We start from the raw sequence: 72,089 nt of genomic DNA, 5'->3' as shown, positions 1-72,089 counted from the left end.
GATAATTTGTTGATGAAGAAGGGGATGCCTTGGGCATCCCCAAGCTTAGACGCTTGAGTCTTCTTGATATATGCAGGGGTGAACCACCGGGTGCATCCCCAAGCTTAGAGCTTTTCACTCTCCTTGATCATGTTGCATCATACTCCTCTCTTGATCCTTGAAAACTTCCTCCACACCAAACTCGAAACAACTCATTAGAGGGTTAGTGCACAATATAAATTGACATATTCAGAGGTGACACAATCATTCTTAACACTTCTGGACATTGCATAATGCTACTGGACATTAGTGGATCAAAGAAATTCATCCAACATAGCGAAAGAGGCAATGCGAAATAAAAGGCAGAATCTGTCAAAACAGAACAGTTCGTATTGACGAATTTTAAAATGGCACCAGACTTGCTCAAATGAAAATGCTCAAATTGAATGAAAGTTGCGTACATATCTGAGGATCATGCACGTAAATTGGCATAATTTTCTGAGCTTCCTGCAGGGCAGTGGGCTCAGATTCGTGACAGCAAAGAAATCTGGAACTGCGCAGTAATCCAAATCTAGTACTTACTTTTCTATCAACGGCTTAACTTGGCACAACAAAACTCAAAACTAAGATAAGGAGAGGTTGCTACAGTAGTAAACAACTTCCAAGACACAAAATAAAAACAAAGTACTGTAGGTAAAAACATGGGTTGTCTCCCATAAGCGCTTTTCTTTAACGCCTTTCAGCTAGGCGCGAGAAAGTGTGTATCAAGTATTATTGAAGGGTGGTGCATTCTCAGCGAGGTGTGGAGTTTTATCAACTAGGCATATTATATTAGATACATAAGTTTTAGCATCTCCCTTTTCATTAGTCTTAGGTGTGCTACTCTCATCAAACAAATTTTCAGGAACAAGCCAAGCATAGTTATTTTCTAGTGCATCATTCATAGCTAGGAGCTTACATGGTATTGGTGCTTTGATCTCCCCTCCATCATCAATATTATTAGTGTATCTTATTCTATCCATATCCATCTTTTCAAGGAGACTAACAAAATTAGTAGGAGAACCAAGCATATTAAATTTAGCAAACACCTTTCTAGCTTCTCTTGCTAGACCACCAAATTCTCTAAGAAGGGTTTCTAATACAAAATCTTTCTTTTCCCCTTCTTCCATATCACCAAGCGTGAAAAACATGTGTTGGATTATAGGATTAAGATTAACAAATTTAGTTTCCAACAAGCGAACTAAATGTGCGGCAGCAATTTCATAAGTAGGCGCAAGATCTACCAAGTGTCTATCTTCAAAATTTTCAATGGTACTAACATGGTTGAAGAATTCTTCTATATTATTTCTCCCAACTATAGACCCACGTCCTACCGGTATGTTCTTTGTGGTAAAATCAAAAGGAAACATGATGAAATAAGTAAAGTAAATGCAAGTAAACTAATTTTTTTGTGTTTTCGATATAGCAAACAAGATAGCAAATAAAGTAAAACTAGCAACTAATTTTTTGTATTTTGATTTAATGCAGCAAACAAAGTAGTAAATAAAATAAAGCAAGACAAAAACAAAGTAAAGAGATTGAGAAGTGGAGACTCCCCTTGCAGCGTGTCTTGATCTCCCCGGCAGCGGCGCCAGAAAATATGCTTGATGGCGTGTATTTCACACGTTCGTTGGGCAACCCCAAGAGGAAGGTATGATGAGCACGGCAGCAAGTTTTCCCTCAGAAAGAAACCAAGGTTTATCGAACCAGGAGGAGCCAAGAAGCACGTTGAAGGTTGATGGCGGCGAGATGTAGTGCGGCGCAACACCAGAGATTCCGGCGCCAACGTGGAACCTGCACAACACAACCAAACTACTTTGCCCCAACGAAACAGTGAGGTTGTCAATCTCACCGGCTTGCTGTAACAAAGGATTAACCGTATTGTGTGGAATATGATTGTTTGCGAGAGAAAACGAGTAGAACAAGTATTGCGGTAGATTGTATTTCGAGTAAAGAGAATTGGACCGGGGTCCACGAGTTCACTAGAGGTGTCTCTCCCATAAGACGAACGAGCATGTTGGGTGAACAAATTACGGTTGGGCAATTGACAAATAAAGAGAGCATGACCATGCACATACATATCATGATGAGTATAGTGAGATTTAATTGGGCATTACGACAAAGTACATAGACCGCCATCCAAGCTGCATCTATGCCTAAAAAGTCCACCTTCGAGGTTATCATCCGAACCCCCTCCAGTATTAAGTTGCAAAGCAACAGACAATTGCATTAAGTATGGTGCGTAATGTAATCAACAACTACATCCTTAGACATAGCATCAATGTTTTATCCCTAGTGGCAACAGCACAACACAACCTTAGAACTTTCCGTCACTCGTCCCGGTGTCAATGCGAGGCATGAACCCACTATCGAGCATAAGTACTCCCTCTTGGAGTTAAAAGCATCTACTTGGCCGGAGCATCTACTAATAACGGAGAGCATGCAAGATCATAAACAACACATAAGCATAACTTTGATAATCAACATAACAAGTATTCTCTATTCATCGGATCCCAACAAACGCAACATATAGAATTACATATAGATGATCTTGATCATGATAGGCAGCTCACAAGATCCGACAATGATAGCACAATGGGGAGAAGACAACCATCTAGCTACTGCTATGGACCCATAGTCCAGGGGTAGACTACTCACTCATCACTCCGGAGGCGACCATGGCGGTGTAGAGTCCTCCGGGAGATGATTCCCCTCTCCGGCGAGGGTGCCGGAGGCGATCTCCGGGATCCCCCGAGATGGGATCGGCGGCGACGGCGTCTCGGTAATGTTTTCCGTATCGTGGCTCTCGGTGCCGGGGGTTTCGTCACGGAGGCTATTTGTAGGCGGAAGGGCAGGTCAAGAGGCGGCACGGGGGCCCACACCACGGGCCGGCGCGGCCAAGGGGGGCCGCGCCGCCCTAGGGTTTGGCGCCCCTGTGGCCCCTCTTCGTCTCTCCTTCGGACTTCCGGAAGCTTCGTGAGAAAATAGGCCTCCGGGCTTTTATTTCGTCCAATTCCGAGAATATTTCTTTACTAGGATTTCGAAACCAAAAACAGCAGAAAACAGACAATCGGCACTTCGGCATCTTGTTAATAGGTTAGTTCCGGAAAATGCACGAATATGATATAAAGTGTGCATAAAACATGTAGATAACATCAATAATGTGGCATGGAACACAAGAAATTATCGATACGTTGGAGACGTATCGGGGATTCATCTCCCGGAGGACTCTACACCGCCATGGTCGCCTCCGGAGTGATGAGTGAGTAGTTCACCCCTGGACTATGGGTCCATAGCGGTAGCTAGATGGTTGTCTTCTCCTCATTGTGCTTCATTGTTGGATCTTGTGAGCTGCCTAACATGATCAAGATCATCTATCCGTAATTCTATATGTTGTGTTTGTCGGGATCCGATGGATAGAGAATACCATGTCATGTTAATTATCAAGTTATTACACATGTGTTGTTTATGATCTTGCATGCTCTCCGTTACTAGTAGAGGCTCGGCCAAGTTTTTACTTTTAACTCCAAGAGGGAGTACTTATGCTCGATAGTGGGTTCATGCCCGCATTGACACTCGGGACGATGGACGAGAAAGTTCTAAGGTTGTGTTGTGCTTGTTGCCACTAGGGATAAAACATTGGCGCTATGTCCGAGGATGTAGTTGTTGATTACATTACGCACCATACTTAATGCAATTGTCCGTTGTTAGCAACTTAATACTCGGAGGGGGTTCGGATGATAACCTCGAAGGTGGAATTTTTAGGCATAGATGCGGTTGGATGGCGGTCTATGTACTTTGTCGTAATGCCCAATTAAATCTCACTATACTTATCATGTCATGTATGTGCATTGTTATGCCCTCTCTATTTGTCAATTGCTCGACTGTAATTTGTTCACCCAACATGCTTTTATCTTATGGGAGAGACACCTCTAGTGAACTGTGGACCCCGGTCCATTCTTTAATACTCGAAATACAAATCTGCTTGCAATACTTGTTTTACTCGTTTTCTCTGCAAACAATCATCTTCCACACAATACGGTTAATCCTTTGTTACAGCAAGCCGGTGAGATTGACAACCTCACTGTTTCGTTGGGGCAAAGTACTTTGGTTGTGTTGTGCAGGTTCCACGTTGGCGCCGGAATCTCCGGTGTTGCGCCGCACTACATCCCGCCGCCATCAACCTTCAACGTGCTTCTTGGCTCCTCCTGGTTCGATAAACCTTGGTTTCTTTCGAGGGAAAACTTGCTGCTGTGCGCATCATACCTTCCTCTTGGGGTTGCCCAACGAACGTGTGAAATACACGCCATCAAGCATATTTTCTGGCGCCGTTGCCGGGGAACTGAAGAAAAGCTACACCACAAAGATTTCTAACTCCCACGTCAACTACACGCCAGCCGCCGACCAAAATCCGGCCGATTCCTCCCCCTCATCGGCCGATTCGTCCACTGTACCAACCAAATCCGGCCATAGACCAAGCAAATCCTCCACCCGCACAGCTCCCTGCTACCACCAAATCCTCCATCCGCATGTACCACATCAGCCCGGCGATGGAGCTCCTTCGTCGCGTGTACCTGCAGCCGGTGTCGAAAGAAGGCCAAGAGATGGAGGAAGCGGCGGCGGCGTTGATGGATATGGTGGGGGTGGACCAGGACGAGATGTTTGCGCCTCGGTCCATGCTCGATTTGAAGCTTCTGGGGGTGGCGTGTAGGCGCAGAGGTATGGAGCTTCTCATCCGTTGGGATTCCAAATTCAAGGGGCGGCAGTTGGTGGAGATGCCGCTGTCTACCATTGCGGCATGCAGACTGCTGCTGCTAAGGCCGGAGGTGAACCAGAGCACATGTCGGAGGTGATTGAAGTCGCCAAGTATGTAGATGTTCCAGGGCTTGGATTGAGGTACATTTCCAAGGTTGAACTGGCTCGATTGTTGGTGACTTCTATAGAGCACCCACCTGCCCCGCTTGGGGTGACGATGGCATGGAATGCAGGTGGCCCAGGGTAGCCTACTGGTTGAAGCAAGTACAAGTAATTGTAGATAAAGAAGAAGAAGTCCATGAAGAAGTAGCATGTCTAATTCCACAAGATGAAGGAGAAGTCTGCTTATGGAGATGATCAGTACATGTGTAGTGGTAGCTTTTGAAGTAGTTTGTAGCAATGTACTGTCCTTTTGGATATGCCTAGTACATGTGTAGTGGTAGCAATGCAATAGTTTGTATAGTGGTTGTATAGTGGTAGCAATGCAGTAGCCTTTTGGAGATGCCCAGTACAAGCTTTGGAACTTAAACAAAGCTGTAGTTTGGTACTTACACTAGCTATGTAATGTTGGAAGCTTTTGCTGGCAATATATGTGAAATGATTGTCATAATCTCTTCGGTTCTAGCTATGACGTTATGTTGAAATATAGCAACTAGTTTCCATTTCTATATGTCCTAGTTCTAGATTTAATACTACAAACTATTCAAGAAGTATACAACATAAACTAAAGTGCATTTTTAAACTAGTTTGAAATATAGCATAATGTTGGAAGCTTTTGCTGCATTGTTACTGGAAGCTTTTGCTGAATAAATTAAAGTGCATTGGAAACATGTCTGGAAGCATAATGTTGTTGCATTGTTACAACATGTAGGTAAACTGCATAAAAATAACTTGAACATGTCTGGAAAAAATAAAACATAATTTAGAACTGTCTTGTAACTACTGTTGTGCATCTACACCTTCTCCACTTGGTTGTCCTCTTTTCTCATTCCCCGGTATGAACCATTTGAGTCTCCCTTTCTTTGGCACTTGTTCTCTTACAACATCCGACATTGCAATTGTTTTTCTTCTTCTAATTCTTGGTTTTTTTGTTGCATAAGATTGTTGACTAACTGGATGAGAAGTAGACTGCCCTAGTGCATCACATGCAACTGTTTTTTTTTCGGTGGTACAGAAAGTCTCTGGACAGCTGGCTGGTGCATCTGGACATGAGGTTGTTGCATCTGGACAGGAGCTTGGTGCATCTGGGTAGGAGTAGCTTGGTTCACCTTGGCAACATGTTTCTTCCTGAATCTTGCTTTCTTTTCTACATATAGTACATGTCTTTCTTGCTGCTGGCACTAGAAGTAGATTCCTGTACCAATAAAAATTAGTATCATATCATGATAATAAGTAGCATATCAATATAATTAGTATCATATCATGTTATGGTTTTATTTTGTACAAACTTTTTTTGCTGCTGCTTTATCTTTCTTTTTCCACGCACTCTTGGATGCTCGCTTCTTTTCAGGATGTTCCCTCACAACATCTGGATTACTTGCACATTTCCTTTTGTTATGGTTTTCCCCTCCGCAAGCTGAGCATCTAACTATGCACCATTTTCTCGATAATTTGTTGCCCTTTGGTTTCTCTTGCTCTTCTCTTCTTCTTTCTGTTTGAGGCCTTCCAGTCATATTCCTTTTAGCAGGTGGAAAAGGCCTAGGATTTGGAGCTACTGGCCAGTTTTCTTTCCACTCAAATGGTTGCAACACATGATTGTACACCTGGTCGTACAGATCAATCATGTAACAAGGTGCAATAAAATCTTCTAATTCTTTGTTGACAGTGTAGATAGCACTAATGGCATGGCAACATGGCAAACCAGAAAGGTCCCAGTATCTGCAGCTGCATGTAAACCTCTCCAATTTGATAGTGAACCTTCTGTGTTCACCTTCTATAACCTCAAATCCTTCAACTTCATTGTACAACACTGTGCAAATATTGGATCTTTTCGCATTTAACTTTAATTTCTTGAATATGTTGGGGCATATGGTGCCAACCCAACCTTGTTACTTTGCCTTGTTCTCTGCTATTCTAGCCATAACCTTTCTCCTCATGATTTCCATTGAAGATATTACTGGAAAATCTCGCTCTCATAACTGCATTGTTAAATGACTCACATAGATTAGTTTTGATAGAATCATAATAGGAACCAAGCCTAAAATTGGCTCTACACCAATGCTGAGGAGCAGTCTTCATCATGTCCTGTGCACCATCAGGTGTTTTCTGAGCAAGCTTAGCCCTACCGTAGTTGAACTGGATTTTGTCACTAGACTTATCACAAGCCCAAAAAGGGTTTTGGAATGCCTTGTCTCTGTGCTTCCTTCTCCAATTTTCATAGATATGTCTTGCACACATTCTGTGTTCAGCCTCTGGGATTATCTCATTGACGGCATTAATAAGGCCCTTCTGCTGATCAGATATGATAACCCATCTATCACCTTGGTTATTGATCTGTATGTCTTTCTACAGTAGTGACAAAACCCAGTACCCGCTGTAATGGTTTTCTCCTTCAACTGTAGCCCATGCAATTTGGTACATTTGGTTGTTTGGATCTCTGCCAATGGCACACAAGATCTCTCCACGAACTGCACCTTTTAGGAAACATCCGTCAAGCCCAACGACTCTCCGACAGCCAGCAAGAAAACTTCTCTTGCAACTCTCTAGACAGACATACATTCTTTCGAACACAGGCTTGTCGGTTTCATCAGGGTTTAATGTGACTGCCACTGTGCTTCCAGGATTGCTTCTTACCAGTTCCATATGATAGTCATACACTCTACTGTATTCTCCATTTGTTCTGTCAACAATCCTCTCCATAACTATCCTTTTTTCTCGCTTGCATTTCGATTCACTTACATCAGCAAGACAATCTTCGAGCACTGCCTCCTGCATCTTCTCAATCCTCCAACCAGGATTATCCTTGATGTCCCTAAAGTATTTGTCTGCTATTACTGTGCTAGTAACCAACTTGTTGTCCCTCCTTGGTACACAATTGTGCACATTATTGTACCTGCTCACTGTGAACCATGATGACCTACTAGGAACTACTGACCCATATAGTCTCCAGTTGCAACCAACCCAACTGCATTTGGCTAACACTCTTGTCCTCTCATCCTTGGGAAATATTATGTGCTTCCGTTCTTTTAATCCATAATTGGCAAGTGCTTGCTTGAACTGTCTGCTATCATGGAAAGCTTGACCAACCTCAAACTCTTTCACCTATGCATTTTCATCATAAACTCTGTGCTTTGTTCTCCTTATTCTTACAACTCCATCTTTGTCTTCGTCGTATGAAAGTTCATCTTCAGTGTCGAAGCAATCCCTTCCATCTTCCTCTTCTCCACAATTTTCTGGAACTATGAATTCTTCTGGCAATTTGGTTGCTTTCAGCTCCTCCTCTCCTAGCATTCTTCTTTTCAGTATATTCTTCAGTTCTTGCGCTTGTTTTCTGTAACAACAAGCCTCTTCATCATCAGCACTACTATCTCCACTATCTACTTCATGAACATCTACATAATCACTATCTGAACTGTCTTCACCATCTTCTCCTTCATGTGCACTGACATCCTGAATTTTCTTGCCATTGTCCTTAGTTTTTGCCCTCACAACTAGTAATTTCCTTGATACATTTGGCTGGACTAGGTGCTGAACTTGCTTATCAACAAGGTCAATTAGCTGCCCTTCTTGCTGCTCATGCTGAACATGATGCTCTTCTTGCTGCTGCTCATACTGAACATGATGCTCTTCTTGCTGCTGCTCATACTGAAGTTGGTCCGCTCTTCTTGCTGCTGCTCATACTGAAGTTGGTCCTCTTGTCTTGGCTGTTCTTCTTGGTTCTCAAGCTCAACATGCTGCTCTTCTTGGAGGTGCTCTTGCTACACTTGATACTGGTTAATATCATGCTCCTTTGCAAATTCTTCCTCTCCAAATCCTAGCTGCTCAAGTGTATCTTCTTCTTCTTCCTCTGAACTATCAAGTGTGGCATTCTCTGGCATGATAGCATAAATCTCAACAAATCCATCTGCTGCTTTTGTCACATGCCGAGCCATATTCTTGACATTTGTGTCATCTCCAAGACTACACATGAATTTCAAATTTAGATCCTTTTCAATTAGTCTCCAACTCAAAATTGTCTCTTCCAAATCTTCATGCTCATATGATCAGTAAGGTGTCCCTTCAACTTTGCAAGTGACAGGTTCGAAACGGGCACAGTAGACATGCCACTCTTTCCCTCTATGTATTCCCAATCACCACCATGGTAATCCATCCTCCCTCGGTAGTGAAATCGAACGCACCATGTCTCCATCCTACATACATGAACAAAAAATTATAAACTTTTCCCTGTATTTTCTAACTGAACTGACTGAACTTGAAAAGCATCTCCTTTTTTGACAGTACCAAGTCTGATTTGTTCGGGGTGCAATGAGGGATAGATCGAAAAGATGATCTGACCTGCTTCTCGGTGCCGCAATAAATGCAGAAGATGATGTCACTGCTCCTCCGCCGTCGACGCAGTCCAGGGCCCCACCGTCCAGCAGTTGGAGCAATTGGACGAACTGTCGTTTCATGGAACAGAACACAGATTTAGGGCTCGGCAGGGAAGAGGACGACGGAGCCAACGGGCGCGGAGATCACCTCCTAGCGTCGTGGCTATCATCGCGGCGGTCAGGTGCGAGGGGCCGTTGCTGCCGCGATCATTGGCGACGAGCGTCGCGAGCGGCGCGGCAATTATGGCCAGGTGCGGCTTTCCCACGTAAGGATCTAGTCCATCTAATCCATGCCACCAGGGACCAATACATCAGTCCACCGTGTCCAAAACTAGGGACAAAACAGCCAATCGGTAGTTAAGGGGGTAATTTGCCCGGTTTTGCAAAGTTAGGGGGGTTATTTGTACCATTTTAAACTTAAGGGGGGTTAGCATCCGATGTCTGAAACATAAGGGGGTGATTTGGACTTCTTTCGGTGGCGGTGGCCTTCGGCTACATCATCTGGATCATGGCGGGGGACACGGTGGTGTGGCGAAACTCAGCGGGGATGAAGGGCGACAGCGGGATCGGGCGGCGGTGGCAAGGTACATGGTCGCGAGGCGGCGGCAATGAGGCGGCGGCAATGAGGCTCGGCCAGGCTTTCCTGGCGGGCAGCAGCCGACCGTCTCCGCATCGTGGGCGTGCGTAGTCGCTATCCCGATGGCTGCTGGCCTCCATCGGCCGGGTTGGAGGAGGAAGATGGACTGTGATTCCCAGCCATGGCAGCGGCGTGGGGGCCGGCCGTTCCGGATTTCATGGTGGTGGTCCTAGGGTTCTTCTTTCGCGAAGATGAATATGTTCCGGATGCCGATCTTTCTTCATCTAGCCGGAGTGATGAGTTTCGGAAGGCCCCAACAGCAAATGGAATAGTGCATATTTTGCCTGGAGTTCACAGGATCGGGTGGTATTCGGTAGCGCGCACCCATGCTTTTATTCTGACAGTTTGATTCTAGAGGGAGCAGCTGTGTTGACATCTAGAGACTTTTGGTCCATGCATGGTGAAGTCAGAAGTAGAGAATATCATGAAGACGGGATTGGGGGGATTAGCTAAAGAAGGTTCAAGTCTCAGCGATGTTGAGGAACTTGCTTGGTGTTCTGGGATTCGCAACAGTGGTATGAAAGTGGGGGCGACAACACATGTGAATTTCAGAGTCCTACCTTTCAGGGTGAAAACCCAAGGTCTGGCCTTAACTGGTTGTGCCTGCCAATGACCTTGTTGGATGCATTGTTTTGAGAGCAGGGACTATCTTCAGGGTGAAAACCTAAGATCTTTGATCGGGTGACGACGGCGTTGGTGCATTGTTCCCTTCTTTGAGGCGTCGCTTTTGGAGAGTCTGTATTTCAGGTGTTGTCTTGGTGGTGGATGTATTGCTGTTGCTAGGCGGGATACTGTAGCGGGACTGTTATTTCTTAGTTTTCTTTTCTCTTTTTAGCTGACTGTGTGCATCGCGTTTTAAGGGGCGAAAAAATACGGGGGCCTGTTAGACATGTTCTTAGATGATGAAATATAGGACATGAAACTTAGCAATACATATTTATTTGCGCAAATAATAAATTATGAATACTAGCGATGCCGGTTTATGTCTAAACATATAGGCGCAAAAATTGTTGTACCTGCTCGTGACATGAGGGTTATGTCCTCATGGAGTAAACGCTAAGGAATTCGCTGGTCCAAAGAAATAAACAAGCAATGAAATTCAGTTTTATGAAAGAAATACTTTGCCATATTGCATTAACTCTTTACAAGAAGGTGCCCCAAAAAAAGCACGATCTTGCAAGAGAATAATCTGAGTTCTCTACTCCAGCCGAGACGCAAATATTGGACTACAACGTAATCATCCTCAAGAGGAAGAAACATATGGTGCTTACAATAATATTTTATAGGTGGATGTGTATTGATCACAACTACCGCAGTCAACCTTAGTAAGTCTTGGCGCGACATGGGTGGATGTGTATTGATTGACCTGTGTATATGTATTGGTGAGAGCACGCACATATCCTACATTGCTTAATCACATGTACATGTGGAAATGAACACTGACATGCAAGCACTAAGGAGGATAACAAGAAAAACGAGTCGCCGTGCATGTAGCGGAAAAAGTTTGTGATGGATGATACGTAACAAGCGGTAGATGGATTAGTTCGCTCAAGTGTTTTTGACTCAGAATCATGTTTCCACTGCTTCCCATGCCTAACCATACTGCTATTATGGTGTTGTGTTGTTGCAGAAGCTGGACATAATTTGTATCTTTTGATATTAAACATCAGAAGTACGTGTGATTTATACTAGGACAAATGTATACCCCAATGCGATGATCAGTGAAATCCTTGTTGATATTCAGATGAGCTTATAAACCCGAGGACCTAAGTTAAAATCGACCAGAAAGAGCAGGGATGATAAAGCATGCGTCCATAGTATGAGGCAGCGGATTGATACGTGTGTCGGTATATTGATCTGACAATAGTAAATATATGGGTAATGTACGGTTACATGAGCCCTTATTGAGTTATTGGTATATACATATATGTTCCTAGTCTGTTACAACTAGCCGTTAGGTATTGCGGCTAAGTCAGACACCCTGTGTAGCAGTCGGACTTGATATAACAAGCCACCCACCGTACACACAATAGGTTGGCTTTGTACACTCAGGTGTCATGTTATCATCAGTAGTTCCGAGTCCTTCTCCATTGGCCATCGTTTATCTTGGCAACAGCCATGCTTGAACAGTGTTTTAGCCTCCTCCCTTGGGCACTTGATAATCTAATTAAGAGGAAGTGGACAGGTAGTTAAAAACGTTATTTTTGTGATAATAATAAGACCATTGATCACTTGTTTCTTTCTTTTTCATTTGCAAAATTAATCTGGAGAATGGTATATTTTGCTTATAACATTCCTCCCCCTTCTAATATCACGAATATGTTCGGTAATTGGTTGAATGGAGTAAATAAGAATGATAAAGAGCATATTCTTATTGGAATTTCAGCGATTTATTGGTCTATATGGACAAGTAGAAATGACATTGTGTTTAATAAACAGAAGGAAACTAATTTTTTGCAGGTTATTATTCGTGCGGCGCATTGGATCCAACTTTGGGCGTACCTTCTCCCGGAGGACCAGCGAGATACTATGGCTATTGGATGCAACCGAATCTTGACGGTCGCACGGGATTGCTATTTCCAGGCTACTGGATGGCGGCACATTAGAAGGATTGAAGATTGAAGATGAATAGATTTTGTTTGTTGTTCATCTTTGTTTGGCTGTTTATTGTCACAGCCTTAGCTTCCATGTGATTGTAATAAGTATACTCTTTTGAACTCCGTTTTTTAATAAAAGACATGGTTGTGTGCATCTATTGATGCAGAGACCGGAGCGATGCTCCCATATCGAAAAAAAAGCCTCCTCCCTTGGGAAAATTCCAAGAGTGATATCCACCAGCATGCCTCCCTGTTTCTTTCGGGGAAATTGTGAAGGATTCTTATAACTCTTGTGGAATAAGAGCAATAATATTCACCTATAGATCAGTAGTATCATGGCGCGTAAAATAATGAGAGGTATATTTATGCGGTATCTAGCTATTCCAGCGGCCTTAGACTGCCTAGCATCCTAGCAAGGGGAATAACATGAATCCCGACTGAAATCACGAGTGATTCAATTCAAACTAGGGTTCCTCTTGAGGAAATATCCTCAAAATTCACATCAGAACAAGACACACCAGTAGTAGCGCTTCTCTCTCAAGTTGTCCGACATCCGACTAGTACGTGGCCCACTGAGGGGTGCTATTGTTGCCCTTCCCTCGCGTGTAAACGAGTGATTATGGAGCCCGAAAAGTCGACCATCGAAACTCTGAGATCGCAACGCTCGAGCCACGAGTCGTTCGGTAACACTTATGCTTGATGCATGTGCTTTGAATTGTGTATCTCTTTCTCTTACATTATTTGTATGAAAATCAATGTGCCAAAAGCTTCTCGTGACTCAACTTAGCCTGTAAAGGTTATAATGGATGTTCCTTTTGATATGAGGTATATTCCATTTACAAGTAAATAATGTAAACATTTGCCGCAAAACTAAAAAAAAACAATAAAAACTTTCCCTTTAAAGAGAGCGGATTTTCTAAGCAGACACTCATGTACACACCCTTATCTGAGCTCTTCATAGGTGGGTCACGAGCCGCGTTAGCCCTTTTCCCCCCTATTCAGACAACTTATCTTTCTTTTTTTATCTCACACGATACAACATATGGATTTGAAACTTTGCAGTTTAGTGAAACATTTGAGATAGAATGCGATGGGTGGGGGTGGTGGGCTGGAGGGGGGAATAGTTTTAGATTTTTCTAACATTAACTATATATTTAAAGAATTTCTTTTAAATTTAAATATTTGATAAATTAAGTTGCACAAAAAGATATGAACTAAGATTTTAGTTGTATTTCATTGACTTGCAAAGTTTTGAAATCATATGCTATATTGTTTGAGAGGTCAAAAAAGAAAAGAGGTGTGGAAATGTAATTGTCATAGGGTCACTCAAAACATTCCCTTTAAAAAAAGTTGTACATGGTGACAACTATCTGCACCAGTTGTCAGTTGCACATGGTGGTGCCCATCCCAACATAATAACCAATAATGCACAACAAACCAACTAATCCTGTCAACCATCAATCACCCATTTGGAGATCACAGCAAGGCCTAGAAACTGCCCGCTTGCACAGCCTGTGATTCTGTGAAGGACAGACTGAAAGCTGCAGCTCCAGCCAAGGACTCTTCCTAAATACAGTAAATCAGACCAAACCCTTCCGATCGCAGCTATATATACCCGACGTGTCCCGCTCTTCATTCTCACCCCAAAGCTCCCATCTCGTTAGCTTCTTGTTCTTTGCTCACACGTTTCCAGACAATTCTCAAGCATCCACCGAAAAGCTAAGAGAGAGAGAAGAAATGGCTGCCACCCTCAAGCTCAGGATCCTCGCCGCTGCTTGCGCCACCGCCGTCGTGGCCTCGTCCCTGGTCGGTGTCGCCACAGCTGCCGATGCGCCGGCTCCCTCCCCAGCCCAAAGCACCGGAACGACCGCCCCAGCCTTTGCCGTCGGCACGCTCGTTGCCGCCGCCGTTGGGTACCTCTTCTGCTGAGCTGCGCCCGGGCGTACGTACGTCTGCTGGACCAGCGGTTCAGGATCCGTATACACGCCTTGTTCAGCCGTCGTACACATAATGTGGAGCCATTTGATTTATTTTCCTATCGGTTGACGCCGTTGGCGTACAAATTTTACGATGTGACATGTGTACACAGCTATATGAATGAAATACAGAGCCTCGATCTATATGTTCGCTGCAAAATGTGGCGTTATCTTTATTTACTTACATGATGATTATATATATACATCGATGCGATATTATATATTTATATACTTTTTTTGCGAATAATATATTTATAAAAATGGTAGAACTAACACCAATTCGGCTCAACCAAAAATTCAACCATGCAAGTTGTAACATGGCGGTCCGAGCTGCAGCACTCCGGCAAGAGGAGGGGCAGCCCGTTCCCAACAAATCCATGTGTTATTTTCAAAATATTCAAAAAATGCTGATAGTTATTTCCGAAGTCGTAAATCAAAACGATTCAAATTTTCACAGCATTAAAACATGATTTCATAAATGTTGGCCAAAATGCATGCAAATTGTTGCTCTCAACTTCCATTACACGTTTATATTTATCTAATGCCACTTATCACTTGAACCTCGATGTCACTCACGGGCCTTGTCCAACTCTAGCTAGAATCCCTAATTGTAAGGTTGGGGGTAGGCCATCAGGTGTTGGGTCAAATAAATTCAGTACGAATCATCATCATATTTATGATGTTCTGACTTGAACCGGAGTTAGAAAACAAGTTTTTCTTTCTTATAGATTCCAGGTGAATTCGTAGATGTGATGGAAAGAAGGGTATGTATGATTATCCGCAAGATTTTGTTAAGCAACAATCGTTGGATTTTGTGAAGTGACAAGAGACTATCAAGAAAAGAAACATCTCATGCCTTGTTCAAGAATCAATTTTCCTGGAACTCGTCTCCTTCAGTTGGCATACTAGGGGCATCAAAACCTCGAATTTCAAAATTTGAGCTCGTATTGCAATTTGAGTTCATAATGAAATAAATTGGGCGGAACCAAATACTATCTCAACTTGGGAGGTCGAGACCAAATGGTATTGATCCATAGATTGAGCATTTTTCAGAAAAATATAGTGCAGTAACTTCATAGAACCAGGATGTAGTCGAGAGATTTGGACTTAGAGGACGCATATCAACTGATCCTAGCAAAGGACACGTCATCTTGCAGAGAGGAAAATATCAGTATAATTATTGAAATGAGGGAAAGAAAATATTGTAGACCAAAAAATAGTATCAGAGCCCAAGGAAACGCTCATGAATTAGCAAAACTGCATGAGCATGTCACATTTACAGAGGACATGTTTAGTGAATGTTGAATATAAATACACTGTCTAGTCTCTTTCCATCAGTTCGAATTTTTGGTTCAATTTGCTAGTGCAATAATCTTTCATGGCATCAGAGCCAAGAGGTCTCAAGTTCAAGACCCTGCTCACGCAGTTTTAAAAACAAAAAAAAAGATTCTGCGGCCCGCACCGAACCCACGCTAAGGGCTAAAATAGTCTAGACGTGAGGGGGAGTGTTGAATATAAATACACTGTCTATTCTCTCTCCATCAGTTTAAACTTTTGGTTCAATTGGCTAGTGCAGCAATCTTTGAGTGAGGAACAATGTAGACATATTGGTTGGAAGGCACAAATAATTTCTCCTCTCATGTCTCTATAAAGGTATAATTCTTGGATTACTCTGCGGGAAGAATAGAGAGTTAACCATGGTTAGGTATGCAAGATAGCGGTAACTTGCATTACTTTTGTACGTCCAGATCACAAATATTGGCAAGTGTTCTTTCTGGTGGAAATAACAATTCTTATAATTCATAGAAGCCTACTTTAGCATCCACGCTGAATAAATTTAAATTTCCCTGCATAAAAAAATTACTAGGATGTGAATGATTATGGGGAATGAAATACCACATGTAGTCATCATGAGGGTTGGATGCCCGATAAGCACCAAAATCCAAGGGATGGTATCACTAGTACAAAGCAACCCTATAGACACGGACGAAAACCCTCTTTGGAAACAAATTAATAAATGGACTTGTCGCCACGATCCTATCACTGATGTGAACATCCCATTAGCAATGGGGTGTAAAACCGTCTGAGATATGAATGGTTCATAAATAAAGGAGGACTCTAGATCATCCTTTGGCTTATGTCAGCATTGTTGAAATATATAGCATAGTCCTCTCAACCGTTTGGATTTTTTGATAACTTAGCCAGTGCATCGATTCAATATACTATCAGAGTCTCGAGGTCTCAAGTTCAAGATCTAGGTCACACACTACTTAAGATAAAAATGGTTGTGGCCTTTCCATCCCACATTTACGGCCTCCACGTATGTTGACCTCACTTCTATGGTCTTTCTATGGCTATGGTCTTGTCGTATTATGTCTTGATGTGAAGGAGTAGGTTAAAATATATAGCCTAGCCCTTTTCAATAGTTCGATCTTTTAGAAAACTTGGCTAGCGCATCAACTCAATCGCATTGGTAGCCGTTTTTGGTTTACATCGGTTGCAGTGAGTTTTTTTTTTTACAAATTCTTCATAGATAATTACATGTTCACATCATAAAAATTGTATCACCGACACAAATTTTATTCATAACATGGAACAATTTCATGTTTACACATTTGTTTTACAGTGTATCCAACACACTATCAAGTCGACAACAATAATATCTCACTTAAATAAGTCTATGTTTCTAACTTGTAAAGATCTAGACACAAAGGAAGATGCGATCATCATAACATCCAACACCATATATCCCCCTGACTACTATGTGTCAGAGTAAAATATTAAGTTAAGATGTTCAATTACAGACAAACTAAATTCAGAAATATTTGTAATAATAATGTACCTAGGCTGTGACATTTCAGTAACACTATACACACCACTGTGCCATTTCAGTAACACTACACATGAATCTCTTAATTTAAAAATTGTCTTTTGCAGTGTATCAAAATATCACAATAGCAACGGGTGGGTGTCCTATTGTCATATCCTGGTATCCATTTTTTTGCATGGAGATAATGAACCCTTTTAGTTCTGGGTTAATTGCGAATTTATGTTTTATTATAATTTATATGAAGTTATGAACAGGTGAAACGCCAAAAGATATGCAGAGAGGAGACCATTCTACTATAGTTTTTTTCTCAGTCTCGAGATCTAATCATTATCGACCCGACAACTCACCAGTTGGCTGTTGCACATGGTAGTGCCCACCACGACAAAATAACCTATCCTAATAAACAACAAACCAACTAATCATTCTCAACCATCGATCAGCCATTTGGTGATCACAGCAAGGCCTAAAAACAGCCTGTGAAAGACAGAGAAAGCTGCAGCTCCAGCCAATGACTCTTCCTAAATAAATCAGACCAAAGTACCAAACCCTTCCGATCGCAGCTATATATAGACGTGCCCCGCTCTTCATTCTCACCCCAAAGCTCCCATCTCGCTAGCTTCCTGTTCTTTGCTCACACGTCTTCAGAGAATTCTCAAGCATCCACCGAGAAGCTAGCGAGAAGAAATGGCCGCTACCCTCAAGCTCAGGATCCTTGCCGCGGCTTGCGCCGCCACCGTCGTGGCCTCGACCCTGATCGATGTTGCCACGGCTGCCGACGCGCCAGCTCCCGCCCCAGCCCAAAGCGCCGCCGCGACCACCCCGGCCTTCGCCATCGGCACGCTCGTTGCCGCCGCCGTTGGGTACCTCTTCTGCTGAGCTGCGCGCGTGCGTCTGCTGGAGCAGCAGTCAAGCTCGTATCCACGCCTTGTATAACCGCTTGTATACACAGCTATATGAATGAAATACAGAGCCTATATTTATGATTTATCGACTGCTATAACCATAATGGCGTTGTGGACACATCGACAGCAATACCTGCTAAATGTTTTTTAGCTACCATATAATCATGCATACCCCGATGCCATGCTATAGTACGTCTAGGGCCGCCACTATCACAAGTCTGATACTCTGATCTCATAATCTCATGGATCAATTGATGATGAGCCTCTCTGAGGGAGCGATGCTGCTGCCTTCACGCGGGTACGGCGCTGCATTCGTCCGATCGAGCCACTAATTTTGCATGCATTCCAAATGACGCTTATTTAATATTAATTTGCTCGATTAATACCATTTTTGTAAATGGGGATGTAGCTCAAATGGTAGAGCGCTAGGTTATGCTTGCAAGAGGCAGGGGGATCGATACCTCCCATCTCCAAATAATTTTGACATTTTATTTTTACTTAGCTATATATAGTTTCTTTTTTCCTTCCATTCGTTCCTGCATGGGCTGGTTCTCTACATGGGCTGTGGTGTTACTCTGTTTCTTGGGTCTTTAATTGGTACCTTTTCTTTCGTGGAGGCTTCAATGTACCTGAGTGCGAATTCTCGAGAAAAAGGCCAACCTTCAAGAAGGTTAAAAGTCTCTTCGCATGCGTGGTGGGTTGTGGTACTAGATTTTTGGTGGAAAGTGGTTTTCCTGCTTGCCAAGTGTCGCAAGGGGAAGCAATATGAGATAGGAGAGGAGAGAGAAGGACAGAGGAGGGTCCAGTTTTCCCTTTATTTTGTATTTTTGTTTTTTCAAAATGAAATATCTTGCGAACCGTAAGTTCAAATTACGAACCGTTTTCACTTTTGAGATCCTCGCGTCGAGATCCCCAAAACTAGATCCCATGTTGATAGGTTTTGAGATACTTTTTTTCGTACTTCTAATACTAGTGTGATTGTACTCGTGGTGTGTACCTAACTGTACTCGTGGTGTGTACCTAACTGTACTCGTGCTTGAACTGGTAAGTACTTCTGTTTTTAGTGTATTCGGTGCAGTTTTTCCCTTTACTCGTGTGCACGACTGTACATGTACTCGTTCGTGTGCGCGATTGTGCCTATCTCGTTTGCGCCACTGTACTTACTCGTGTGTGCGACTGTACCTACCCGTGTGCGCGACTGTTCTTATACTCGTTTGTGTGCGCGACTGTACCTGCCCATGTGCGCGACTGTACCTACCCGTGTGTGCGCGACTGTATTTGTACTCGTTCGTGTGCGCCACTGTACTTACTCGTGTGTGCGACTGTACCTACCCTTGTGTGCGACTGTACCTACCCGTATAACTGTACTCGTGTGTTGACTGACTTGTACTCGTCCTTCACTATAGTCAGGTCTACAAAAGCAAGACACGCTGCATGCTTCATACGTAAGTACATCAATTTCAAGGAAAGCCCCGCTGCATGCTTCATACGCAAATACACCAATGGAAGGAAAGCCCATGTACACACGTGAGAGACCTTCGATCCGTTCCTTCCCGCGTACTCGTAGGCTGATAGGTACATATAATTTGTCGGCTTGCGTCGCTTCCGCTCGCGTGGTACAACGCTCAATTTGGGTGGAGTACCACGCGTGGCTGCTTTGGGTGGTTGCGTCGCTCTATTTGCGCGAGGCTCTTCTCCAGCTGACACGTGTCGAGGCGAGCGCCGTTCGCTCGCGCGAGGAGGCCTTCGCGAAGATTGGCCTCCACGCAGTGATACCCATCTGAGTGCCTAGTGTGAGATGGTCCATCCAATAATGGAAGCCCATGACAAACACCAAAGCTGTCGAGGGAGAAAAAAGACACCCCATACCGAATTCAAATAATCTTCATTTTTTCCATTTTTTAGAACACTGAAATAACTATCATGCTAATACTTATACGGTTACGGCTTTTCTCGTACCATAATAGTATCGTAGATTTTGCACATAAATACATGGGAACAAAGATATTTATTCTACATCTAAAGAAAGATATTGCTCTATTTGGTCCAAAATCTCATGAATTCTTCATTCTTGAAAGAAAACACCATATACCCTTCTTATTTTCATTTTCCCCTAAAAATGTAGGCTTTGAAATAGGAGCAATGGAATAATGTTTTACTGAAATGTTTATTTCTGTAGTATAAGAATAACAAATCAAACAAAATTCACAGATTTACCATGACTTGCATTTCTCGACAAATATAATATGTTTGGCTATTCTAATTGGTTCTTTTTGTTGGTAAAGAGGAACTTGCCATTTTAATTCTTGGATTCATGAATTCTTCTATAACTTAAATAACTCAATCCCTTTCAGAAAACTTAAATGACTCAATAAAAGCTTAAATAGCTGAATATATATCATAAGTACACCTAGTCAATAAGGACATCAGGAATTCAATCATGTGGCACATGTCACTATGCTAATACACTTCGACCTTTCACATATTTTAATCCACTCCATAATATATACTCACGCATTTACTTGTGCGCCCATTTTTTTAAGGATACGTCATGGATAGACGTATCTGAGTCATAGAAGAGAGGCCAGAAGATCGAGATACAACACGCTCGAGGTACATGCGCCCACGAAGCGCAACCCCCGCTACCTCCAGAGGGAGGTAGCACACACACATTACCGACTACTCGCGGCATCTCCACTTATCTACTGGCACAAGGGATCCTCTAAAGATCCCGGCTACTCTCCACAGCTCCGCCTCGTCAGAGATCTTTGAGAGCACCGTGGACTTGGAAGGTGCAACGCCGTCGAACACTATGTCGTTTCGGTGTCGCCAGAGGCACCAACAAATGAGAGTCACACATGTCCAAAGGTCGCGGTCCCCTCCAGGCCCTCCACGCTTGCCCTGCAGCCAAACAACAAAGTGTGTGTTCATCTTTGGCATCTAGTGCAGCTTCCCCCACCAGCGTAGACAAGTCGCCCAAATCTCTCGTGCCAATACACATCCCAACAGCAGGTGGTTTAAGGTTTCCTTGCTCTGGTCGCAGAAAGGCATGAAGCCGAATGGGGAAGACCTCGCCTGCTAAGCTTGTATGCAGCCCAACATCTGTTCCTGGCCGCAAGCCATAGAAAGACCCTGCAGTTTGGTGGATCCCTCGAGCGCAAGATCTGAAGCGCTCCTGGCATCTCCACCCTCACCCCGAACATCGCATGGTAGCCCGAGCGTGCGGAGTAGGAGAAATCTTTCTCCCAGCCCCATCTGAAGCTATCCTCCACACCCTCTACGAGGGCTACATCCTCCAAACAGTCTGCCACTTCGAAGAGCTCCTTGATTGCTGACGGGTCTAGGTCGGGTGGGATGTCATCTAACCAGGCGCCAGTCATTCCTTCTTGGACCTTGCGCAGTCGCACAACATGTTTTGGGACCGCCTTCACAAGGTTTGGTGCTCTGTCCGTCGGCCGACCCTCAGGGAGCCACCGATCCGTCCAGAAAAAGGTGGACGCCCCGTCTCCTAGCACCGAGTAGGTTGCCCCTTCAAAGAGTTGTCTCACCACATGTGGTACTTGGATGTTCAGCTCTTTCCACGGCTTCGAGTCATCAACTCGTTGAAGCCACAACCATCTGGCCCTCATGGTGATGTTCATGTACCGGAGGTTGGGAATGTCAAGCCCTCCCCAATCCTTTGGGGCACAGTCTTTGTCCCACAGCACCAAGCAGTGGCCTCCTTTAAGATCCTTACGACCTTTCCACAGGAACCCCCTTATAATCTTCTCGGTGGCCGTGAGCGTCTTCACTGGGATGTCAAGGGACACCATTGAGAAAATGGGATCGCCGAGAGCGTCGCTCGAACTAGCTCCAGGCGTCCACCTCTATCTGAAAGAGAGTCCCTCCAACTTGGCAGCTTGTTGGCCACCTTATCCACTAGGTACTGAAGCTGTGCTGCCGTCGGTTTCCTCAGCGTCAGGGGAAGCCCAAGGTAACAGAGAGGAAAGGGGACCACCGGGCATCTGAGCTCACGGTCAATGACCTCTTCGTCCGTACTGGAACATCTAATGAGATTTGCTGAGCATTTATCCATGTTGGTGCGGAGACCTGAGGCATCGCCAAAGTCCTGAATGATCGCAGCAGGAAAATAACCATGTCATCTGCATATATGGAGGTACGGTGACGCAGTCCAGATGCGGCCAGCGGGGTGAGCAAACCCACATTCGAGGCCTTCTGAATCATCAGGTGAAGGATCTCCATAATCAAAATACAGAGCTGGGGAGATAGTGGACCCCCCTGTCTCAATCCACGCTTGTTGGCAATCTTAGAGCCCGGGCAACCATTCAGAAGGACACGAGTTGACGCCGTGGACAAAAGGGCGCAAATGCAAGCTAGGATCCTTGTCCCGAAGCCTAGCCTCCTCGGTACCTCCATAAGAAAGGGCCATTCCACCGTGTCAAAGGCCTTTGTTATATCCAGCTTGATTAGCACAGCAGGAGTCGCGCTACTGTGAAGCTTGATTATCATGTAGGCACCTTCCACGCACAAAGGCACTTTGATGCACTCCAACCATCCGAGGAAGGACAAGGGCCACCCAGTTGGCCAACACTTTGCCTACTAGCTTGGCGAAGCCATGTATAAGACTGATGGGTCTGAAGTCCTGGACCCTCTCCGCCCCATCTTTCTTAGGAATCAAAGTGACGAGGGCATCGTTAACTGCACCAAAACCACGACAGTCCAGGCGGGACATATAGTTCATAATGTCCACTTTTATGATCTCCCAGCAGACCGTGAAGAACCGAGTGGAGAAACCATCCAGACCAGGGCACTTGCCCATTTGATTCGTACTTCTTTATCGAAAAATTTGATTCGTACTTGGTTCATCTGCAGCTACTGAGCAGAAGCATTGTTTCATGGTGACATGTACCTAGGTGAAGCAGGGAGGCAAGGTGGTTTTTACTCATCGCTGATAGCCTGGATCGAGCCTTTTTTTGTCTCATGGATAAGACACTAGTAGGAAGCGGAGTGGCAAAATCATCCTTTACCGGCGGCGTGCCAACGACCACACTGTTACTAGGACCCTCCGCAAAAACAGTGGTAGTAGATATACTAACAGCGTACAATTATAGGCCATGCCACTAGTAAATATTAGAAAGCTAAAAAAGTTATGATGAATCTCAACCATTATTCAGTATTAATAATCACAAAAAACTGACGATGACTATGTATCACTAACAACCTACAAAAAATGACGTGTTTGACGATTTTAACTCCACCAATAGTATCACACATGACATTGCTATCTTTCTTCACCGCATCAAACAAACAAATAAGAAACATGATTATCACTCCACCAAATATAGATGATTTTGATGGAAAACATAATTTGCAAGTTTTTGCTGGTGATGGTCTTGGAACTGATGAGAAAAGCTTGTCCAACATGTAGGAGTGTACTCCGAATGGAGTTCTTCCACAACTAAATGCCGATGGGAGGCGTCCATTCATATCCATCGTGCACGGGATGTTGCTGACCCTGCCACCTACCTCAAAGCATACTCCAACCACGCCTTCAGGGATCTAAAGGAGGTCAGCAAACTTCAAAGGTAATTTCTATAATGCAAAAAAGAATAGAATTAGAGGGTTTTCTTATAAGTTTAAATGAAAACACACAGATATATTTGGAAGAAAATGTACCATAGTGTGCCTACCCATATTCGTACCGGTCACGCGCATCACGAAAGGCATCCCAAGGTAGGTATCCGTTGTAGGTTGGATTTGTGTGAGGTGCTCTAGCTCACCCTCCATAGCACCTTTTGGAGACAATGATAGATTTGGAGGGGTCTTCCTCACCTTCCTCGCCTTCCTCGCTGGCCTCTTCTTCATCTCCTTTCTCACCATCATCAAAGTTGAACATCACAATAAATATCTTTGACACTTCTCTGATGGAGAAGCATAGCATTTCTGCTCCAATGAGATGGTTTCACGGAACGAGCCTGTTCCACCTGGCTCCTGCCAAGCGAGTTCTTGATTGACTTTTTCAGGACATAAAGATTGTATGCCTACCCATTTACGCTGATTGACACACTATACCATGTAAATTCATTAAACTGCAACCCTGCCTTGCATGGGATAGTTTGCGCACCAAAAATGCACATTACATAAATGACAATACACTAGAAAATGGATACAAATATATGAAAATGACTAGTTTGGTTGACAACTGAATTCTCAAAGTTCCCAGGTGTCGTTCATGTCATTCTTGTAAACTCCGCATGGTGCCATATCCTATGTACAAGAAACACAAATTTCTAATCTACTACATAATGTTCATCATCTAAATCAAATAGACACAAATCTACTAACAATTTAATCTAAATCAACTAACATATTTTCTAATCAAAATGCCATCTAACTAGACATTTTGTAATCACAATGTTTGTCATCTAAATCAACAAATAATTTGAATCTAAAAATTTCTGTTCTGTCAACTAACAAAATCCTACGCAACATACAACTATGAATACACACATAGCGTACCATTTCTAACAAAATAGGGGGGCGGAAGCGGCAACACTCACCAAGGACAGAGGCGTGGTGGATCGACGGTGGTGCGGAGGAAGGTAGCTGTGTAGGCGGACAAATACGGTAGCTTGGGCGGGGCAGATCTGTGGCGTGTTTGGAGAGAGTCTGAGGCGAGTGGGTAATGTAAGAGGTGAGAAGTGAAGCGGCACGCGGGGACTGGGGTGGGGGCGGGTGGGACACGCCGCTGGTACGGTAAATACCGGTGGCGCGGGATAGTGGGCCCCACTGCCCTTTTTGGGTCGGGTCTGGTCCGTAGGGCCCTCTGTATCAGTGGCACGCTGCTTTTCTGCCTCGCCGTTGATAGGTACTAGTGGTGTAGCCAATTTTAGTATGCCGTTAGTATTTTGGCAAAATACCGGAGGCGTGGAATTTTTAAGGTGTGCCGCTACTATTTTTACGCCTACAAGCTATTTCCTCTATAGTGAGAGATTTTTTTTAATTATATTTTTGATGTTTTTGGGACGTATTCATCTTGTTGTCAGAGGTAGGGCGTGAAATCTCTTGCTTGTATCGCGTTGATATGACTTTTGAGTAAATAAAACCCCGCATATAAAAAAACAATACCAAAAGCACAGTTATAATTGTAGTGTCCTTATTTCTGCTTCACCTTTATTGTTGTTTGGCCAAAAAGATTATAAATAAACTTTTGGTAATTATCTTGTCTCACATCGGGACATAGGCAAGGATAAAGAGAGGCGTATATAATTAATTTCTTTTTAATTAGCTGCCACATCACCATTTTAGTGGACGTAAAGTGCATAATACTAGCTAAGATACTATCTATGGCTAGCCAAGTGCTTCAAGAGGTCAAGAGAAGCTTGATACTTGTGATTGGCTCGTTATCTACTCGTTTTTCAGCTCGAATGGTTATCGAATAAAAAAATGAATAGGCTCAGTACGTAAGAGTGTTTTATATTATATAGCTCAAACGGAAAACAGCTGATGTTGAGCTAACAGTAGCTGGCTCGATTTGTCGGTGACTCAGAATATCGTTGTTGCCCGCGTCAGTGGCCTTGACAGTGGACCCACCACCTACCTCTCCTCCGGTGGTACCGGAAGCAGCAAGGATGACGACACCAAGATGTCAACTAAATTACTTCTCAGAACTAGTGGCACCCTTAATTAATATCACGGTGATCAAGGTCAGAGCTTTCATTGTGCAAGTCAACTTACTCCTGCCACCTTCTCGTTCGCCAGGCAACGGGGCAAATGCAAATTTGGGAAATGTGCTCTGCTGTCTGCTCTCGGCCTTTGAGTCTCACCAAAGAACGTTCCACGACCGGTTCATGAAGCGCGGCCGCGGATTTGGAGATGCCGCGCCCGCGGATGCAGCAACAGATCACCAGTTCACTTCCCGGTTGGCTATGGTCAACAGATCAAGACAGAGAGCCATGTCCTGACTCATGAGACAAGAGCTCGATCGCCGATCGGCTTGGCGAGCAACCTCGGAGAGAGAGAGAGCATGAGGACGCGTGCTCTCTCGCTCCTCCTCGCCCTCGCCACCAGCTTCTTCGCCCCCTCCGTCGCCGCCACCGACACCATCGACCTCACCACGTCCATCACCGGCAACCAGACGCTTGTCTCCGCCGGCGGGGTCTTCCAGCTGGGCTTCTTCATCCCGCCCGGCGGCAGAAGAACGTACCTCGGCATCTGGTACGCCAGCATCCCGAACAAGCCCGTCGTGTGGGTCGCCAACCGCAACAACCCGCTCTTCCGCACCCCCGGCGCCCTAAGTCTCACCTCCGACGGCCGGCTCGTCATCGTGGACCGCCGCAACTCCACCGTCTGGTCTTCCCCGGCGCCCACCACCGCCGAGAACCAGATAACCACGCGCGCCGCCGCCCAGCTACTTGACAATGGCAACTTCCTCCTCAGCTCGGACGGCAGCGGCTCCCCCGAGAGCGTGTCGTGGCAGAGCTTCGACTACCCGACGGACACGCTGCTCCCGGGCATGAAGCTCGGGATAGACCTCAAGAAGCGCCTCAGCTGGAACATCACGTCGTGGAGCAGCGTCTCGGACCCCTCGTCGGGGCTCTACACCTTCAAGGTCATCCTCGGCGGGCTGCCGGAGTTCTTCCTCTTCCGTGGCCCGGAGGTGATCTACGCGAGCGGGCCGTTCAACGGGGCCGGGCTCACCGGCGTGCCCAACCTCAGGTCCCCGAACTTCGTCTTCAAGGTCGTGTCCACCTCCGACGAGACGTACTACAGCTACGCCGTCACCGACCCATCGCTGCTGTCGCGATTCGTGGCCAACGGCGAGGCGGGGCGGCTGCAGCGGTACGTGTGGACCAACGGCAACTGGAGCAGCTTCTGGTACTACCCGACCGATCCCTGCGACAACTACGCCATGTGCGGGCCCTTCGGGTACTGCGACATGACCGCCACCCCGCTCTGCAGCTGCCTGCCGGGCTTCCAGCCCCGGTCGCAGCAGCAATGGACTCTCAGGGACGCCACCGGCGGCTGCGTCAGGAGCACCAAGCTGACCTGTGCCGACGCCGGAGACGGGTTCTGGCCGATGAACCGGATGAAGCTGCCGCAGGCGACCAACGCGACAGTGTACGCCGACATGACGCTAGACCACTGCAGGCAGGTGTGCCTGGCGAACTGCAGCTGCAGGGCCTACTCCGCCGCCAACATGAGCGGCGGTGTCAGCCGAGGGTGCGTCATCTGGGGCGTCGATCTGCTTGACATGAGGCAGTATCCGGGGGTCGTGCAAGACGTCTACATCCGGCTCGCGCAGGCTGAGGTGGATGCCTTGAGTGCCGCAGGTTTGTATTCTTGACTGGGCTTGTTAACTTAACATGCTCTTTACTTGTTCTGCAGTTCAAAAGTAGCACCCATTTTCACATGTTCTTGTTCTAGTTGTACGTACCTATATATTTACACGATTAATTAAATCACCGCAAAATCTTTCGTTTTATTTTCATTCGTATAGCTCCATATTCGCGAAAATGGAGAAGTCGGGGAAAAAATGGTATTCGAGTTCGAAACTAACTGGGTTAATTAGCCAGTAGTGGTTTCTACAAATAGAGTTCTCCGGTAAAGATTGGGCATTCCCTCGGTTCCATTTAGAGAAACTAGCGTCACATCTGAATAACATTTTGCTGGTCCTGCGGATCTTTCACTCATTCAGATTCAGGGCTCATTTGATCCATAGGGCAGGAAAAATGAAGAGATGGAAAAAAAATATAGGATTGGTATGGCCTGCTCCATTGAATTCTATGGGAATGAATGGGAATTGGTAAAGGTGGCTGTTTGATGGCAACGCGTAAGAAAGAGCTTATACGTAATGGAAAGTTTTCTACTCAATCGACGTGATACCCAATCGAAAGTGACACAAGCTATAAAAGATCTTCCGCGAGAGTACACCTGAGGTTTTCGATCTTGGCTTGTGCCTTCATCAAATTGTTTAACACTCTAAACCTTTTTCTCTATCCATGAAAATGGTAAATCTTTTGTCTCGTTTAAAATTTTCTTTAGTGAATTCCACTTTTTATCCCGTAATTCTGCAGTTGTGACACCAGTTGTCCCGTTGAATAAAAATCATCTAGATTATGCATTTTAGACTATTTAGATCCTCGATTTCTGGTGCGTATTCATTGGGCAAGCTATGAGGTGATTACCTACTTTCAAAAATATCAGTACGGGGACGAGGAATGAAACAATTCGATAAGAGAAGTCTGCACATAATCTTAGATGAGGGTCTCCGATATTTACACATTTTGTCGCACCACATCGATGAAATACGCCGGTCCTATCTAAAAAAAAAATGCTAAATTAGGGTAAAACCATGTTTAAAAACTCCTAGATGGGATATTTTTGTAAAAGTTACACTAAATGGGGTAATATGTGTCACAAATGCGCAACCGTAAAGTAAAAAGTGGAATTCACTAAAAAAATTGACTAAGAGCAATCACTTGGTCTTGATACTAACTATAAAAACACATGTGGAACCTCACGTTCACCGCTAGCTACTTGATTTCAGCTGCTACCCGCCGGCGTCCAAACAAGAAACTGCTGATTGCCATCGTCGCCGGTGTTGCCGGCGTGCTTCTTCTGGGGGCGATTGGCTGCTGCTGTTTTTGGAGGAACAAGAAAAGGAAGAAAGTTCAGGCTAAAACGGCACCAAGCACAAGCAGCCGGGGTCAACGGCAGGCAGAGGACCAGATAGATAGCGAGGAGGATGTCGACCTTCCGTTGTTCAACCTGGATGTGATTCTGGCCGCAACAGATAACTTCTCCGTGGACTGTAAGATAGGACAAGGTGGATTTGGCTCCGTTTATATGGTAGGATAGTAACCCAATAGCAGCACCATGACCACCTTTTTTTTTTCTACCCATCAACTGTAGTAGATATTAACGAAACTGCAAATTTGATGAGCAGGCACAGCTTGAGGATGGAAAAGAGGTAGCGATAAAGAGGCTATCTATGAGATCGCTACAAGGGGTTGGGGAGTTCAAGAACGAGGTAAAACTGATAGCAAAGCTTCAGCATAGGAACCTCGTGAGGTTACTAGGCTGCTGCATCGACGGTGACGAGAGAATGCTCGTGTACGAGTTCATGCACAACAACAGCCTAGACACGTTCATATTTGGTCAGTTCTTTTCTTTTTCACAACAGAAATATCTTCGTAGAAAGCTTGTGGTCTGGTTAGATCTACAATGTGCTTACCTCACATGAAATGTTGTGCAGATGAAGGAAAGCGGGGGTTACTAGAATGGAAGAACCGTTTTGACATCATCCTGGGGATTGCACGGGGTCTGCAGTATCTCCATGAGGATTCAAGGGTCAGGATCATACATAGAGATATGAAGGCAAGCAATGTGTTACTAGACAGAAATATGATCCCCAAGATCTCCGACTTTGGTATTGCCCGAATGTTCGGAGGTGATCAGACAACTGAATATACCATGAAGATCATCGGGACATAGTGAGTATTATCTCTCGATTAATATGCATATTAAATACCTTCCAAGATGTGAGTTTTCCTGCTGACAAAAGTGAGCTGGTGGTCTTCAGCGGCTACATGTCCCCGGAATATGCCCTGGATGGTGTTTTCTCTATGAAATCCGATGTCTATAGCTTCGGTGTCCTGGTACTAGAGATCATCACCGGCAGGAGGAACCGAGGCTTTTACGTCGACGAGCTTGATCTCAACCTCCTTTGTTATGTAAGTACCAGCATGATTAATTTTCAAAAGTGATGGTTCTTTTATGGTCTCTATTACTGATACAATCATGTCGGTCCTTTTTTAGGCATGGACGCTCTGGAAAGATGGACGGGGTGTAGATCTACTAGATGAAGCGATGGCCGGACCCTATGACTACAGCGTGGTGCTCAGGTGCATACAGGTTGCTCTCTTGTGTGTTCAAGTGCATCCCCGGAGCAGGCCACTGATGTCTTCAGTTGTTATGATGCTGAGCAGTGAGAATGCAACGATGCCAGAACCAAATGAGCCTGGGGTAAACATTGGGAAGAACACGTCAGACAGGGACACGGATTTATATCCAATTACAGCCCATAGTGGAACCAATTTCACAGAAGTAGATGCTAGGTAGTTTTCGGGTAGTAATTGTTGGAGAAAAGGTTTCTTGATCTAGTGGAACAGTTTGTACAGCAAAGGCATTTTTATTACACCGCTTGTCAGTCTCTTGGAAGTTCACTCATAACTGGCAAAGGAAAACTTGTAACTGCTATGTGTTGGATTCAGGGGCAGAGCCAGGATTTGAACATAGGTGAGGGTGATTGAAATTGTGAATTTTTGACAAAAGAGACCACTTAGCCCAATGAATTGTCAAAAAAGACCACCTCCGAAAATTATTGTCAAAAAGGACCACCTACGTCGTGGCGGCACGTGTGCCAGGTGACACGTGTCGCCTGCCGCCACAGCCGGAGGCGGCAGGGCCTGCCACCACAACCAACGGCGGCATGTTCATAGTATCCTGATCCATGAACAGTTGTCCGTTTTGAATTTTTTAAAACATCTAAAAAAAATTGAAAAAAAATACCTACATGTAGCTAACTCTATGCACTACAATCGTGCAAAAAATCACTGTAAAATACGTTGTATTTTGGGCTCAGTAAAAAAGACAAATTCAACAAATTTTATAGCTAACATGTACTGTTCATCGATCAGTACACTGTTGGTTGATCACCGCGGACATGCCGCCAGGGGCAACGGCGGCAGGACCTGCCGCCTCCGGCTGTGGCGGCAAGTCACCTGGCACACGTGCCGCCACGACGTAGGTGGTCCTTTTTGACAATAATTTTCGGAGGTGGTCTTTTTTGACAATTCACTGGGCTAAGTGGTCTCTTTTGTCAAAACTTCTGAAATTGTACCTTTTTTCGTAACCTTTGTCAATAAGTAATGACTTGGGCGATTGTTTTTCATGTGAGACGTGTCTACTTCTCTATATCTCAAGGTCACTTGAGCCTTTTTAGTTTTTTCAAAATGGGTATAGCCCCGGCCTCTGCATCGGTTGATGCACACAGATTTATTAAAAAAAGTGAATATTCAAGTGTTACAAATCATGGATCAACGAGGATCGATACAAAAATCAACCATCTAAAAATAAGAAGCATGCTAAGCAGTCTAAGCATCTTCTAATCTCTTAGAGCATCTCCAACAGAGGCTCTAAAATTTGACGCTGTAAAATCGGTTTGCAGCGCGGTGTATCCACTTTTAGAGCGCGAGGCAGGCGACAGCTTCACCGGATGTTGTATTTTGCAGCGCGCGTTGCACAGCGCTTTACCAGCCGCGTTAAAATACAGCGCCAAAAACAACTTTTTCCACATATATGTATCAAAAAAAGATCTAACAGGACCAAACAAATAGACTGAAAATCAACACAATTTCTAGATCCGTGCGATTCCAGTAGAAGCGCACCTGCCCTCTTCACAAGAACAAATCAGAACAAATCAATCGTGAGATCAACCTCAAGGAAGCTAGCTGATCTACTGGAACCGCTCCCGACGCTGTTGCAAGAGATCAAATCGAGACGGTACTACCCGCCGTTGTGCTGTTGCAAGAAATCAAATCGACGCTGTTGCAAGGTAGGTAGCTAGCTAGCTGTGCGGCGTCATCGGCGCCGATGTCCCGTCCTCGCCATCGAGCTGGAGCAGGGCGAGGCGGCGGGCGCACGGGGAGCAAGACGAGGTGCGGGCAGCCCTCGCCGTAGTCGAGCTGGAGCAGGGGAGGCGGAGCTCCGGCAGGGCGAGGCGGCGGGCGCGCGGGGAGCAAGGCGAGGTGCAGGCAGCCCTCGCCATCGTCGAGCTGGAGCAGGGCGAGGCGGCGGGCGCGCTGGGAGCAAGGCAGGTGCGGGCAACTCTCGCCGTCGTCCAGCTGGTGCAGGGCGAGGCGGAGCTCCGGGGCGCGGCGGCCAGCGGAGTTCATGCCATCGGAGCAAGGCTAGGCGGGGGCAGACCAAGCCATGGCGGCACATCCACGCCAACCAGCGGCGCCTCCGTCCGCGCGGGTGAAATTTCACGACGGTTGGAGCGTCGCGCGTGAATTGGACTTACTTCACTACTCTTTCAATGATTGGATTAGCATGTTTCCTTTTTTATTCACCGAACTTTTGAGGGCTTTTACTCTCTGTACTGCTGACAGATGGCGCCCAGCTTTTCACTTGTTCTTTCCATTAACATCCTTTAGGTGGTATGCATAACTTTCCATCTTTGTGCTTCTTCATTTGAAGGCGCGGGCTACCCACTGCTCAATAACAACCACTCACCACCTCCATCCACAGCCCAATGCCAATCTATGAAGACTCACATGTAAGAGCATCTCCACTCGTCCCCCGACGAGGCCCCCGAGCGACGTTTTTTTTCCATCCGGACGGCAAAATTCGGCCCAGTCGTGCCCCCGGTTCCTCGTTTTCGTCCGGATTTGGCCCTTCATCCATCCGGCGAGCCCACGCCATCCCCGGCCCCCCGGGGCGCGCTCGGGGACTCCGGACGAAAGATTTTGGCGCGAAACGTCGTGTGGACCCGCGTAGTCGGCGACCGGAAAACCAAATCCTGTCGATTTTCCCACCAATTTGCTTGCATATCCCCATTCCCTCCAATTTGCTTGCATATCCCCATTCTCTCCCGCCGAAATTCCCCAATCTCCTCGTCTTCCGGCTACGAGTTCCCGGCGGCGTCTTCTCGTCCACCACCACTCTCCTCCTCGTCTTCTCGTCCACCACAATGCCGCCGAAGGCGCCGGCGAGGAAGATGCGGGCGAAGAAGACGAAGCCGCCGGGCATGTCGAACGCCGAGTGGGCGGCGGATGAGAAACGGCGCGAGGTGGAAACAAGCGCCAGGGCGGAGAGGGTGAAAAGAGCCGCCGTCAAGAGGGCGGCGGCGGCCCAGGACGAACAAGCGAGGATGATCAGCATGGCCATGAGCGGCGGCAGCATGTTCCCCGGCCAATGGCCGACGCAAGGTACAACCAGTTCCCCGTCGTCCTTCTCCCCTTCGCTGTACTCGCCGTCGCCGACTGCCGTGTTCCAAGAGGGCGCCTACGTCCAACCGTCCAGGTCCACGACGTCGCCGCCCGAGCTTGACGTCGGCGGCGGCCTGTTCGAGGACACCTCGCCGGCCCTGCGACGAGGGCCGCTCCCGTTCGGTGCGATGGCGGCGCCGAACGAAGAGGAGATCCACGAGATGATCACCTCCGGCTCCATGGCCGCCGCTGCGAGCCCGGGGTTCTTCATGGCCGCCGCCGCTGCGTGCCCGGGGTTCTTCACGCAAGAGGAGACGAGGGCGACGGCAGTTGTGGCGGCGCGCAACGAGCATCGGGAGGATGTTGCCGACGGAAGCCAAGCCGTCGAAGAAGAAGACGAGGAAGAAGAAGAGCCAACTCAAGCCGCCGCCAACCTCGTCGAAGGGGAAGAAGAAGAGGAAGAAGGACTCGCCGCCTGCCGAACCGCGTATCAAATGGACGCCGAAGGAAGAGGAGTGCCTCGCCGAAGCTTGGATGACCGTGTCCACGAACGGCATAATCGGGGCCAATCGGTCGTTCGACACATACCGGCTTCGAGTGAGGCAGGCGTACGAGGAACGCAAACTCGTCGATCCCTACTTCAACAAGACGAACATGAACGTGTACCGGGGAGACAAGGCAATGGCCACCCATTGGGGGATCATGCGGACGGCGTGCGGCAAATGGCACGGCATACGGGAGGAGGTCGACAAACAGCCGATCGGCGGCCACGACTTGGAGCAAAAGGTATGCTCCGCCGACCCCGCATCACCGAGGTACATCGTCGTTACTCGACCCGTATCGCCGTGCTCTTTTTCCCCAGCTGCGCCGAGCTTTGGACATGTACACGGACGACACCGGCCTGCAGTTCAAGTTCCTCAACGTCTACGCCCGCCTCGAGAATTGCGAGAAGTGGAAGGAAACTCGCACGACCCTCTCGAAGAGCAAGACCGAGCGAGTACAACCCCGACGCTCCGGCGGCTTGCGCGGCGGAAGGGCGCCCGAACTCGGCCGGAAGAAGCTGAAAGAGCTCAAACGGACGGACAATCCCGCCGACAGGATGCAGGCGTCGATCGACAAGTGCTGGGCCGACTTGAGGTCGCACGCCGACGGGAGGAACGACAAGTTCGACGGCAGGTGGCGGGAGATGCTCGCCAACCAAGGCGTCCGGATCACCCTGCTGAAGACGACGGCGGCGGCGAAGAAGAGGAACACAGACTTGGCGTTCCTCATGGACGGCGGCGACATGGAACTGATGGACGCGGAGACGAGGAATTGGTACCAGGGCCACCGCAGCGACATCCTCCGAGCCACTCCGGCCAGTCCTTCGTCGTCTCCGCCGGCTCCTACCTCGTCTACCTCACCATCTACCTCGTCGACTGCGGCTGCTTCGACGTCCACTGCCGCTGCTTCCTCGTCGCCCGCCGCAGCCACTTCGGCCACGGCGTGGGAGGGAACTGGTCCGTCGGACACCACCGTGCCGGCCGGGACTGCCGACGAACCTGTCTCCGTGTAATTTCCCTCCGATCGCCGATCTGTGGCTGATCCTTTTGCTCCTTTTGCCGATCAACTGGCCGTACTTGTAGCGCGGGACGGCGATTTGTTTGAATTTAAACTCTATCCGCCGAACTCCGGGTGGACGACTGGAAATACGGTACTCCCCACGACTTAATTTCGTCCAATCCGGCGGTTGTTTCGTCCGGATTTGGGCGTGGGGAGCACCAACGAGTGGGGATGCTCTAACCAAATATAACTTCTCTATCAGACATAAGGGATCAGTTAAGACCAGTTCTCACCTTCGTTTCGAAAACACACACCAAGATTAGTCAACAACAATATGACAATCTATACATAAAACATTTACACCACCAAAAATTACCATCAACCAGCCACCATATAGCCGCGCCGATCATTGCTAGTCAGAGACTGAGAGGGGGATACTGAAGTGCTTAACCAACACCACCACGTAGTCAGGAACCATCAAAATGGCTGACGAAATGAAGCAGCTAGTAGCTGTCATGCAGGTAGGGCAGCGTCATATATTTTAACAACTGCATCGTCAAAAAATAAATGTAAATTGAGGTAGTAGTACATTTAAATCGATAAATCATTAGATGGACATTACAAGGGATGCCAGGAACAAGAGAAAATGTGGATACAGAAAAATTAAAAACCAAATCAAAACATGGTCCAACCAAAACATTTACCAACAAAGGTAAATACCTCTATCTGCATACTGCAAGCAACATAATCCAGATAGTTGCATTACACGTAATTTTCAAAAATCAACTAGAGAAATTAAATCTCCAATGTCTGCATCCAGATTCTTTGTACCATGTTTCAACAAACAGGTTGACGCTTCTTTGTCCTAGCCAGTTCTTCGCATGCACCTCAGATGATTTACCCTGTTCAGTTTGTTTGATAACTACTTTTCAGCTCCCTTCAGTGCTTTGCTTCTACCTCCATCAAAGAGAATAGCTCATGTTTTAAATGAGAAAAAAATCTCTACAGCAAGAATTATTATTTTTATCCAACAATAACAAGTCTCATGTTTATCAGCAATAACTAGCACAAAAAAATAAAAAAAACATAAAAGCAAGAACAAATTATGCATGTTTGTTTTGGTCAAATATATTATTATTCTTCAAGTGAAAACACCATGTCCAATAAGAACGCATTTGGTTCCCTGCAGATGCCCCGGCCAGGCTCTGTGGGTGCAGCTTTTGGGTCTGGTTGCCTGGGGGGAAGGTCTAAGCCTGCCCCGTGGCATGCAAAAGTAGCCAGCAAGCCTGGCTCCTAGGAAACGAGATTGAAATCCGTTTCTCCCAAGCCAGGCTCATGAGATGCAGGGTATTAACATGCCAATGATGGTATCAGCAAATAATTATCATGTTTTAAGGCATATTAGTATATTTCAAAGTAGATTCTGAATTAATGAAAAAAATAAGTATTGTATGGAGATTCAAGCAAAATAAACATAATTTTAATATTTGTCTTTTTTATTTCATTATAAGCTGTTTAGTATTGATTTGACAGAATTCCACCACAGTTAACGAAAAAATAAGCTGTGGCCTTGTCTACTTCCGTAACAGTTTTGCTAACAATTCAAAGGATCACGCAGAAACAACAAAATTACAGCTTAACACATAGTTATTTTTAGTGGATTGCCAGGATTTGTTTAATCAACTGATATACAGCATCGATAACACTGTACAGAACAAGTCATATCAGTAACCCTCCATTGGATCACACTGTCATCAAGCCATAGCTCCTGAATAAGCTGCACTAACTTGCTAAGCTCTAGATCCTACTGAAACCAGAATGGTACCAACACAATGATTCACTAGTTATCATGGCAAGCATGGCATTCATACATATAGTCGCACATACAAAAACATAAAAGGAACTTACCAGCATAGAGAAGTTACCTTAATATTGCTCAGGTACCCCTGCAGATCTCACTAGTAAAGCATAAGTTGGAGAAGAAAAGGTGCTTCTGGTCATCAAGCTCAGCCAATCCTCGCAATGTTGCCTTCCTCACATCAATAGCAAATATCACTCGCAACTTGTCCATGGTTTGAGAAAACAAGTAAACGACATCATCATCCATGCTTAGGATGGGGTATCCCACTGGAAGTTGCTGCAAGGTCTTGCTGCTCAGCATCGCCATGACATCCGAAAGACATGGCTCCAAGCTGACGTCTTCAACGTCAACTACACAGTCACGGTGCCAGCCCTCGGACGAACCAACCGGTATTGCCATGTTCCATATGGTGGACTTCCAGCCATGAGGGGTGACCTGAGATTTCCTCGAGTAGTTATTGCGCACCCAGTCAGTGTAGGATTCAGCAGGGGTCGTGGTGGCGGCGAGCTCTTGTGGTGACCGGAATTCCAACTCGACATACTTGATCGAGCCTTTGTTTCGGCTGATAGTTACGTCCCGCAGGAAGCTGGGCTCAGGATTTATGAGGAGGTGATTCCAGTTAGCCCTTGCCGGCACCGGCAGCGGGACATCCTGGATCAGCGGGCGTTTCTTGAGCACGTCGCAGAAGAAGATGCCGCGCCAGAGGTCCACCCAGGCGACCGTGCCATGGTCGCCACCAATCGTGATGGTCTTCCCCGTCACGTGGTAGAGCGTGTGCCTGTTGACTGCTACAGGTAAAGGGATAAGATTGTCCCTCACGAACTCATTCAGCGACAAGCGCTTGGATCTCCAGCGTTTGGGACTCGATGAGGATCTGTAGAGGTGGAGGTCGAAGTCCCACCTGGTGAGCGCGTGGCCACTGAAGATGGGTTTACAAGCACCGAGAGCGGCGACGGCATACCAAGCGCCGCCTTGGCGGCTGATGAGGGCGGTTGCGGAGTCGTTGAGGCACCTGGCGTCCGGGCTGGGTAGCAGATCTAGCCACTGGGCGCGCGGGCTGTAGACGAAGTAGTCCCAGTCCGATGCTCCGGTGGTGCTGTTGGGGTTGACGGGGACGCAGAGGAGGACGAGATCTGCGTCGGTGGCGACAATCTTGGGGCCTATTCTGCGGAAGTCCAGGCCAGGGCAGTGGACACAAAAGTGGGAGAGAAGTGGCGGGCAGGCGGCGCGGAAGGTCACCTTGATAGGCAAGCCTCTGTTGGTGGTGCTCTCGGCGGTGGTGTTGTTGGGGAGGTCGGCGATGTAGCACCACCTGTCGAGGAGGACCAAGCCTGAGGCGGCGGCGGCGCCGGCGGAGGACTCGGGAAGAGAAGGTGGAACCCAGGAGGAAACAGCCATGTCCTCCGTCCGTGAACAGATCCAAGCAGAGGCGACAGAATTTGGGGCTAGGGTTCTTCACCTTTGGGGATTTTGGAGGGATCCCCTATTGAACGCTTTAAAAATATTTTCAAACACCGAAAGTGGGTTGCCGCGTGCGAGCGGGAGGACGTCGCTGCCGCCGATGAAATCCCGCCCATGAGCTCAGTGGTGCCATGGTCGGTGAGAAAGACCGTGGAGACGCGCTCCACCAGGTGGCACGCGGTGGAGCAGTGCCTGACATGTCGGGGGCTCCACCATGGAGCCAGCAGCGGACGACAAGGAAGTAGTAATTGTGGCGCCCCATCCGGTGGATATTGTCGTGGTGCTGACATCACCAGGCGACGCGAGGAGGGAAACATTTGTAAGAAGTCCAACAGAAGAACATCAGCCCCCACAATGGAAACAGGGTCATCCTTCATTTTTAAGGTCGAGATGATCCCACCAAATATTTGGTTAGGAGGATAAGATGGTCTTATTTCGTTGTTTCGCAGGAGGGCTGGGAAAGACATACAATGAAAGCCATCTTCTTCCCCTTGGTCCTAGGCCCAACATGTCAGTCACACGTCACCTTCTTGCTTGAGCAAAGCATCTTATTCATTAGGCCTCCCGCGGTCCACCAGTGCCCGACGCCACCTCACGCACCCACATAACTTCCCTCGGTCACCCCCAAGGTCACGCCGCCGCCACAGGCTACCTCCCGCGGTCGCGCTACCGCACCAAGCCCTCTCCCAAGGCCACGCCACTGCCCAAGGCCGCCACTTGCACCTTTCCTCTCGTGGCCACGCCACCCCCTATAGGCTCCCGCGTCACTCCACCCGCCTTCCGTCATTCACGTCATCCCACATACGAGAGGAATAGTCTTCTATGGAGGACAGTTCCATCCCTCATCCATCGAACCAAACACTGAGAATGGAATGGGATCGTCCAACCTCATCTCGTCCCTCCAACCAAACATTAGTAAATTTCCGAGCATGGTGAGGGCATTCCCACGCGCGAGCATTTTAGGTCGTAGGATCTCGGCAGTGAGCCATCTGACTCATTCGTTTGGGGACATAGAAGTGAGTTACTGCTCCATCTCTGCCCTGACATCTACCCTCCTTCCTACTCCTTGAATCCGGGCCGGCTTTGTCGCCCGCCTCTGCCGCTACGGGGATGGCTGGCCACCGGCCTCTCCAGCCGCAGCCTCCTCCTTCCATATTCCCCTCTCCCCCTAGCTTCCTTTCCCCCCTTCCCACCCGAGCCCTTTGTCCTCCTCCTTAAATACACGATGTCTTCTACGGTACCATGCCGACTGGATTATTCATGATCATTTGTTTGAGTTACTTCTCATGTTGTAACATAGTTGCTAAGTTCTATTGTTAGAATTATATATATCATGCTTATGTTTAGAGTACTTTGATCCCAGTTCACAATGCTTTTACAATAACTTGATCAAGATTGTGTTGGCTTCATGTCACCTTAAAAATTATTTTTTTATCACTTACCTACTCGAGGACGAGCATGATTTAAGCTTGGGGATGCTGATACGTTGCAAACGTATCTATAATTTTTGATGGTCCATGCTTGTTTTACACCAATTTCTATATGTTGTGTTTACGCTTAGTGGCACTTTTATACATTTTCTGGAAGTAACCTATTGACAAGATGTCATAGTGCTAGTTCCCTGTTTTCTGATGTTTTGTATTTCAGAAAAGTTGTACAGGAAATATTTTCTCAGAATTAGATGAAACAAAAGCCGAAGTTCCTATTTTACCGAAACGAAGACGAAGTCCAAAGGAGAGACGAAGGGGCGCCAGGAGGCGGCCACACAGGCCCTAGGCGCGGCCCCCTGGCCGCGCCTAGGGGTGGTGTGGGCCCCCCATGCACCCACCGACATCGCCCTCCCGCCTATTTATTCACCTGTTTGGGAAAAGCCTAAATACCCGAGCCTACATCCACGAAAAGTTCTATCGCGGCCACCATCGCCGACCCTAGCTCGAGAGGTTTCTGAAGCTCTTCCCAGCACCCTACCGGCTGGAGAGGGAGATCATCACAGGAGGCCTCTACATCGCCATGCCCGCCTCCGAAATGATGCGTGAGTAGTTCATCCCTGGACTACAGGTCCATAGCAGTAACTAGATGGTTGTCTTCTCCAATTTATGCCTCATGTTTAGATCTTGTGAGCTGCCTATCATGATCCATCCTTATGTAATGCTACATGTTGTGTTTGCTGGGATCCAATGAATATTGAACACTATGGTTGAGATCGATTATATACTGGTCATATGTTATTTGTGATATTACATGTTCTCCGTTGCTAGTAGATGCTTTGGCCAAGTATGTGCTTCTAAGTCCAAGAGGGAGTATTTATGCTCGATAGTGGGTTCATGCCTGGAAAATGCTTGGTTGAACCTGGCGGTATATGCTCTGGGCAGAAGTCTAGTTTTGATTGGTCCAGCTCTGACGTGGGTCATATAACTGCAACAGTTATTTTATGGGTACAAAGGAGGCTACGAACCAGAATACAGTCCTGGGGCCTACCAATTAAATGGCTCTCCCATTCTCTCTCCGCTTTTCTGCACAACAGCAAGTCAGCAACTGACTGCTCACAACCAGAGAGCAAGGCCATCGGCACCGGGTTGGAAACCAATTGAGGAAATATTTGAGAAAAAAACATTAGTTGGATTGGGAAGCTTTGATCTCATGGAGATTTCTTAATTCATATTAATTCGGGATGAACAAGGTTGCCCATGTTTATGCTTTCATTTTTTCGAGATTCCAGTGGGATCAAGGAAGAGGTTAGATTAATATAGATCACGCTTCTTTTGGCAAAAGCGATGGCCATAAAATAAAGTGTACGATTTCTAAGTTCAATATTATTTGTCACCCGAAGGAACGCCGGGGGAAAAGGGCTCGGCATTGAAGTTTTTTATATTAAAAATAAATGCTTAATTAGTAAGTGGTTGTCTAAACTTTTAAATGAAAATAGGGTATGGCAAGAGTTACTTCGTAATAAATATCTTCATTCTAAAACTTCGTTGCAAGTGACAACGAAGCCGCTTGATTATCCCTTTTAGAAAGGATTGATGAAAGTGAAAGATGGTTTTTTTTCAAACGGGAATATTTTAAAGTTGGAAATGGTGAAAGTAATATATTTTGGGAGGATAAGTGGTTAGGGGATGCCCCTTTGTCGCAGCAATATATGTCCCTTTTTAATATAGTTGAAAGAAAATAACTTTTGGTTTCTGATGTATTCGTAAATGAACATGTTCATGTAACTTTTTGGAGGACTCTAACGTCCAACAAGTGGACAGTTTGGTTAGAGTTAGTCAAACGCCTTATGCATATTCAGTTGACAAATGATAATGACTCTTTTGTTTGGAGCCTTGATATTTCGGGTGCCTTTATTGTAAATCTTTGTATCTTGACTTACTATATGATTAAACGAAGTATCTTAGAAAAATATATTTAGAAACTAAAAGTACCCTTAAAGATGAACACTTTATGTGGTTTCTCCACCGTAAAGTTATTGTAACCAAAGATAATCTTGCGAAAAAAGAATTGGTAAGGCTACAACAAATGTGTTTTCTGTGACAAAGGTGAACCTATTGAACATCTATTTATTGGCAAAGATTGTGTTGTGTATAATCTTTATGACTTTTAATTTACCCCCCCCCCCACAAGGCTAATCTATTTGGTAGTTGGTTAGGCGGTATTGCTAAGAAAGATTTAGTGCAGATTTGAGTGGGCGTTTGCACTACTATTTGAGCTATATGGAATGTGCCTAAAGAAGTGGTCTTTAACAAACCAAAACCAAAACCTTTCTTTCATGTAATACCTATTCATTGGAATACCTATTCCTATTAATTGGATCAATATGTGGTATTACCTCCAGTTCGAGAAACAGCGGGATGCCATGAAGTCTGGGTGTAAACGACTGGAGACGGTCGCACGGGATTTCTACAGCCGGTGTGGCTGATGGCTTATCCGTATAATCACGTTTTGATGTATTTTTTGGCACCCCTTATCTTTATTTTTCCGTTGGTTGGTTTTTGTATCGACTTTAGCTGATCCGTAATTTGTAACAAGTGTAATACTGGATACAAATAATGAAATAAAATAGCCATATGCATCATTTTGATGTAGAGCCTGTGTATGCCTCCATTTTGGAGAAAGGAAACAAAAGCATGATGTTGCTTCTTTTTTGGATGGAGGAGCAGGGTGTTGCTGCCGCTACCGTAGGGAAATTGCAAACGCAGAAAGGGGGAATATATGAATTTAATGTCGTCACTATATTCACATGATCATTACAAATCTGGGATCAAGTTCAGAAAGAAAAGAATAGAAACCAAACACTGGACCCAAATTTGACACATGGGTGCTACACACCACATAAACTCCAAAATTTCTGGTAATTTTAAATATTTAAAAAAACCGAATCCTCCTGGAAACAACAAATGATCAAGTATTGTACTTGAATAAAAAATAGTTTGACTCGAAATGGTTTTCATGGTATCCTGGGCAAAAAGATAAATTTATGAGAATATATCGCGAATGGTACCTAGATATGGGGCTTGTTTGGTTTTATCTTTTTTAACCCAGGATAATAATAGTAATTTTCTCGCGAAATATTTTTAATACAGGTACAATACTTGATCATCTTTGGTTCTCAAAAGAATTTGAACAATGATGTATTTTCCCCAAACACTCATGCATTCGTATCTGTTGTCGACGCCCCAGAGTTCGTAATCGTAACAAAGATGTCGAGAGATTTAACGAGGGTCGCGTGTTGCACACGGTTCAACACAAACTGGCTGTCGTCTCCAGGGCGTGCCAGGCTACCGGTAGCACTTTCAAATCGCAAAGGAATGAACAGAAGATGTATGAATTGAATGTCGTCACTGTATACACATGATCAACTACAAATCTCGGACCAAAAAAAAGAAAGAAAAAAAGAAACACAACCGAACACTCACGACTTCACAACAAATCCCAGAAACGAAAATAAGCATGTGCGGGCACTCCGCGCGCGGTGCATGCGCGCCTAGCAGAAGAGGTAGCCGAGAGCCGCGGCGGCGACTGACACGGCGGCGAATGCCGGGGCGGCACCGTTGGCGCCGGACGTGGGCCCCGGGGCGGGCCCTTCGGCCGCGGAGGCCGTGCCGACGAGAGACGAGGCGACGACCACGGCGACGGCGGCCGCGGCGAGGATCTTGGCCTTCAATTGCCCTGCCATCTTCTTTGGTTAGCTTCTTGCTTGAGGAGGAGGAGGAGGGAGCGAGGATCGATCGGGCAGCTTCGAGCTCTGTTGCTGTTTATGCTGCTGGTGGTGGTGGATGGCAATGGAGGAGGGGAAGAGGCGCTTATATAGAGCTGCAGTGGGAGACGGTGTGGTTCGGCGGCCTGCCTAAACTAAGCTGGCGAACGGGCGGCCGGCCGGCTGTCGCGTGGCTGGCTACGGCTCAGCGCGCGTGCGTGAGTGATTTCCGGCGCCGGTGGGGGAGTTGGTGCCGGGCCCGTCGCTGCGCTGGAGCGGCGAATTATTCGGCCGGCAGCCGGCAACGGCACATGGTGGCAACCACTACGCTGCCGTGCTGGCCTCCGGCCCTCCGCGCGCGGTACAAGCAATTGCCACCGCGAGACCGCCATTTAACGGGTGTGTTTGTTTGGGTTGCAGTAAAAAAAAACATCTCATTGGTACTTCCTCTGAATCCATATTAATTGTTGCTATATGAATATATCTAGATACATTCACATTAATAACAATTACTCACTAATATAAATAGGAGGGGGGTATATAAATTTACAGAATGGTATATCAAGAAAGTACCTAAAAATATGTGTTCATTAATGAAAAATTATAAGCATAAAATCCACATTGCCTGCACGAAAGGATGCACCATACGTGTATTTGTATTTTTTGTGCAACACATTTTGCTAAGACAAGTTTCTAGGCGTCTGCTGACTCTACCATCATATCAGCCCGTTTAACCGCCATGTCACTTTCACATGCACGGGTGGCCCTACATCATTGCTGAAAAATTTGTTCATCGTTATAGATAAAACCGAGACATAACATTTTGTTATGTGTGTGTAGTAGATTAAAAGTGTAACATAGTTTTCATGTGAATTCGTATAAACTGATAACATCTTGGACAAACTAATGTAGCAAAAAGTAGAAGTATATGCAACCAATTCCACATTTGTTTGAACCAAAACATCGGTAAAGTGTGTCACCTTTGCAATAAAATAAATCAACACATTCAACATATGTGTCGAGCAAATCCAACAATATTTCAACTTGTTTGTAGCATTGGAGAACACTTTGTAGCATACATCTATAATAACATTTGCAGCACTTTACATGTGGGTACGCAAAATACATACTAGTTTGTAGCAAATCACAACACCATTCACAACATCCAATTTTTTTTGAAGAAAACTTGCCTCCGCGATAAGTAATGGAGGCGCCAAACTCACATTCCTCAACTCGGTGAAGATGAATTCGGCTCGCCGGAGTGCCACCGGCTCTAGATCAGGACGTCTCAAATCAATTCCTTGCAATCTCAAATCCATTCATGGCAACCAGTTGTCTTTGACTCGATGGCGATGAATCTGCCTTGCCAGAGTACCATGGGTGCTAGTTTGGGCCACCCTAGCAATTTTTTGCATCACCTTGGCATTTTTCATAGTTTGGTGTGCCCAAAATGGAGGTTCACCTCCTACCCCTATGACAATCACCTAGGGTATGAGGGGTGGCTTCGCAAGGAGGTAGAAGGGGTGCAAGCAGGGGCGGAGCTACGCCCCCGACAACCAGGGTCATGGCTCGGGGCGTACAAACTTTTCCGGTCTGCTACCTATATGAATTTTGTGATTGGCCCCGCTTGTAGCTGAGCATAGCTCCATCATTTCTAGCACACGGTGTCTAAGGCGATCCAAACAAGCAGGTAGATAACGAGTCCTCGACCGAACGCACAGACCTCTCCTGGCTGTGGCAGGATGCGTGCGCCGCCACGCCGTCATCGCTGCTTTCCAACTTATTGTCCTCGCTTGAAGGCTCCTGGACCCGCTACTCGGCTCCATACTCCTGCGCCACTTGACCTAAGGCCGTCGCGCTGCTTAAAGTGCTGGTGTGTCCCCGCTCGGTGGTTCCTAGCACAAGCTCCACTCAATCGTTCCACTACTTTCTATCTCAATTGCGGCTCCCATGTATGCTACGGAGTTTCTGTTCATCTTGTCTTTACTTGGATTTATTGATGCCAACTATCTAAAACTGACCTGATTCATGGATTATCAATTTTAGAATGACATGTCCGTTCAGCGTACCGTCTTGGCCTTCAGCCTACACTACAAGTGTTGAGTCCTGGCCAAAGCAGTTCTGCACCGGAGGGCGACAGGAAAATCCGGGATTTGATTTGGCAAGCCAAGGTTCCCCAAAAGATGCGGATTTTTGCTTGGAAAGTAGCGACATCCACACTTGCAGTGCGTGCAAATCTCCACAAGCGAATTTCAAAGATTGATCCAACTTGCCCTATTTGTGGTGCTGGAATAGAAGATGGTTTTCATGCCCTTGTGACATGCACTATGGCGCGAGCGCTGCGTGAAGGAATGAGACAGGTATGGGACCTGCCCCATGAAAGCGTATTTCGCAACACGGGAAAAGAATGGATCTTCCAGCTTATAAGCAATGTACCAACAACCTCACGGGCGTAAATCATTTTTCTTCTGTGGCGGACATGGCATCATAGAAACAACTTGGTTCATGGTGATGGGAAGGCCTCTATATCTGCGTCGATTCCATATTTGAACAGCTACTGGGAGTCTTTTGCTAATGCAAATACTGATACTCTAACAGCCAAGGGCAAGCAACATGTTCTACATGAACAAGCTAATAGTTCTGAGGGCCCATCAGAGCTCTCGCGATGGGTAGCACCGATAGAAGGGACGGTAAAAGCTAATGTTGATGCTGGATGGGACTCTGCAAGCAGGAAGGCGGGAATTGGAATTGTCTTGAGAGATCACCTCGGTCGAACTATTCTCTCTGAATGGAAATTCATTTCCCGTTGCCCAAGTGCGGAGGAGCCAGAGGTCTTAGCCATCCTTGAGGGTCTCAAGCATCTGATTAATCTACGATGCAGCGCTGGTGTCTTGGAATCTGATTGCTTACGCGCTGTCCAGACCATGATGAGTAAGGACATCGACAAATCATCTAGCTGGAGTTTATACGCAGAAGGGCAGGAGTTGTTGAAGGTTTATCAATTTATCTGTGCTACCAATGTGGATCGCGTGAGCAATGGTGTGGCTCATACGTTAGCGCAATTAGGAAAAAAAGGGCACTAGCGGTATGCTTTGGGGCTCAGTGCCGGCATCTGTGTCTGTGTTGGTTGCAATTGATTGTAAACACATTGGGTCGACGAGACCCTTAGCTTGTTAGGTTTACCATCTCTTTCTGATGTAACCATTCTGTGACTATGGAGCGGCAAGTTTTTTACGCACTCTTTTCCTTACCAGGGTACCGAAGTGAACTGGAAGGTTTTTAATGAGGCGGCTTGCTTGCGTAATATATTATGGTTCATCTTCAAAAAAAAAAAGAATGACACTATATGTGCATGGTTGCAATCGTACTTAATTTTATTTGCAAATATATGAACCCGTTGAGATTTTTTTTGGGGGGCTTAGTTTTGGCCCAGGGCGGAAGGAGACGTGTACGATGAGCAACCCGACGGTTTGCCAGTTGAGGTAAATACTTTTCTTTTTACTAAATTATTTATTTATGAAAATTATAATGCAAAAATACATGAACAAAGTACTCTTTTTCAGAAATTTGTCATGTTTTGAAAAATCCGAATTTTCCTGGCTTCGCAAAGCCCAGCGCGTAGGCTTTGCGAAATCTAATGAGGCCCAATGTTGTTAGATTAGCCCAATTCCATCTAGGCCTTACCCCTGTTCTGGGCCATTGAGACCACAGGCCAAACCACCAGCAAAAATATGTTTTCTGGAGGCTGAGATATGACCGTTAGCTCCTGCGACTCGGTCGCCCACCGCGCTGGGCCGCCGCCGCCACCTACCGCCGGCGCCTCCGCCCGTGCTAGCCTCCCTCCACCACCTCCCCAACTCCCCCCACCTCCTCCTCCCACCCTGCACTACTAGGAAAATGGCTATAGGTGGAGGCAAGTGGTGCCGGCGCACCACCTAAGAAACGCGCCGGTGGAAAGGGTTGCCGGCGCACCTGTTTTCAGCCGCGCCGGCGATGAGGGCCTACTGCCGGCGCACCTGCCGGAAAGACGCGCCGGGGAAAAAACTTGGCATGGCCGCGGTCGATTCGGGCCAGGCCCAAGAGTCATTGCCGGCGCACCGGCCCAGGGGTGCGCCGGCGGAAAACGGGCTATTGCCGGTGCACCCCTGGGCTGGTGCGCCGGCAATGACTCTTGGGCCTGGCCTGGGGGTGGTATAGCCGAAATAGCTATGTTCTGCCGGCGCACCCGTGCCATGGTGCGCCGGCAGTAACTCGGGCGGTTATTTCTGCTCAACAACCACTCCCACACTCTACTACCACTCCACTCCCCACACAAACCCGAGCCTTCTCCCAACCCAGCTCATTTTTGCCCATTTCTATCCCCAATTTCACCAATTTGACCAAACAAAATCATATTTTTTGAGCAAATCTTCCCTTCCTACATGCATCTCCCACATCCCCCTATGTAGATCTAGATCTAATATCCCGCATTGACCGCTCAATCTAGATCTAGATCTAGAAAGTCGGCTTCCATACGCCATTGTCGCGGCGCGTCGTCTCGATCTCATCGACGAATATATCAAACAAATAGGTGATTAATGAACAAATTAAAGAATGAAATCGACGTATGTTGGACATTTGAAGCAAAGCTAGCTCTCGTGTGTGGCATATATATATGTTGTGCTTGTGCTTGTGTGTGTGTTGGCGTTGAAAATGAGTTTCCAACGTTGCGCCGAAATGTTGATTCTTCAAGTTTCCGTTTCGGCACATTTCTGGCGCTCCTATGTCCTACCGTGTAGGAAGGTCATGCCGAAATTTTCCGTGAAAACTACCGACGGATGCATGGTTCTAATCAATTATGTAATCTTACCATGCGGGCGATAATGGTTATCGAGATGAGTGAAAGCATCGTGATGAGATATCCGAAACACGCGATCATCGACATGTATGAAAATAACCGCACGGAGGTATTGTGTCCGTGCCGGAGATGCAAACGAGGGAAATGGTTTGACCCGTATTCGGGCAAATTGCGGGGGCACCTGCTCACTAATGGTTTCATGCATGGACACACTCAATGGATGAGTGATGATGGCGCGGAGGTCAATGGGGCGACGGCGTCGGTGGTAATAATGGCCGGCAAGAAGGAGGGCATCATGATATTGATGACGATGAAGAGTTTGTCGCACAGGACGATAACCTTGACGACGACAATAACCTTGACGACGACAATAACCTTGACGGCGACGAAGAGGTGCCGCTAGCTTCGGTCGTGCGGGACCCTCATCTTCAAGATCCGCTTCTTGAAAAGACGAAAGGCGGCGCCAAGCGGAAATCAAAGCTTGAGCAACTCGAGATAGACTCGAATACTCCGTTGTACGACTCAGGTCGCGGGTTGGGGGAGTCTCGCTTGAGAGTAGCTCTCGATGTGCTCGCGAGATGAAGGTGAAACACGGATGGACGGACGAAGCGTCGACGACCTCCCGGAATACGTGAAAGATCTCCTTCCTGCCGGGAACACGTGTCCTGGAAGTCTAGCCGAGGCCAAGAGAATCACGTGCCCTCTCGACTTACCCCACGAAAAGTATCACGCCTGCATCAACGACTGTATCATGTATCGCAAGGAGCACATGGACAAGACCAAATGTCCTGTGTGTGAAGCTGAACGGTACAACAAAGGGAAGAAGAAAGCTCCTCGGAAAGTTGTGTGGTACTTCCCGCTCGCCCCCCGGCTTCAACGGTTCTACGCGGACCGCAAGGAGGCAAAGCTCATGCGCTGGCACGCAGAAAGAAAGGAGGCAGTGTTGAATGATAAAGAGCGGATTGAGCACCCGAGTGCTCGACGCACCCTTCGGATGCAAGCCGGTGGAAAGCATTAGACAATGAATTCGGAAGTTTTGGGGCAGATCCCGGAAACATCGAGGTTGGGTGCGAGCACGGACGGATTCAATCCGTTCGGAAACCAGAGCAGCACACATAGCACATGGCCCGTGTTTGTATGGATCTACAACCTCCCGCCCTGGCTGTGCATGAAGAGGAAGTACATACGGATGAGCATGCTAATTCAAGGGCCGACACGGCCAGGAAACGATATCAACATGTATCTTGAACTATTAAAGGAGGAGCTTGAAACGTTGTGGGCGGAGGAAGGGGTAGATACATGGGACGCCGTCGCGGAAGAACATTTCCCTTTGAGAGCCGCGTTGATCACGACGGTGCGGGACTACCTCGGATACGGTTACATTTCGTGCCGGGTGTGCCATGGACACAAGGCATGTGTCGGGTGCATGGAAGAGACGATGTTTTTGCAGCTTGGTAAGGATCCCGGCTCTTCGAAAACAGCTTACATGGGGCATCGAAGGTGGCTACGAAGACCGACCCGTGGAGAAAGCGTGGAGATCCGTTCGATGGTACAAATGAACCCCGAGGACCTCCATGTAAGAAGAGCGGCGAAGAGATCGATACATTACCGAAAGGTTGGAAGGAGTGCCTCGCGCCGGGAAAGATTCGTCAAAAGCCCGGAGAGAAGAAGAAGAAAAAGGAAACGACGCCGCTCATTGGTGTATGGAAAAGGAGGTCCGTGTTTTGGGACTTGCCGTCATCGGAAAATTCTCGATACACCTCACCGCCTTGATGTCATGCATATTACAAAGAACGTGTGCGAGAGCTTGCTTGGCACTCTTCTCAACATGCCGGACCGGACCAAAGATGGGCCGAAAGCAAGACACGACCTGAAAGTTTTGGGCATCGGGGAAGAGCTTCGGATCCCGGCGGCCCAAGAGGGACATTCGGAGGAGGAGGCGGACGGCGGTCGAAGCGCAAAAGGATTAAGCAGCCGGACTATTACTCGTCCCCCTCCTGCTTCACTTTTAGTCCGGCCGAGGTCGATCAATTTTTCAATTGCCTTCTAGGAGTCAGAGTGCCCTTTGGTTACTCCGGGCTAATAAGCAGATACATGGACCCCAAGAAACGAAACTTCAGCGGCATGAAGTCTCATGACTATCACGTGATGATGACGCAGATTCTTCCGGTTGCAATCCGAGGTATAATGGATGACCATGTCCGTGCAACGCTGACTGGGCTCTGTAACTTCTTCGACGTCATAACTCGGAAGTCGATAAGCGTGAAGAAACTCGCAAGGCTCCAGGAAGAGATCGTGGTGATCCTATGTGAGCTTGAGATGTACTTCCCGCCTGCATTCTTTGACGTGATGGTCCATCTGTTGGTCCATATCATGGATGATATCGTCGGTCTAGGGCCGGCATTCTTACACAACATGATGCCGTTTGAAAGAATGAATGGGGTCATTAAAGGATACGTTCGTAACGAGTCACATCCGGATGGAAGCATCGTCCAGGGCTGGCTCACCGAAGAGTGCATCTCTTTCTGCACGAATTATCTAGACATCGAGGACCCTGTTGGTTTGCCTCAAAACAAGCACCTCCGCAGGTTCGAGGGAGTAGGCCACAAAAATGGAAGGAAGGAACTGCACGTGCACATGTCTGGTCGGACTTCCGACTTTGACGAGGGCCAACTTAGTAGCGCTACAACACATTGACTTGATCGATCCTTGGTTGAAAGAGCACAAAACCATGATAGAGAACAGTGGCAAGCCGATGATGACGGAAGCGTAAATATACGAGAGCACAACTCCTCTTTCGCGCGCTGGTTCAAAGACCACATTGATGCTAATCCCCCACCAATGGATTCCGACAAGGATAAACTAGTATTGGCCTTGTCACATGGCCCCGCGCCCAACATCATGACTTACCAAGCGTACGATATCAACGGGTACACATTCTACACGGAAGAAAAAGATAAGAACGAGTGTTTACCGAACTCGGGGGTAACGATGGATTCTCGGACGGGTGACGTAAAGACTAGATACTACGGAAGAATCGAGGAAATCTGGGAGCTTAGCTACGCTGGGGAGAAAGTGCCGATGTTCCGTATCAGCTGGGCTAAGAGCGTCACAAAAGAAGACCGGTATTTCACCACCATGTTTCTACCCGAAGCCAACAAATCAAAGTCCACGAACGCCACCGTGCAGAATGAGCCATGGGTACTGGCAGAACACGTGCACCAATGCTTCTTCATAACCGACCCATCCGGGCCTAGCCGTGTTATCGTGAGGAGAGGCAAGAGGACCATCGTCGGAATGGATGGAGTCGCCAACGAGGAAGACTTCGAAGGACAAGTCGGAGACCCAATGATGGAAGAATCCGAGGACGAAGACACAACATACACCACAAGAAGAAGCAGGACCACGCTACCGAGGTCAGGTCGACCCTTCAAAAGAAGAAGTCACGACACGGGGCTAAATTATTCAACGACGAGCAAGAAAAGCAAGAAGAAAGCGAAACACTCTTCTCAATCGAGGATGTAAAACTTTATTTGCAATCTATAACTCATATTTTGTGTAATTCATAACTACTCATATGGTCATGGCCAATATTTTATGTATGACTAATTAATATTGTGTTGGTCAATATTTTGAGTATGTATATATATAACTCATATTTTTTTGTAATGCCTAATTAACTCATATTGCTTGGTTATTATCTTGAAAAGAGAAGGAAATAAAATAGTATAGGATTTGTGGGAAAAGAAAAGAAACATAAAAGAAAGTGAAAAGAAATAAAGAAATGAAGAAAAATAAAATAAAATAGAAAAGGAAATAGCCAGCCAGGGCTGGGGACAAGTCCCAGGTATAGCCGGACCCATCCTATTGCCCGCGCACCACCTGTTTGGTTCGCCGGGGGTATAGTTGTTCCCGGCGAACCAAACAGGTGGTGCGCCGGCAATAGGATGGGTCCGGCTATACCTGGGACTTAACCGCACGCACGACTCCTTCTTCCCCATTCTCCCAAACCAACGAACCCTAGCTAACTGCGACGCCTCCCTGCACCCGCCCCCGTGCCGCCGAGCCGCCGAGAGGAGGAGAACGCCGCCGCGAGGAAGAGCAGGGCGTCACTGCCGAGAGGAGGAGCAGTCGACACCATCGCCGAGAGGAGGAGGCGTCGCGCGCGGGCCATCGTCGCCGAGAGGAGCAGTCGCCGGAGCGCGTGTAGCAGGCCGGGGACGTCGGCGCCACCGTCCTCCACCGTCCCCTCCACCAGCCACCACCACCTGCCCCGCGCGACAGCCACGGTAAGCTTCCCTCTCCCCTTCCCTCTTCCCCTCCCTGTTCGATCCCCTCCGATCCCTACTCCCACGGTGTGCTGTTCTTGGTAGATGCTAGGTTGCCCAAATGAAATTTGATGCCACACGACGAACTGGTTGATGCCCAAATGAAATTTGATGCCTATGTAGCAAATTGAATTTGATGCCCTGGTTAAATTCATGAATTTGATGCCCTGGTTAAATTCATGAATCATATAAATTGCTGGATAATCTTGAATTTGTAGCAAATTGAATTTGCTGGTTAAATTCATGAATTTGATGCCCTGGCTAATAGGCCATATAAATTGAATTTGTAGCAAATTGAATTTGATACCTAAAATTTCTGGATAATCTTGATGAATAACTAAATGAATTTGTTACTCCATCATAAACAAGATATTGTTCTCTCGGTTTTGGTTCTTTTTGTGCATAGAAGAATGGCTTATATAACTCATGCATCATAAACAGGATAGTTTGCTCGGTTTTATTGAGACTTGGAGGGGAATAAAAAAATAGGAATCCATGTTGTTGGGTTCTACTATTGGAATAATGCATGATACTATTGGTTTAAATGAGCAAATTAATTGCAAATTACTAGTTGGCAAATGAGCAAATTGCATTTAAAAAATGGTCCATGCTATTGTAAAAACCAGAGAAAATTGTCCATGCTATTGTAAAAACCAGAGAAAATGCTATTGCAGTCCATGCTATTATAAGTGGGTACAAGCTCTGTATGTTGTATGCTCTCTAGTTTGAAATTAAACCAATTTTAAAATGAACCATATATATGCCATCGCCATATATATAAAATGATCTGTTTTTTGGAACTGTCTTATAAGTGGGTACAAGCTCGTATGATAGTAGCGAGGTTGCTAAGAAGTGGAAGTACAGCTTGGGTCGGATTTTGCGGAGGGTTCAATCTTTGAATCATAAAATCATTATTATTGGTTAGAATCTTATATAATGCTAGTAGTAATGCTAGCAATAATGCTATTATTGGTTCATCATGTGGGCTGGCTGAAATTCTGTAAATTCTGTACAAATTCTGTGCTGGCTGGCTGAAAGGTAAAAAATAGGTATTGGGTATTCTGTGCAGTACCAATATTGGGTATTCATTTGCTTCTGTAATAGAAGCCACAAGGTGAACTAGTATTTCTTGGAAAATGCAATACTATGAGTTCCTATTTATTGTTTTGCACATGTTTATTTAAGTCTCGCTATATAATCTGTGACCTATTTTTAAACTCGGAGAGCATTGTACAATTTTGGGTGTTCTCATGTTGCTCTCCGGTTAAGAAAATGAAATTAAGCTCATGTTGCTCTCTTGCCGCTGGTTGGAAAAAAATGAAAATGAAGTTGCTGCTCTCTTCTGCCGCTGGTTGGAAAAGAAATGAAAATGAAGATATCGTATACATGTACCGTTACACATTTACATGTCCGTAAATATTTACATGTGTTGTCAAGATGCTTGCATTTCTGTTACGGGGATTGAGTTGCTATTGAGTGCCGGAATGTCGATTCATTTCCGTTCCGGCAATTCTAGCACTCGGCATGACCAATTTTTAGCAAAGGTCATGCCGAATTTTTCCGTGAATTCTAACTCTTTTTCATCTTCTATTAGTGCAAGCCACCATGGCGTCTCAAGAAGAATTAGAGGAGCACTACAATAGGCACTTCTTTAGGACGGAGGAGGATGCCGAGGCCGCCGGTGTTGGCGGCGACGAGGACCATGAGATGGAGGATGACGCCGGGGGTAGTGGCGAGGAGCCAAGCGGCAACGAGGCAAGCGACGCCGCCGGGGGTAGTACCTACGCACCAAGCGGCGACGAGGCAGCCGGCGCCGCCGGGGTGGCGGCGAGACAAGCGGCGACGATCCTAGCGGCGCCGCCGGGAGTAGTGGCACCGGGACAAGTGGTTCCAAGAGGCCGCGGAAGGCAAGGCGCCAAAACACGGTCGGCACCGGCAGAGACACAGTCAAAGAGGTGGACCCCGCCAGTGGTTTGCCGGTGGAGCCTAAGGATGTTGCCAAGGGGTACGGCAACCAACCGGCATGTATCCTCCGAGAGGTCGTCAATCTCAACGAGACGGACCTCCGAGCTGAGAGCAAAGCGCCTTTGCGAGCCCAGCTCATTGCGAGGTTGCACGCACGATACAAGTTCCTAGGCGACTACGCCTCCAGGTCATCAAACCAACAACATTGTGAACTCACAAGCCCTCCCGAAGTTCACCAAACACCTGAGCAGCTATAAGTACATGGTGCGGAAGCTGATTGCTGAGGGCAAAGGTTTCGAAGAGGTCCACTCCGCCTTTCCGCATGTCTCCCAGGCGGACTTTGATGCTTTTGTGGCCAATGAAGAGCTACAAGCAACCAAGAATCGCAAGTTGTGGGGGAAGGAAATGCGGGAGCTTAACATCGGCAACCACAACCTTGGGAGCCGTGGGTACGAGGGAAAGGAGCCCTATTGGGCGAAGGAGGACGAGGCGTATGTAAATGCCGGCATTGAGAACCCATGGCTCAAGTACAAGGACCCGCTTGAAAGAAGATTCATCGAGGTCCCGGTACCATAAGAAGAAACTAACCGGGGAACTTGTCACGGACCCGAAGGTCGTAACCGACATAATTTGGTTCACGAACGACAAGAAGGTCCTGGCGTTGGAGAAAAAACTGGTAAGCAATTTACCGGTTTAATTAGATCAAGTATCGTTCATATAATAGTAGCAACATTTCTAAATGGTTCGCGTTTCTTCCGCAGGAAGAAGAAAGACAAAGACTTTCTCAATGTGACGAAGGCTCCTCCTCCCGAGCGTCGACGGGCAGGGTAGCTCGGGACAAGCCTCTCGTACGGGCGCTAAACATCGTTAATGAGCATTCACCGACGAGAAGGCCGCATAGAGGCCGTGTGGCTGGCGCCGGTACAGGCTACAAGCATGGTCACTATGGCTTGTCGTCTGCGGCCGATAAAAATGCGCGCAGTGAGAGGAAGCAGCCGGAGGCGGAGGAAATGAGGGAGTCAATCCTAGCCCAAGTCCAAGCTGGTTTGGTACCGCAACTGGTACCGCAACTCAAAGCTACGCTCGTACCTGAAGTCAAAGCTGAAGTCGCCGCTTCAGTCCAAGCAGATTTCAGCGCTCTACACGCGTGGTATGAGGGTGGCAAACAAGCCCCCCCCCCCCCGAAAATGCAAGTGGTTAGCTTCGACGGCAGCAACCTCGATGGCGCCGCCGTCCGCCGGCAATGACAATGTTATAATGGAGACTCCTCCGGCCGCCGGCAATGTCGCCGGTGCTAGGGATTCACCGTCCATGCCGGGTAGCAGCCCCTCCGTCACTTGCACGCCCGCCGCCGCATGTGCCGGCCCGTCGACATTAGCCGAGCTCAACGCCCTCACGGTAATTAACCCATGTGTACATCAAGTTAATATATTAGTTTCGTCATCCTTGCCCTCTCTCTAACGCCATACACATGTTCTCGCAGGCGCTCTCAACGCCATGCACCTTCCTGATGAGAGTAAACGGCGAACTCAAAGACGTCGCGAGGGGGTCCATCATTCGGCCCCTGGATAAGAAGTGGCACACACGAGATATGGAGGATGACGTTTACCGGGTTGAAGTGGATCGGGCGTTACCGGGCTATGAGGATTTGTTTCCTCCTAATCAACCGCATGGTGCCGAGGACGATAGCCCGTTGAATCTGGCCTCACTGAAGGGTTGGGTACTGCTATGGCCGAAGACCCTAATTAGGATCAACACCTACTCGGGGTCGACGACAAGCAAAGACAAGCACCCTGCGGCGCCACAGGTCAGTGTCCCTCCACGACAGCCAGCGGTGCCAGTGGTCATCGCCCCACCACAACGGCCAGCTGCGCCAGAGGTCAGCGCCCCACCACAACGGCCAGTTGCGCCGTTGGTCAGCGCCCCACCACAACAGCCAGCGGCGCCAGAGGCCGAGGAATACGAATGTGACGACTTCCAATGGGATATTCCTACGTCTTCACAAGTTGTCCATGAGGATGCGCTGGCCTCGAAATATGGGTGCTCCAAGAAGCTGTTCGATTCTCAAGAAACGGCTGAGGAGGAAAATCCTGATGAGGTCGCCGCCGCCGCCGTCAAAAAGATGCTGAGCCCAAACACACTCCGTGCTACGGCCACTACGGCGATGGATGGTCCAGCACTACAACCCAAGAAGAGGAAGAGGCCAGCTAAGAAGGACGCCAAAGACAAGGCGGCGGCCAAAGACAAGGACAAGGTGGCACTCCTTGACAAGTTGCCAAACAATTGGCGACATCTGCATCACTTGGGTGAACCGATGCTGCCGGAGCATGTCCTCAGGTTACTCACCGGGGATATGGCGAGCTTGCATAACCAAGTCCAGTATTTGGAGAAGCAGCTTCTCAATTCAAAAGATCCTAGTTACCCTCTCTTCGTGGCGAAGGTGCCAACTGGCATGAACTTCGTCGAGAAGTACCCCGCGGACTTGTGCTTCATCCGGTTCAATGACATCTTCAGCATCTTTCGCATGCAAATGCTCCACTTTAGTGTGGTTCGCCTAGTTGCTCTTAGCTTGTCTTCCCGGATCGTTAAGGAGGGGACGCCGACCATCGCGATAATGGACCCCTTCTATATGCGGGAGAGCATCATCCGCAACCACTGGGGATCGGGCGATTGCTACCAAGCAGGTCGAGGATTTCATGCCGGCGAACATTAAGAAGGGCGCCATTCTCATCCCTTACTTCCCCGAGTAAGTAATCACTCGCTAGTCCCCATCACCATTCTATCGTATATCTCCATTTGCATTTCCAAAGGTTAATCCGTGTGTTTTCCGCGAGAGACAAGTTCTGCACTCTCATCGTCGTGCACCCGCAACACTCGCATGCGGTCTATCTCGACTCGGGTAGGGACAAGAAGAAAGACTACTACCACATCGGGGCCCTTCTCAATGATGCTCTCACCGGCTTCGCCAACAGGGCGAGCCCCCTCAAAGTAGAGAGGAAATCCCGAGGAGGCTTCGTCTTAACCCACACAACCAACTTCCCCTGCCTCAAGCAGTCGAAGGAAGACAATGGGATGGACGCGTGGTACGCCATCCTTCAGATGCAGGAGTACATAAAGTACGCAGATGACATGTTGCTGCCAGAGAATTTCAGAAAGAGGTTTGGAAACATGGCGGATGCCACTGATAGAGAGATTAGGAAGAACTGGGGTCGCATCCAGCAGTTCATTTGCACGGTAATCGTGCAGGATGTCAACACTAGGTCTGGCGAGCTCTTCTACGGCTACGGTCTACCACCTAATGATGAGATAGAACTCCGCTTGGAGATGTCGCGTGATGAGAGGCCGTTCAACACGCTTGAGGGCTGCCGTCCATTCCCCCCTAGGCGTACAACCTGATCCTACGACGGGAACACTATTGCTAAAGCTTGAACGATATGTCTTTGAACTTCCGTATTGTAATACTTGCTACATATTCCCATAGAATCGACTTGTTGCTTTTATTTAGTTGTATGGATGTGCATGTGAACATGTGTCTATAGTTTCATTTACTTTGCTATATATTTCAAGATTATGGCGTAGATACCTTCATAATTATTTGCATTTACTCGACCCCTACTTGCCTCGTATTTGGAGTTCGCCGATGATTAGAATGTTCGGTCACTAGTACACTCGGGGGTGGAGCCAGTGAGCCTTGGTGCGATGGCCACAAGTATCAATCTATTGTGCATCCTACCTAGCCTCACCGACTCCATCCCCGGATGTTAATATGTGTTTCGACCGACATAGTATGAGGCACGCTATTTAATTCGTACTAGTCTTTTATTTGAGTTCGCACTTCTTAATTGCATTGGCCAATGATTAAAATGTTTGGTCACTTGTACACTCCGGGGTGGGGCCAGTGAGGCTTGGTGTGATGGCCACAAATATCAAGCTATTGTGCATCCTACCTAGCCTCGCTGACCCCATCCCTGTATGTTATTATTTATTTCGACCAACAAAGTATGAGGCACATGCTATTTAGTTCATACTACTTGTCTCTTATTTGAGTTGGCACTTGTTCATTGCATTGGTACTAACGTTTTACTTGTCTTGTGCATGGAGATGCCGACGACATATGTCGTGTACAAGGGGAGGGTTCCTGGAGTCTACGACGACTGGGAGGACTGTCGGAGACAAGTGCACCGCTTCAGCGGCAAAAGCTACAAGGGATACCCCACTAGGGTGGAGGCGGAAGGAAGATACGCCCGTTATCTAGCGGGAGAGATGAGGGACATGAGGAGGAACCGGATGAAGACCATGGCCTTCGTGATGATGGTCATCGTGACCATGTTGTTCATGTTCTATGTGATTGTAGTTTAGGTTATGTGAGGTGTATAACGACACTTGCGACGACTATGTACCGAGACTTCTAACTTTGTGAAACTTCGTCCTTCGCACATGTGTTGTATGAATCAACATTCCGGAACGAGACTTGTGTATTTGTGTATTGATACCGAAATGATACTTCACTCTCTATGTGCTTCTCATATTGCATGTGGTGCTGTACAAATATGAACTGTTGTATAAATTTGCAAATATGCATTGTAATAAGCTGGAAAAAGGCTATAAAATTGTATTTTCGACTTCTACTGCCGGCGAAGCTACATTACCTACTGCCGGCGCACAAAGCACGCGCCAGTGCTGGCATCCCTACTGCCGGCGCAGCAACAGGTGCGCCGGTGGAATATGGCAGTTGCCGGCGAATCGGGGCAGGTGCGCCGGCAGTAGCTACCTTACCACCGGCGAACGTTCAGGCGCGCCGGCAATGAGCTGTTATCACCGGCCCGTTCGCAACGGCGGGCTTAGGTGCGCCGGCAATAAGCCTATTTGGTGCGCCGGCAGTAGGCCTTTCCCTTGTAGTGCTGCCTCCCTTTTTCACCCCGGTTTTCCTCGGCAAGACAGCCCCATCGAAGCCCAAGATCTGCAGTTCTGGAGCTGCGGCCGTACCAGCCCCAACGGCCTCCCCTTTGAAGGCGCGCGTGAGCCAAGGCCGGCGACGCCTTCGGAGCTCCATTGTGGGCTCCCTCTTCCTCGATGCGCCATCCTCGGAGGACTGCGACCGCGTCAGCTCTGCGCTCGCGGCATGGCACCGAGCGGGCTGCCCGTCCCTTTCGGGTTTCCTGGCTCCCGCCCCAGTGGGGATCCTCCGCTCCGCCGCTGCTCCAAGGCCGGCACGACCGCCGAAATCGGTGCGCTTCTCGATCCCCCCGCCGAGCTCCCATCCAGGCGCGGGCCCTCCCGCGGAAGAAGACGGTTGGACGCGCGTCCTTTCATGCCGCGCGCAACGCGAGGCCCGCCGCGTCGCCTCCACTCCCCAACGTCGCCCCGTCGCCCAAGCGGACGCTTCCGCTCCCCAACACCGCCGTTCCTCTTCAATACGCCGTCATCAATGGGGAGGTGAAGCACCCCGTTCCTCGACTACAAAGGGAGCCGGACGCCCCTGCCTTCGGTACAAGTCGCCCGAGCATAGAGCTACCTCCTGCTCCCGTTCACGCGTCCGCGGACTCGCCAGCCGCCCAACTCCATCGCCTCCACTTTCCTGCGTCCCCTCACCCTCCGTCTGCGCCCGTGCTGCCCCGGTCTCCATGGCTGGCCTCGGTGACCCCTCGTTGCGCAAGGAGGAGGATTCGTGTTACATCGCCACCTCCTACGACCTCGACCGCGCACGCCTGGAGTGGGAGTACTCCGCCATTGTGGCTTGGGTGCTCGCTGCACCGCCGGGGACGGACCGCACCGACGTCGAGGATGTGTTCTGCCGCAAATTCCGCCTCAGCACTTCGGATTTGGTGGTCAGCACTCACTTCCCGGAGCAGTACATCGTCAAGTTTGCTTCTGCCGAGCTCCGCGACCGGGTGATGCGCACCGACCGCTGCAACTTCAAGCTCGACGGTCTTGATGTCCACTTCCGACCATATCGCGCCATCTCGCATGCCTACAACGCCGACTTGCACTAGCGCGCTCATGTGGTGGTCGATGGGCTGCCACCCTTTGCTTGGCGTCCGGAGGTCGTGGATCAGCTCGTGGGAAGGAATTGCGCGGTGCAACGGCTCGACGACGGCTTCACCACCATGGAGGACACCTCCTCTTTCGGTATGTGGGTGTGGACGCCATCTCCGCGTCGCATCGCCAAGGTAATGTGGTGTACCTTCGTCAACAAGGCCCCTTGCGGCCTCTCTTCGAAATTGCGCATCGACGAGGACAGACCGGACCAGTGGAAGAGAGGGATGACCTTCAGGGTGCTTCTTCATATTGACCGGATCGAAGATTTCAACGGCGCCCCGGTGCTGGACGGTGGCGAAGCCATTACGAACTTCAGGCCGACATTGCACACCCCCCCCCGACTTGTCACCTGGGCACCATTGATGGCCTGCCGGTGGGGGTTGGCTCGGGTTCCGTCCTCCCGGCATCGATCCCCCCGCTCGGTGAACTGCGCCCAAAGGAGCCGGACTCTCGTGCCAACCGCGAGGCTTATGAAAGCCGGGAGCTGGTCCCTCGCTCCCGCTCCTCCCATGCTGACCATGGAGGCAGGCGCCGCTCCCACTCTCGCAACGACGCCCGTGGCGAGGCGCGCCACTCTCGTTCCCAGTCGCGCCACCCTGGCCGCAGTAGGGCACGTCGCTCCCGCTCCCAAGATCACGAAGACCGTGATGACATCGACTCGCACAGGCGCTCCCGTTCTCATGGGCGCGATGACCGCTACCGCAGCCGCTCCAGGCCAAGCCTCCGCTGCGACGACCGACAACCCTATTCACGCCGCCGCCACGATGATGATGAGGATGCGGACCGCAACCCTGCCCGTCACGCTCGCCGCAGCTTGCGCGGTGCTAGCACCGGCATGCGCTCCACGACGGGCGGCCTGCGGAAGGGTCGTGATCCCCAGGGCCACCCTCACCGCTCCTCCAACAGCCATGGAGGTCACCGACGTCCCTACTCGACGGCACGCCTGGCGTCAACCATTGTTCCAGCCCAGGTGCCGACGCCACCTCATGCTGCGCGGCCACCGGTCTCCGTCGATGTCGCCCCGTCGCCACCTCATGCTGTGCGGCCACTGGTCTCCGTCGTCGTCGCCCCGTCACCACCGGTGCCGCCTACCTCCCATGAGAAGGACACGACTGATGGCGTGTAACTCACACGTTCGTTGGGAACCCCAAGAGGAAGGTATGATGCGCACAGCAGCAAGTTTTCCCTCAGAAAGAAACCAAGGTTTATTGAACCAGGAGGAGCCAAGAAGCACGTTGAAGGTTGATGGCGGCGGGATGTAGTGCGGCGCAACACCGGGGATTCCGGCGCCAACGTGGAACCTGCACAACACAACCAAAGTACTTTGCCCCAACGAAACAAGTGAGGTTGTCAATCTCACCGGCTTGCTGTAACAAAGGATTAACCGTATTGTGTGGAAGATGATTGTTTGCAAGAAAACGAGTAAAGAACAAGTATTGCAGCAGATTTGTATTTCAGTATAAGAGAATGGACCGGGGTCCACAGTTCACTAGAGGTGTCTCTCCCATAAGATAAAAGCATGTTGGGTGAACAAATTACAGTCGGGCAATTGACAAATAGAGAGGGCATAACAATGCACATACATGTCATGATAAATATAGTGAGATTTAATTGGGCATTACGACAAAGTACATAGACCGCCATCCAGCTGCATCTATGCCTAAAAAGTCCACCTTCGAGTTATCATCCGAACCCCTTCCGGTATTAAGTTGCAAAGCAACAGACAATTGCATTAAGTATGGTGCGTAATGTAATCAACAACTACATCCTTAGACATAGCATCAATGTTTTATCCCTAGTGGCAACAAGCACATCCACAACCTTAGAACTTTTCGTCACTCGTCCCGGATATCAATGGAGGCATGAACCCACTATCGAGCATAAATACTCCCTCTTGGAGTTAAGAGCAAAAACTTGGCCGAGCCTCTACTAATAACGGAGAGCATGCAAGATCATAAACAACACATAGGTAATAACTTGATAATTAACATAACATAGTATTCTCTATCCATCGGATCCCGACAAACACAACATATAGCATTATAGATAGATGATCTTGATCATGTTAGGCAGCTCACAAGATCCAACAATGAAGCACAATGAGGAGAAGACAACCATCTAGCTACTGCTATGGACCCATAGTCCAGGGGTGAACTACTCACTTATCACTCCGGAGGCGACCATGGCGGTGAAGAGTCCTCCCGGAGATGAATCCCCTCTCCGGCAGGGTGCCGGAGGAGATCTCCAGAATCCCCCGAGATGGGATTGGCGGCGGCGGCGTTTCAGTAAGGTTTTCCGTATCGTGGCTCTCGATGCGGGGGTTTCGCGACGGAGGCTTTAAGTAGGCGGAAGGGCAGGTCAGGGGGCCACACGAGGGCCCCACACCCTAGGTCGGCGCGGCCAGGGCCTGGGCCGCGCCGCCCTAGTGTGGCGGCGCCTCGTGGCCCCACTTCGACTCCTCTTCGATCTTCTGGAAGCTTCGTGGCAAAATAGGACCCTGGGCGTTGATTTCGTCCAATTCCGAGAATATTTCGTTACTAGGATTTCTGAAACCAAAAACAGCGAAAACAAAGAATCGGCTCTTCGGCATCTTGTTAATAGGTTAGTTCCGGAAAATGCACGAATATGACATAAAGTGTGCATAAAACATGTAGATATCATCAATAATGTGGCATGGAACATAAGAAATTATCGATACGTCGGAGACGTATCAGCATCCCCAAGCTTAGTTACTGCTCGTCCCGAGCGGGTAAAACGATAACAAAGATAATTTCTGAAGTGACATGCCATCATAACCTTGATCATACTATTTGTAAACATATGTAATGAATGCAGCGATCAAAACAATGGTAATGACATGAGTAAACAAGTGAATCATAAAGCAAAGACTTTTCATGAATAGTACTTCAAGACAAGCATCAATAAGTCTTGCATAAGAGTTAACTCATAAAGCAATAAATCAAAGTAAAGGTATTGAAGCAACACAAAGGAAGATTAAGTTTCAGCGGTTGCTTTCAACTTGTAACATGTATATCTCATGGATAATTGTCAACATAGAGTAATATAACAAGTACAATATGCAAGTATGTAGGAATCAATGCACAGTTCACACAAGTGTTTGCTTCTTGAGGTGGAGAGAGATAGGTGAACTGACTCAACATAAAAGTAAAAAGAATGGTCCTTCAAACAGGAAAGCATCGATTGCTATATTTGTGCTAGAGCTTTTATTTTGAAAACATGAAACAATTTTGTCAACGAGTAGTAATAAAGCATATGAGTTATGTAAATTATATCTTACAAGTTGCAAGCCTCATGCATAGTATACTAATAGTGCCCGCACCTTGTCCTAATTAGCTTGGACTACCGGATCATCGCAATACACATGTTTTAACCAAGTGTCACAATGGGGTACCTCCATGCCGCCCGTACAAAGGTCTAAGGAGAAAGCTCGCATTTTGGATTTCTCGCTTTTGATTATTCTCAACTTAGACATCCATACCGGGACAACATGGACAACGAGATAATGGACTCCTCTTTAATGCATAAGCATGTGGCAACAATTATTATTCTCATATGAGATTGAGGATATATGTCCAAAACTAAAACTTCCACCATGAATCATGGCTTTAGTTAGCGGCCCAATGTTCTTCTCTAACAATATGTATGCTCCAACCATTAAGGTGGTAGATCTCTCTTACTTCGGACAAGACGGACATGCATAGCAACTCACATGATATTCAACAAAGAATAGTTGATGGCGTCCCAGAAACATGGTTATCGCACAACAAGCAACTTAATAAGAGATAAAGTGCATAAGTACATATTCAATACCACAATAGTTTTTAAAGCTATTTGTCCCATGAGCTATATATTGCAAAGGTGAATGATGGAATTTTAAAGGTAGCACTCAAGCAATTTACTTTGGAATGGCGGATAAATACCATGTAGTAGGTAGGTATGGTGGACACAAATGGCATAGTGGTTGGCTCAAGGATTTTGGATGCATGAGAAGTATTCCCTCTCGATACAAGGTTTAGGCTAGCAAGGTTATTTGAAACAAACACAAGGATGAACGGTGCAGCAAAACTCACATAAAAGACATATTGTAAACATTATAAGACTCTACACCGTCTTCCTTGTTGTTCAAAACTCAATACTAGATATTATCTAGACTCTAGAGAAACCAAATATGCAAACCAAATTAGCAAGCTCTAAGTGTTTCTTCATTAATGGGTGCAAAGTATATGATGCAAGAGCTTAAACATGAGCACAACAATTGCCAAGTATCAAATTATCCAAGACATTTTAGAATTACTACATGTAGCATTTTCCAATTCCAACCATATAACAATTTAACGAAGAAGAAACTTCGCCATGAATACTATGAGTAAAGCCTAAGGACATACTTGTCCATATGCTACAGCAGAGCGTGTCTCTCTCCCATACAGTGAATGCTAGGATCCATTTTATTCAAATAAAACAAAAACAAAAACAAACCGACGCTCCAAGCAAAGTGCATAAGATGTGACGGAATAAAAATATAGTTTCAGGGGAGGAACCTGATAATGTTGTTGATGAAGAAGGGGATGCCTTGGGCATCCCCAAGCTTAGACGCTTGAGTCTTCTTAGAATATGCAGAGGTGAACCACCGGGGCATCCCCAAGCTTAGAGCTTTCACTCTCCTTGATCATATTGTATCATACTCTTCTCTTGATCCTTGAAAACTTCCTCCACACCAAACTCGAAACAACTCATTAGAGGGTTAGTGCACAATAAAAATTAACATGTTCAGAGGTGACAATCATTCTTAACACTTCTGGACATTGCATAAAGCTACTGGACATTAATGGATCAAAGAAATTCATTCAATATAGCAAAAGAGGCAATGCGAAATAAAAGGCAGAATCTGTCAAAACAGAACAGTCCGTAAAGATGGATTTTATTAAGGCACCAGACTTGCTCAAATGAAAATGCCCAAATTAAATGAAAGTTGCGTACATATCTTAGGATCACTCACGTAAATTGGCATAATTTTCTGAGTTACCTACAGAGAATTAGACCCAGATTCGTGACAGCAAAGAAATCTGTTTCTGCGCAGTAATCCAAATCTAGTATTTACTTTACTATCAAAGACTTTACTTGGCACAACAAAACATAAAACTAAGATAAGGAGAGGTTGCTACAGTAGTAAACAACTTCCAAGACTCAAATATAAAACAAAGTGTTGTAGTAAAAACATGGGTTGTCTCTCATAAGCGCTTTTCTTTAACGTCTTTCAGCTAGGCGCAGAAAGTGTATATCAAGTAACATCAAGAGATGAAGCATCAACATCATAATCTATTATATACTAAAAGCAAAATAAGAGTGTTTTAACGGAGACACCAGGTTAATCCACATAAGCTAAAATTACTAGATCCATTGATTGTAATAGTAACGGATGAGATTAAAGGTCAAGTCAAAGTTACGTAAATTGTTGTCACGTTACAAAACACGTACACATGGAAAGGTACGAGGCCGTGATATCCATATAAGCTTCCAGATGTGCTAAATAATCTAGCCTATAATGTTGGCGATTAAAAAAAAATCCCGTACAACATCGTGCGCTGAAATAAAACAACCAACGAAGGAGTCTGTACATGTACCAGAAAGAGTCCAAATGCTTTACGTTAAAAAAAGGGCAGCTCTATCTCCCTAAAAAAAGTCCAGCTCTATCTCTTTCTTTTTGTCCCTATACCATATGGAGACTAGGGCTCCACGTATCCATGCATGAGAAACTGAAAAACGTATCAGGTTAAAGCAGTGCATATATGCAGCATATACAAGTGACATATCAGCCGGAATGACTTCAATGGTTACACGGAAAATTTGATCTGTCTCACACACGTATATATTGCCACTTAATTATGACATCTTTGATTCTCAAAACAAAAAATATAATCATACATACAGTCATGCAAATTGAATTTTTCATAGGAATACATAGATTTCCATAAGACTACTATCGTGCAAATTCAAGTTTTCCGAAACCGGAGATTTAAAATATATGCACGAGTATGTTTCGGAATGGAATAAATGTGATCTCTAACAAATGAGTCCGGTTGCTTCCATACGTTGAGAAATAGAGTCCGGATGCTATACGTCACCTAGGCCAGTTAGATGATTTATGTGTATGAATTCTGCGTCGAATAGAGATATAGATATACGAAGCTGACTACAAACTAATCGGTGAGAAGAAAAACTCCAAACCTGACCGTATCTGCTTCTAGCTAATGTTTTTCTGTGTGTCAAGACATACGAGTGATACTACCTAAGGATATAGTGGTATATATATGAGAAAGGCAATATACGAATAAAAGGAAGCCACCGTGTTCTTCCCTGTGCTAAATATAAGAAAGGCAATGTACGAATATATTTGAAAAAATGATGACATACGAGTGATACTACCTAAGGATATGGTAGCACATATATGAGAAAGGCAATATACAGATAAAAAGGAAGCCACCACTTTCTTCCATATGTCCTAAATAATCTAACCTGCTTACTCTTCATTAACTACATATAATAATAATGATGGAGATTTCGAATATATGCATAATTAAGGAGTATTTTCCAGGACGGGAAAACTACGACTGCTAAAGAATATATAAAAAAGAGTCTAGATGCTACACGAGCACTCAACCCAGATGATTTATGTGGATGAAATCTTCACCGAAGAGATGAAAAACTCCGTAGTTGGCCGTATTTGCATTTAACTTATGTGTGTGCGCGCGCATTCAATTGCATGCGTGCGATACTACCCTAGGATATGGTGGCATATATTTTAAAAAATGACATTGTGGAAAGAAAAAAATATAAAAGGCTTTAAAAATAAATGGCTTCATATATATCCATAATATGAGTATGAACGTATTATGAAAGTAATAAAAAAATGTATAATATGTTGCAGTTGAATTAACGTCTAAAATTCTAAAAAATTATAGGAGAAGTTAATATCAAATAATAGGATCCTAAGACCGACTAACAGACAAAAGCCATACTACCAAACTAGCTGAATTCTCCAAACTCGCTTTGAAAAAAAAAAGATCCATGCAAACCCCTAGCTCAGGAAATTACTATGCAATAAAATAGGGATTTCTATTTTCGTGCCCTCGGGTCCTTAGTTGTGCTCAGTTTTCCCCAGCTCCTTAGTTTTTCCTCAGTTTTACCCAAGCGTTTGTCTGAAACCATCACACGTGATGTAACGGCCGGTTGCCCGACGGTTGACCGTTATCTTCCGACTAGTGGGGCCACGTAGAGCCTGCAAAGACACGTCAGACCATCCATCTTTGTTTGACCGTAAGCATCGCTGTATCCCTGACCAAAACGCGAACGAGTGGGGCTTCGGTATATCAAATGACAAGTGGGGCCATGACGCTGATACAATGGGCAATACACGGGTAGGATTAGATTTTTAAACGGAGCTCTACAGCGATGGCACGGAGGAGGTGGCATGCGGGGTGCCGAGATGAGATCGACGTCCACAAAGAACTGCATGAGGCGAGACCAGACGCATTAATAGATATGAACTAGACGCGTTTAACCATGCAAAGAAGAGAAGAAATGGTCGACGACATCGACGACCACCTCAAAACTTTGACTGACCGTGTCGGACACGAACGCGAGCAATGTAGAGAAAACTAGTGTCTCTCCTTTCCGGCGTGTATAGGTGGGTGCTAGGAGAGTGTGGTGGCGAAGGGAAAGACCTCGCGGCGGTCCGTGGCGTCCAGCGATAGCGGGTCGGCGTGGCCGTGCCCACGGCGGCGTGCATGCATGATCGGCATTGGCATCGGCATGTACGTTCGGCATTGGCCTCGGCGGTATCTCCGGTGTGTCGGTGATCGAATGAGGGGACGGGATTGAGGGTGCATCCCGACGTTGACCTAGCGATGGCGGCGAGCATAGCCGTTCGACCATGCCGATATCGGCATCGGCATCGTTTGGAGGCTGTGGTGCTCGAATCAAGTTGGGATTTGTTTCTTGTAGGCCAAAATGAATTTGAAACAAGTTTCATGTTGAAGGTTAGGTAACGAAAGTTTGTAACTATCCCAAAATTATACTAGCGCCATGGTGAGGTTCTTTTTGATAGAGCTATACGGTTGGGCAAACTTTTTTGACACTTTTTAGATAGGGTTCCTTGTTGTTACACGTATGGCATCATGTATGGAAAATTTGGGGTCATTTGGAGATGTTCGAAAAAATCACTTTGCTTAAGCGCATGCCGTTTCGTCTCGCTGAAACCAGCTTTTCTAACAAGGTGATTTTTTCTACCTTCTCTAAATAACCTCAAATTTCATACAGCTGATCTTCTATACATAGATAGATAGATTGTTTCGTTTTTACATTTTTCGAACTTTTTATTTCCCTTTACAATACCCAATTGATTTTCAGGTCAAAACCTCGAAAAACAAGCATCATGTATGGCATCATTTTCACCCTAAATTTTCTGAAACTTTCCCTTTTAGATATTCCTTGTTGTTATAGGTATGCCATCATGTATGCCAAACTTGGTTAGGTCTCACTGAAACCAGCTTTTGTAACAAATTAGGTTTTTTCTGCGTGAAAAGTAATGGCTACAACAAATTGTTGATGGTTTATCATTTTTTTGCGTGAAAAGTAATGGCTACAACAAATTGTTGATGGTTTATCATTTTTTGCGTGAAAAGTAATGGCTACAACAAATTGTTGATGGTTTATCATTTTTTGCGTGAAAAGTAATGGCAACAACAAATCGGTGATGGTTTATCATATTTTTTGCGTGAAAAGTAATGGCAACAACAAATTGTTGATGGTTTATCATTTTTTGCGTAAAAGTAATGGCTACAACAAATTGTTGATGGTTTATCATTTTTTGCGTGAAAAGTAATGGCAACAACAAATCGGTGATGGTTTATCATTTTTTTTTGCGTGAAAAGTAATGGCTACAACAAATTGTTGATGGTTTATCAATTTTTTGCGTGAAAAGTAATGGCAACAACAAATCGGTGATGGTTTATCATTTTTTTTGCGTGAAAAGTAATGGTAACAACAAATCGGTGATGGTTTATCATTTTTTGCGTGAAAAATAACGCCTAAAACAGTTTATAATTTTTAGCGCGTGAAAAATAATACGTAAAACCGCCCTTCGACAAGCTAATTAACCGCCAACCGAGAGAGAGAGGGGTTATCCTGCCCGTTCCCTATATCATACGATCAACGGTCGGTGGGCACGATCCGCGTGACATGGGCTAGACCAATCAGAGCGATGATGCACGTCTGCGAGAATTTGTGAAGAGAGAGGGCAAAGCCGAGTACTATCAAGAAACCAAGGGCACCTGAGTAGTAAATAGACTAAGGGATTCAAATATGAGATTTAAAAAATGGAAAATGCGTGTTTTGTACAATGAAACCCATCTTGGCCTACCTCAAACTATTTGCAATACCAATATACATCGGTGTGAGAATTGTGGCCTCATTTAGACAAAGTATGATTTGGGGGAAGCTGTTTTGGGAAGGGCTTATTGTGGAAAACCATGCACCTTCATAGCTACTAGGTGATTTGAGAAGTGGCAATTTGTGGTAAAACTTGATTTATCTATGATTTATCTATGATTTGAGAAGTGTCAATTTGTGGTAAAGACTCCATGAGTAAGTGCCACTCTTTTTAGGATTTTTTTGCACATTAAATGACTCATTTAACTAGTTAATCCCATTTGTTGACTCTCTGTTGACCAGCCACTTGAGGGTAAAACTGAGTATATTGCACTAGCCAGTATTAGCACTCGAGGGGAAAATTGAGCACACAAAAAATGCTAGTATAAGACTCGAGGGTATACCTGAGTATATCTAAATTTCCGGGGTTAGACTCGAGGACACGTGCAATTGTTGACGCGTAGACGCGGGTCGCGGTGGAGAAGTCGAGACGTGCAATCGTGGACGCGTGTCGCGTTGCGAAGTCCAAGACGTGCGGACGTGCACCCGTGCACGCGTAGGACGCGGGTCGCATTAACCACCCCTCGCCTTTATAGACGCCTCCTCCCACTGTCTCTGTCACTCTCACTCGCTCACGCATCGCCAACTCTCTCCCACGTCCCATCATCTTCTCCAAAGCAAAAACCCTCTCCCTCTCCCTCTTCCTCTTCCTCTTCCTCCGCCGGAGAGATGGACAAGGAGAATGCCAATCCCATCGTCGAGGTTGGCTCGAAGCGCGACGCCTCCATCTTCGGCCCCGTCCCCTCGACGGACGACGCCGCCGCCGCCGCCGCCGCCGGTGCATCGGAGGCTGCTGCCGCCGGTGGCGGTCGGATCCCGGCGGGATGGGACCCCTACGACCCCGTGCCGTACGTCCCGCCCCCGAACCCCTACGACACCTCCCTGGAGGACCCATGGAACGAGGTAACTACGGTTTGCTTCCTTTTTTGTTCCCCATTCCTTTTTGAACCCTATTTTTGCTGGTGTAGATGGATCTGTAGATGGATCTGTATTGGGCTAATATTTGCGCCGATTTTATTCCATTTTGTTTTGATCACTTCTTGATTTGGGGTTCGGCTGTTCGGTTAATTTATGCAAGTAATATTGGATCTCAATCAGTTAATTTATGCAAGTAATCATGGGATCTCAATCAGTTATTTTATGCACTAATCAAAAGATATCAACCGTTTAATTTTGCAAATAATCTCGAATGTGTTCAAGTTCAGATCTAGTTCAGATCTAGAATCTGTTTCTTTGCCTATGATGAATGGTTGGGCACAAATTTTTACAGGGAGGGTTCAGCGAACCATTGCTGTGTACAAATCTGTTGTGCATGAGCTTTAGTTCGCTTACCCCTTCCCCGTAGATATATAATCATGTCCACTCTAACCGAGGCTGACTCTGTTTTTCTTAACTTTGTTATCATGTACGTTAGTCATCGTTGCAACTCATTCACTAGTTTCTGTTTGATATGGATCGGATGTACGGCAGCGACGTCGGCAGCGACGAAGAGCGAGGAGGACGTCAAGACTCGCCGAGTGCTCGCGGAGGCTGCAGGTCGGCCGATACATCTCCTACTTCGCCAAGGAGGTGTACAGGTGCCCCTTCCGCACCAGGAGACTCGGCGCCACGGACTTCAACTGCCTCGTCACGCATGCCGAGAACATCAGCAACACCTTCCCCAAGGTCGGCACGACGGTGAACGTCCACTCCTTCCGCGCCAAGCACGGGGCGCTCGGCATGCACCTCCGCAGCTTGCGGCGGGTGGAGATCTCCGCCGGGCGCATGCCTCCGCTCAAGCCCAAGGCTCCCAAGGGGAGCAAGAGCAACAAGTGGAGGGAGAGCCGGATGGGGTAGGCGGAGTCCCGGACGTGTCGCTGCTGCTGCTGCTCGCCTCCTAGTTTGTTGTTGGGATCCCTTTGTTGTTAGCTAGGGATCCCTTGTTGTTATGTTAGTATGATGGTGCTCGTGAAGAACTCTGTTACTATGTTGGCTGCTGTGTATGCAGCCTATTATCTATCCATATTATCTAGGGATTATCTATCCCTAGTCTACTATATTTTGTTGGCCGTACTTAGTTTTCTTGATTTACTATGACTCGTGAATTTATCGTACATTATCCTGGAGATTTGCTTCTAG

General features: G+C 46.9%; 2 protein-coding genes across 8 annotated transcripts; one reads left to right on the top strand and one right to left on the bottom strand.

The window, feature by feature from the left end:
- The first annotated feature begins 26,270 nt into the window (after positions 1-26,270).
- LOC124677214 (receptor-like serine/threonine-protein kinase SD1-7) lies at positions 26,271-30,367 on the top strand. Its single transcript, XM_047213213.1, has 6 exons — positions 26,271-27,576; positions 28,794-29,095; positions 29,193-29,403; positions 29,502-29,739; positions 29,829-29,979; positions 30,065-30,367. The coding sequence occupies exons 1-6, from the start codon at positions 26,271-26,273 to the stop codon at positions 30,365-30,367; spliced, it is 2,511 nt and encodes an 836-aa protein (XP_047069169.1).
- Positions 30,368-35,078: 4,711 nt separating this feature from the next.
- Positions 35,079-38,049, bottom strand: LOC124678017. 7 transcript variants are annotated; one of them, XM_047213956.1, is made up of 2 exons: positions 36,705-38,049; positions 35,079-35,327 (listed from the first exon to the last, which is right to left on the bottom strand). In XM_047213956.1, exon 1 carries the CDS (start codon positions 38,036-38,038, stop codon positions 36,716-36,718), a length of 1,323 nt encoding a protein of 440 aa, XP_047069912.1. In that variant the 5' UTR covers positions 38,039-38,049; the 3' UTR covers positions 35,079-35,327; positions 36,705-36,715. The 7 variants fall into 7 exon arrangements, with proteins under 7 accessions (XP_047069912.1, XP_047069907.1, XP_047069910.1 ...); XM_047213951.1 differs by lacking the exon at positions 35,079-35,327 and adding an exon at positions 35,413-35,736 and having other exon boundaries at positions 36,688-38,049; XM_047213954.1 differs by lacking the exon at positions 35,079-35,327 and adding an exon at positions 35,413-35,732 and having other exon boundaries at positions 36,688-38,049.
- Positions 38,050-72,089: the final 34,040 nt, after the last annotated feature.

Source organism: Lolium rigidum, chromosome 7, assembly GCF_022539505.1.
Source record: "Lolium rigidum isolate FL_2022 chromosome 7, APGP_CSIRO_Lrig_0.1, whole genome shotgun sequence".
Taxonomy (NCBI): domain Eukaryota; kingdom Viridiplantae; phylum Streptophyta; class Magnoliopsida; order Poales; family Poaceae; genus Lolium; species Lolium rigidum.
The sequence above is the reverse complement of the archived record's forward strand: the minus strand, read 5'-3'. Positions and strand labels throughout refer to the sequence as shown.

What these genes read in the sequence shown, in the direction of transcription:
- LOC124678017 (XM_047213956.1), bottom strand. Translation starts at nt 38,038, where the DNA reads ATGGCTGTTTCCTCCTGGGTTCCACCTTCTCTTCCCGAGTCCTCCGCC.
- LOC124677214 (XM_047213213.1), top strand. Translation starts at nt 26,271, where the DNA reads ATGAGGACGCGTGCTCTCTCGCTCCTCCTCGCCCTCGCCACCAGCTTC. An exon ending in GATTTGGCTCCGTTTATATG is followed by an intron (nt 29,096 to 29,192) that starts GTAGGATAGTAA and finishes TTTGATGAGCAG; the next exon opens with GCACAGCTTGAGGATGGAAA. An exon ending in ATGAAGATCATCGGGACATA is followed by an intron (nt 29,740 to 29,828) that starts GTGAGTATTATC and finishes GGTGGTCTTCAG; the next exon opens with CGGCTACATGTCCCCGGAAT.